The following is a 71015-nucleotide window of genomic DNA, read 5'->3' on the forward strand; positions in this document are numbered from 1 at the left end:
AACTTGGTATACACATTGTTTTTTCCATACCCATAGGACCTGAATCCCCCCCTCCTGACACCCCCCTGGTTATTTTAAACAGTGCCCACCCCTAATCGAGAGTAAGTCTTAAAAAGTGTGTCATCTCCACAGACAAAGCTACGACATCAGTATTGTGGCCCAGGTGGACCAGACGGGCTCCAAGTCCAGTAACCTGCTGGACCTCAAGAACCCCTTCTTCAGGTCAGTCCCACTGCCGCACACGCACACGCTCGTATGTACCGTGGCATATGTGGTAGAGGACCCCCGCTGATGTGCTGCGTGTGTGCAGGTACACGGGCACCACCCCTAACCCCCCTCCAGGCTCACACTACACCTCCCCCTCAGAGAACATGTGGAACACAGGAGCAGCCTACAACATGAGCCAGGGCATGGCTCCATCAGGTCTGGACACACACGGACTCACACGGGGCAGTGGACACTTCAGGCAGGACTCGGGAGGCACCCTTAGGCCACGCGCTGCAGCTGGAAACAGTCATATTGTTGAGCTTTGTCACTAGTGCTCTCCCGCAACAGCTTTAGTTTAATGTCGGGTAAAAACAGAGCAAACTCTTTACGATGCTTTGTTTTAATGACTTTTCCTCGCCTGCTTACGTTTTTTTAGGAAATCAGTGTAACATCGTGGGGGACCCTTGTCTTTCCCATGTATTGTTTTTCCTTTGTGAGAAGAACAATAACTTTGAGTCAGGTTTTCCTCTTGCTACAACATCTACACTTTAGTAGTCACTACAGATTCTAAACTATTTTAATTATTATTATTTTTTTATCAGAATAATGTGTAATTCCTGCTTGATCTGTCGAGTTTTGGACCCGAAAAACGAGGCCAAAATGAGAAAATCCAAAGTTTCATCTTGATATCTCCAGTTGTATTTATGTTTCCTGTTGAGCTGCAGCGTCTCGCCTTAAAATGTAACTGATGAAGAAACCACAGCCCAACACCGTGCACCTGAGCGACTGAGAGCCGACACACAGATTAGGGCTGACATGAATTTGGCTGTGAAAGCTGATAACAAAACAACCAAAGCTTTTATTCTTTTTAGTCCCTTGAAACGTGAAATCGGGCTGCACAGCTGATCACAAAGTTATTGTTATTAAAGTGTTGCGTCGCACAGTATTCACATCGCAAGAAGCCATAAATCTGACTGGGATTTACACATTCATTTGCCAACACAGCCTAAAACAAAAACTCACAGTAAATTCAACGGACGAACTGTGTTGAAATGATTTTTGCAATGCTGTTATTGCAATATTCAAGACACGACATGCTTTTTTTCTCTCACTTTGTGCACCTGTTTGAACATGAGCATTCAAAAACTAAATGACTTTATTTTATATATCACTATAGTTTCTCCAGTCAGTAGTGGACATGTAAGCTGACATACACTGTGCATTCTGTTTAAACGCATTCAGGTTCTGAAGTATTAAAGGCACATTATGCAACTTTTATTTTTATTTCTGCGTATTTGACCTAGTCGTGACTCAACGTCTGTATGAGTGGTCAGCATGGCGCCTTTACTTTCCATCACGGTGGTCTCTAGGAGGTTTTCTCTGCTGACGGAGCCTCTCACCAGAAAACCTACAAAACAATTGATCCTGGAGCGTTGTAGAGATCACCGTGAGCGACAGTGAAGGCACCATGCTGACCACTCATGCAGACGTCAAATACGTACTCATATAAAGTATGTTTTATTTTATTATTTTTTCCATAAAAAGTTGCATAATGCATCTTTAAGATAAGATAGCCTTTATTGATCTCACAATGGAGACATTTACTTTTTACATTCAGCTCTTAGAAACACTCACACAATAGGCCAGTGCTTCTCAACCTGGGGGTCGGGACCCACTAGGGGGTCGCGAGACAAATTTGGGGGGTCGCCAGAGCATATAGATAAAATATATATTTTAATATTATTATGGTGTCGTAGCATACATGCTATTTTACCAGGGTGCCATTATTTGTTCAAAATTTAATATTTAAAATTTTTGTTTTAGCCATTGTTTTTTCCTCACGTCATCAGATTTTTTACCATCATTTTTTTTGTTGGGTATTCAACTCATTAATGTAGCTTTTTCATCATTTTTTTTGTCATTTTTTGTCACATTTTTGTCAATTTTTTGTCATTTTTTTGTCAAATTTTTATTAATTTTTTGTAATTTTTGTGTCACATTTTGTCACATTTTTTCGTCAATTTTTTATCAAATTTTTGTCATTTTTTTGTCATTTTTTCATCACATTTTTGTCATATTTTGTCACATTTTTTTGTCAATTTTTGGGTCAATTTCTTGTGACATTTTTGCCATTTTTTCATACATTTTTCGGCACTTTTTTGTCAATGTTTTCTCACTTTTTTGTCACGTTTCCATCATTGTTTTCGTCTCAGTTCTGTCGCTATTTTCACAGAAGCTTTTGGACCGGGGTAAAGCCAAACTGGAGAAAATGTGCTCGGTTCAGGTGGGAGTTAAGGGGTTAATGTCCCTGTTTTTCCCCATGGTCTGACCCGGGTGGGGGTCACGATCCTAATTAACTGCTATAATGGGGGTCGCGGCTCTAAAAGGTTGAGAACCACTGCAATAGGCAATAGAAAAAACAATTATATAGTAAATAGCGGTATCTTATATACAATGACTACCAAGGACTATGTTTACTTATTATTTACTGTTTAAACTTATTGTCCCCACAGACTATAACAATCAGTGTATCACAATTTTTCACATTTTTTTTTATTTTTTATCCCCTATATTGCATTACATATCATATTCTTCATACGCACCCAGACCTGTCGGAAAACAAAATGGAGGCATTCAAGAGCTGTGTTGTGATTGGTCCACACATGACATTGGCCTATCGCAGCCTACATAAAATACATGTTCCCGGGCTGTAGCGCACACGAAGGTCTACCCACTCAGCCAACCAGCGCCCCAGTTATATCGTTATTTCTTTCTGCAAACACTCAGTGCCACATAGCTTGGCTTTTACTAAACATTGTCAGCAAAGAAGTGTATATAGCCCAGATGTAGCCTTTTCTTCTTGCCAAAACTAATAAGCTAGCTCAGCACAAAACACATGACTTTTCCAACATGTAGTCTGCCCCGCCTCGCTCTTAACCGCCGTGTGAATCTCTCTCTCTCCCCCAGGGATGCCCACAGCGTATGACCTGAGCACGGTGATCGGCAGTGGCACGCCCGCCTCCCACAACAACCTCATCCCGCTGGGTACGAACTGCACTCCCCCTGGCTTCACTCCCGCTCAGGGCACATGGTGTGGTGGGGAGCAAGTAGGAGAGGCCCAGAGAAAGCCCGCAGTGCAGCCCGAAAACAGTTATGTCCACACCCACCAAACGCCGCGCAAACACTCCCACGCATGCCGCCTGTAGTCCCGTCCTACACACTGCAAAAACGCCCGTTCACTGTGGGTTGAAATTTGACTTGACGCAGGAAGGGGGACACGTGCGACACCCAGGTTTTCAAAGTAAATATCCTCTGAGCAGACTTTATTTGGTCAGTCTTTGTTTTACACCATACGGCCGTGAAATCTCCACTTTCGAGGTGTTTGTTGTCACTTTAGGACTAAAACAATTGCTTGATTAAAGTGATGGCCTGTAGGATTGCAAAATGAGGAAGACTGATTTCAAAAGTAAGCTATCAAGACCCAACCACGTCCCCTCCTGACGTGGTTTCTTCTTTCTTCTTCTTCTTTTTTTCTTCTTTCTTCTTCTTCCTTATTTCTTCCTTCTTCTTTCTTTCTTCCTGCTTCTTTCCTTTATCTTTTTCCTTCTTTATTTTTCTTTTCTTCTTTCTTCTTCCTCCTTCCTTCTTCTTTCTCCTTCTTTCTTCTTCTTCCTTCTTTCTTCTTCCTTCTTTCTTCCTTCTTCTGTCTTCTTCTTTCGTCTTCTTCTTCCTTCTTTCCTTCTTCCTCCTTCCTTCTTCTTTCCTTCTTTCTTCTTCCTTCTTTTTTTCTTCCTTCTTCTTTCCTTCTTCCTCCTTCTTTCTTCTTCTTTCCTTCTTCCTTCTTCTTTCTTCTTCCTCCTTCTTTCTCCTCTCTTCTTCCTTCTTTCTTCTTCTTTCCTTCTTCCTTCTTCTTTCTTCTTCCTTCTTCTTTCCTTCTTCCTCCTTCTTTCTCCTCTCTTCTTCCTTCTTTCTTCTTCTTTCCTTCTTCCTTCTTCTTTCTTCTTCCTTCTTCTTTCCTTCTTCCTCCTTCTTTCTCCTCTCTTCTTCCTTCTTTCTTCTTCTTTCCTTCTTCCTTCTTTCCTTCTTCCTCCTTCTTTCTCCTCTCTTCTTCCTTCTTTCTTCTTTCCTTCTTCCTTCTTCTTTCTTCTTCCTTCTTCTTTCGTCTTCTTCTTCCTCCTTCCTTCTTTCGTCTTCCTTCCTCCTTCTCCTCCTCCTTCGCAAAACGGGGAGAGGGATTCAAAAGATTTCGAAAGCCCCTCCTGATTCACATGAAACCTCGTCTCATTGGTCAAAGTGATGACACCTGGGATTCGGATTCTAGTTTCTGAAATCAGAAAAGGGAGGATCTTTATAAAAAAAGGTTTTTGAATCTTACTAATGTTACATCAAATTGCAGACCCAGGCGGTCAATTACACACAATCTACTACATTTGTAAAACATTCAAACTCGCAGACTATCACTTTATGCATTTATTGCACAGGAAAAAGGGGGCTAGCCTCAAAGCGATCTCCTATTAATTTTAATTAGTGTCTTTGGGCATCTGCAGCCTTGTGTACAGCAGCGGAGCAAACACACATCTTGTGGAATCCCCCAGTCATGTTTATCTTGAAATGCTGGACGACAAGCATATTAACCTATCCCAGAATGAGTTCTCCAATGAAGGACAGGCGTCTGCATCTCAGGGTTTTTAGTTGGCAGGCCTGGCCTTCAGTTTCACCGAGTCGACGTTTGAGGGGTCAGGCACATCGATGACATTTTATTTGTAAATCACTTCTGTCCCCAGTACAAAGGAAGGCTCCGTTAAAAGTCACATGGGTTATTTATTTGCTACGCTATGTTTGAGTTAAGTGGTTGAATTGGGTAATTTGTCGTTTCCATCATTTGATTGAATTGAATCATAGAAATAGAAATGCAGCTAGTGCCTCGTAACGTCTCCCTGATTATTAAAAAATCATGCCCAGTTTTTTTCAATCACGTCACCACTTTTGCCATTTTGCGACAATAATGTAACCGCATTTCTTTTGTGCTGACAGAGAAACTTTATGCCTTTTTTCTTTTTGCTTTGTCTCATGTGGATAGACCCACTTATGACAGATGTTAATAATAAAAACAAACACACTCGCCTCACGACAAGAAGGTTTCTGTTTTTGATCCCAGAGTTTGCATGTTGTGTGTACGTAGGAGCTCCTAACGCTAAAGTCATACACAACAGTAGATGATTTTCCACTGTGTTTTGAACATTCAAGTCATTGTAACGTTAGCTTGTTGTTGCAGTGTGTAGTCAATGTTGATACTAATTCTCACCCTACTGTACTAAACCATACAGAATGTCCCTCCTACCTTCTCCCTGCACCATTGTTGGATCAGTAGTAGTGGTGTTTTTACTGCCAATTGTATGTATTGTATTGCCAGTGCTTTAAGTGGGCCAGTACTCAAAAAAAGAGGGTACCGGCACCTCTTTTGGGCCACTTAAAGCACTGTGTATTGCATTGTATTGTACTGTATTGAATCATTTACTTTGCCTGAACTCAGCTGGGCCCTATACTATGAAGCTGGTTTTACAGGGTTAGGGAGGTAACTTTGTAGTTTGAGCAGTGGGTCTTTACACACGGCTTGGTTCAGAGTTTAGATTATATTCAGAGGAACCGTCTCCATAGCGATGTGGCTTGTTGCACATGAACGCGCTCTCAGCTTCATAGAGAAACCCAGGGTTAGCTCAGCCTTCATAGTACTTTTATCCAGAGACACTCATGTTTGGGTAAGACACACTTATCCTACAGAAGCCAGTATCGTAGTATAGGGCCCTGGTCAGCCATGTTTACACACTTGTACATAACTGCTCAGGTTCAAGCTTTTTTGTTTGTTTTGAATCTGACCGTGGGAGTGGCTAGAGCAGAGCATGCTAATGCTAATGCTAAGATGATATATATGTATCTGACCCCTGAACAAAAAGCAGAAACTTGACTGAATATGTTTTAGCATTTAGCTCAGAGGCCACAAAGTCAAATCTTAACAGATCTGTACATTATGTAATGATTTGTAACTAGGCTTTGATATCCCCTAAACGTGGTTTATGTTTAACATTTAGGTTTAACAGCTTTGCGATGTTTGATAGCTAAATGCTGTTGGGTATAGGAAAAATACATTGAACTGGCTGAAAAGTTGAAAAGTTTCCTGGATTAGCCGGCTTGCTAATTGTTCACATACTTTTGAAAGGCACTTTTTATTTCTATGTACTAGCCTAATGCTAATGCAAATGCCTGCCAGGCTAATGCAAATGCAAATGCCTGCCAGGCTAATGCTAATGCCTGTCTAATGCTAAATTATTTTGAATGATACTTTGACAAACTCAACATATCTTGTTCTGTAGTTTTAAATCTTGTACTTAAATCTTTTTATTCTGGTTATGCTGATGTCTGATACTGGAAGGTTTTTTGTTTTGTTTTTTGAATTCGTACAAATCTGCACTCGGGCTTCAAAAGAGGCGGTACCAGTACCTTTCTGTATCATGTGCAACATGGAATTTACCACTGACTGAACTTTAATTAATATTCCAAAATAAAAGCACTGGAATGGGTCTGCGCTTTTTCTTCTAACATTTGTTATGTCAGTATCAGTCTGCCGTAGAACACTGTGTGACGTTACTGTGTTTGGGAGTGCTCTGTTGTGTTCTGACCTGCTCCTCTGTGCTGCAGTGAACACAGGCATCGTGAACCACACTCACTCCAGGATGGGCTCCATCATGAGCACAGGCATCGTCCAGGGTCAGTATTACATCACATGTTATTATAATGTCGGTCCTTAGCCGAACAAACCAGGAGTTGTTCTTCTCTTCCTGTTTAAGTGATCCTTTGAAGCCGCTGTACCAGATTTATTTTTTTCAAACAATGACTTTTTTTTAATTTTTTTATTATTATTTGTGGTTCAAACTCATTCGTAAACGTAGCATTTCCAACATTCCCAGTTGTTCACAGGGATCAGGTTATAAGTGCATGTTCTTACTTTCAGAGGGCAACACTGTCAGTATTGTAAAGGTTTTTTTTCCTTTTCCCAGGAGCCACCACGGGACAGTCGGGCCCCAGCAGCAGCGGGAACTACTACCCGGTCACCAACCAGTTCACCATGGGCGGCGCGGCCATCTCCATGGCCTCTCCGATGGTCATCCCCAGCAACACCATGCATTATGGCAGTTAAAGGACCCTCCCCCCCTCCCTTGGCCCCATCCACATCCTGGCTCCCCCCTCCTCCTCCCTCCTGCATGACCCGCCCCTCCCTCCTCCCCTCGCCCGGCGACCACCAAAACGACAGCCAAAACCGAGAAACCAAAAGCAGTGCAAGCGCAGCACTTTGTCCCCCCCCCCCCTCGTCTTTTCCTTCCTTTTGGTTCTGTCCACCTCTCGAACGAGTAGCTTCATCCGTCCATCGTCATCTCGTCGCTTACTCAGTGTTTGTCCAACGCACAACCAGCCCAGCCCCCCCCGCCTCCTGCCCCCGGCTTCCCTCTCCGCCGCTACGGATTTTTACCAGGACTTCTGACACTTTCAATACGATTCCGGTGGAACGGAACTGTTGGCTGTACAGAGATGCCGTTATAAGTGACACTTTTGGGGGACTCGCCGACGTGGCTTTGACATATCAGAATTTTGAGGAAAACGCGTCTCGCCCGACCCGGTTTGACTCGATATATCACGGAAGCTGTATTTTTCCGGCCACGGTTGGAACTTTTGAACTCTGCAAAGGGGGAGGGAGGGAGGGGGGGGGAAGACAGGTTTTTCTGGTGTCATCAACTGCAAACGATCCTCTTGTAATTGTCCAAAAGTTCTTACGCACTCGAATCAAGTTTTGTCTTGGCCACTTTCGATGTTTAGTAAAAGAAACAAACCATGAATTTCTGCATTTTCTACCGTGATTTATCTCTGAAGCTTTTGACTTTTAGATTGTTTTGCTTTTGTTAGATGTCAAAAATGTACTTCACATGCAAAGTTTCACATGCATTGGTCTCTGGATCGGTCGAGACCAGGAAACGACTTTTTCCCTTTTCGTTAAAGTTGTTTTGAGAATATTCACCTTATTGCGGAAGTTCGCGTGGGCGGCGCCATTCATTGTGCCCGCCCCCTTCTCTTTATTAGTTGACATAGGACTACAAACGTCAAGATATGATCAGTGACCGCACGGACTCAAAGACGCTTTCATCTAAACATCAGATTTAAGCGAAAAGGAAACGTTTTTTCCGCTTTCGTAAAGGGACTTTACCGCGCTCTACCGGAAATGCCACGACAAAGAAAAAAATGCCAATCCGTGGCAAAAAAAATGGGCGGGAATAAGGTGAATACTCGTTACTAGATTACTTCTCAACAGGGGCGTGTCTAGAGGGTGGGCCAGAGGGGCGGAATCTGACGGGAAAGGTGTGGACCTTATGCAAAAAAATGTATTGAAATGGACTATTGCAATATTGGGGAAAACGGGCAGACGGTGGGGGTGCCTAGGGAGAACTTAAGTGTGACATGCAGAAGTCAAATTCAACACAACCCCCACCCCACCCCGTGGTTAAAAAGTCTGGACACGCCACTGCTTCTAAGCACTAAAATCACTGGTTCAGATTTCTCTCAAGCGCTCGGCACTGAAGTCTTTTGGATTTCGAGAGGCTATAGACGATAAGGAGGCGGAAAGTGGCCAACAAAAATATGCAATCATGTTTCATTGATTTGTGGCCTGGCTAGGTTTAACTTCAAGGTGAAAAGAGATGCTTAAATTAAGTAGCAGACAGTGTTATAGTATAGTATAGTTGAGGCCGACTTTTTAAACTTTGCGTCAAAAGAAGCGGTGGAGAAACTGTTCAAAGCCTCTCGTTTTAGATCCGCCTGTAAAATCTGCTCTCACTTTGTAAAAACGAAACAGATCAAATCATTTTCCACTCTAAAGACTTAGGTGAAGGTATCAAAGAGGTTGTACCCTTTCTACAATGAAGGACTCCGCAAGCGTAGGTAGAAAGTGGTTCACGTGAGGGCATTTTTAAAAACCTTTTTTTTTCAACATGGAAAGTGGCCAAAACATGACATTTAGACCGAAAGAAAAGAAGAAAAAAAAGCATCAGTTTCCTGGACATTGCGCCTCATCCGTTTTTTTGGAATCTATATCTTGTCGCAAAAATGAACTGCTTTAGAAACCGTTAAGAATCCTACGCTGGAATATCCATCGGTCCGTCCCCGCTCCTCTTCTTCTTGGACTATCTGGAAAAAAATAACCGAAAAACGAGAAAAAAAAAACTCGCAACAGACTTTTCTAAGACTCGGGTCGATGCAGCGCTCCTGTGTCTACCTTTAACATATCACAGCCCACATCCTTCTTTTTTTGTTTGTTTTTTTTTGTCCCCAAATGCGCCCCCCGCCCCGTAGGTATCAAAAAAGGAAGCCCGGTCTTGGACTTGTATTGCATCGTCTCCTGTAGACTTTGAAAACACCGGACACATGGAACTGAAACGCGTTGTTGTAGGATTAACCCTTTTTTTTTTTTCTTTTTGGTTGTCTTTTCTTTTTGTTTTGTTTTATGTTTTTTGTTTTTTCTTTGACAAAAAAATGATTAAAAATGAACAAGTGAAATGTGCCGGAGACCGTGCTGGAGTCGGATATTGTTAAGTCTGTGGCCGTAGCAGCCGACAAATGTGTGATGAGTCTTTGTCTGTAGTAGAACCCCAGCCCCCCCCCAACGAAAACGTCTGTTTGTCTTTTCTGTGTAATAAGACGCTTGACCCAGTCTGACGTGGCCTCTTCTCATCAGCACCAAGCACCAGACCAGGGTTCAAGACCAGGGTTCGACTAGAACACTAGCCATTAAAGGGGCTAGATGCAAGTTAGCCATTTTATGCTCACTACTGCCACCTCAGGTCATACATGTAACTGCAGCTTCTATATTAAGCTCGTGCGTGACAATTCGGACCTGAATTAACCCCTTTCTGAGTGACAGTGCAGGATTTTAGACGCAGTTGTGGTGAACAGGTCTGAGCTCATTCTACACTTTAGGACAGGGCTGGAACGTGTAGGGGGAGGAAAATACTTAGTTTTAACATTTTTAAACTCCGTGTAGTCCCTTTAAAGGAACAGGCCACCGTTTTTACATACTGAGATATGTTCTTACCTTAGCTTTGACGAGTTCTTTAGGACCTGTCTGATCTTCACCCGTGCCTTCAGTCACGTAAACACAGCGCAGACGGCGTTAGCATTTAGCCTCTCCCTCTCTCCTCTATAGCTCCAAAACAGGTCAAGATAGAAGCTACCAAGCTCTTCCACGTTTTCCATATTTAAATATGGTTACGCGAAGTGTTCCACTACAAAGTATAATTACACAAAATTAAACAATGTGGATTTTCTAAGCGGATAAAAGGGGGAACTATATTGTAAGGCGTAATAATACCAGGAGTAGTTCGAAATTCGTGCAGTAATCTTCACTTTACTGTGCGGATGCCAAGCTACTCCTCGTATTATTACGCCTTACAATATAGTTCCCCCTTTTATCCATTTCGAAAATCCACATTGTTTAATTTTGTGTAATTATACTTTGTAGTGGAACACTTCACGTAACCATATTTAAACAGGTCAAGATAGAAGCTACCAAGCTCTTCCACGTTTTCCCTGTTTTGGAGCGAGAGAGGAAGAGGCTAAATGCTAACGCCGTCTGCGCTGTGTATACGTGACTGAAGGCACGGGTGAAGATCAGACAGGTCCTAAAGAACTCGTCACAGCTCAGGTAGGAACATATCTCAGTATGTAAAAACGGTGGCCTATTCCTTTTAAGCTTTCACATAGGACCCAATATTGGGATTTAACTATCAAGATTAAAGAATCTGTATTGTGCTATTTTAGCCATTCCAAAGTAAAGTATAGGCATTTACATGATATATTGTACCTCTACCACTATGGTGTACTCTTTTTTTTTGTGTGTGCGTGTGTATTTTCTGGAGGTATTTTCTGCAGTCCGATCAGTTCCGATCTAACTTTTGCAGTAGTAGAAATATAAACCTCACAGCAAAAAGTGAAGTTACTTGACAATGCAGTTATAATAATAATAATTCATTGGTTTTATATAGCGCTTTTCTGGACACTCAAAGACGCTTTACATTGCATTATTCATTCACTCCATACCTGGTGGTGGTAAAGCTACTATTGTAGCCACAGCTGCCCTGGGGTAGACCAGGCGAGGCAACCAGTCTGCGCCATCGGCCCCTCCGACCACCACCAACCACTCACTCACACATTACATTCACTAGGCTTCCTGGTGTTCCCAAACGGTCTTCCATCCAAGTACCCACCAGGCCCTTCTCTGCTGAGCTTCTGAGGTCTGACGGGATTGGGCAGAGCAAAGGCGGTATGGCCACTATAAGGAGTTGACATCTGCAACACAGATCCATAAATGGCTAACACGCGTTTTGACTCTCCACCGCTCTGGCCGCTCCATCATTGCTAGTTATAAAAGTTAATCCATTTTGATTCTGACGAAGGTTCACCAAACATCCATCAGTGAAGACAGTCACAGAAAACTCTTGGTGATAGTCGCTGAATCACGGAAAGAAATTCCAACTTCTGGCGAGTGTCCTCTTCTTTAGGAAGGTTGAATAAAGTCTGTCCCAAACCCAAACGCGCATTTTCGCCATGACATTAGTGTTTGGTAAGAAAAAAGAATAGGCGTCCAGAGTAGGTTAGAAAGAGCTCCTTCTTCACAACTTTCTGTGCAAACATGTCATGACGTCTGTTCAGACGCTCAGGGGGCGTGTGCGTTTTCACTGCGGGGGCAGCGCGGACGCGTGGCCACTTCCTCCATTTTTATTATTATTTTTTATTTCTTTCTTACAACAGAAATAATGAAAAAGCGGTTTTACAAATGAATATCCGGCCGTAGGGCATTACATTACAGACGTCGGGCTCCTCCTATTTGACACTGTGGGCCTTTCCAAAACCACTCCCTCCTCCCTCACCCTAACACTCAGTGTCGATTTTGCATGATTAAGGCCCTTTAAGGTAGACTTGATTGCTGGAAGAGCTACTGGACGTGGCTTAGTGGTTAGTGGCTGGAGACACCTGCCCTACAGAGACACTGTTGTTTTCGTCAATGAAGGCGATAACGATATAAATTTGTTGACGCACCTTTTTTTAAATGACGACAACGTAACAATAAGTTAAATACAGCTCTGTGGAGACTAAAACATAATGAGATGTTTGAGTTGAGTTTTTTTTTTTAATGAGATGAAACGGGAAAGTGGAGCGTGGACTTGCATGCAGCAGGCTGCGCTCTCCCCGTGCGCCGCTATAGTCAGCGTACGTCCTCCATGATGTTACAAGGACTCTTTCTTTTCTCAGGACAGTTTTAGATACTGTAGTGTATGAACGCTGGAAACATGTTGATGAACGAATGTGCAGACGGCGCTGTTGGTAAAAATAATAATCTGGAAGTGATGATCAGAGGACGATCATCATGATGTAACAGTTATAAACCCTGTGAATACTCTTGGAACTACAACACTGTCAATGGAAGCTCACTCATTTATTTCAAGGAAGTGTAGTGCTTACAAAAACTAAACAGTGCAGATCTGCAGATTGTCTAAAGTATAAAGGTTGTCTTTTGAAGTTAGCTAACATAACAACTTTTCACCGCATGGATGTTTTACCTTTTCTAGCCTTAACACAATGTATTTGTATCATATAGTCCTTGTGTCGCAACTTCAACACAAAATCTTACATTTTTGCCACTAAGATGTGGCAGATCTTCAGAAATGAGTCACAAAAATAAACTAAAGCAGGATATTTCCTATTTCTCCCATGTCGTTACTATTCTAACTTTTAAATTAAAGTAAAGAGCCTCAGCGTTACAGTAGAATGTTATTGCAGTTTTATCACAGTCCCTTCATTATAAATTAGAGCGCTCCACCTCAGCACAGAGCAGCAGTAGGAATAAAGTCTCTAGAGTCCTGGAGCCGAGTGAACCGTAGTCCGAGCTCAGTGGGTCTGGGCGTGGGTCTGGTTCTGGAGCTGGATCTGGACCGGGGCCGTGGTGGGGTGCAGCGGTGTCAACCGGGAGGCGGTCTGGAAGAAGTACATCTGCAAAACAGGTTATGAATGAGTGCCTTTCTCCGGTTCAGCTTTACCCAAAAACAGCCTACAGGCCAGGGGAAAGCTCAGACCTACCATACTGATCGTGACTTTATTTTAAAGCATATTTATCATGTTTTCGTAGTTTTTTTGTTGTGTTTTTTCTCATGTTTTGTTTTGTTTCTTCGCTTTTTGACACTTTTTAATTGTGTTATTGTTTCTTTTCTAGCACTTTTTTGTGGCTCCTTTTTTGCTTTTTCATTACTTTTTAATCATGTTTTTGTCTCTCTTTTGTTGGGTTTTCATCGCTGTTTTGACGCTTTGTTGAAGAAGCTTTTAGATCTGGGTAAAACCAAACTGAAGAAAATGTGCTCGGTTCAGGTGGGGGTTAAGAGGTTAAGTTAGAATCTAGCTAATATCTACCTTTAAAGGAATAGGCCACCGTTTTTACATACTGAGATATGCTCTTACCTCACTTTAGCCGGGTTAATATATCCCCGTCTGGTCTTTGTCCGTGCGCTCTGCCAGGCAAACGGAGCACATACGCAGCCTCTCCCACATGTCATATAGCTCCAAAAAAGCTCACGATAGAAGCTACCAAGCTCTTCCACGTGTTCCCTATTTAAATAAAGTTACGTGAAGTGTTTTCATGCGAAGTATATTTACACAGAAATGTAGCATGTCGATTTTATAAGCAGATAAAAAGGGGGACTATATTGTGAGGCGAAATGATACGAGGAGTAAAACGTCCGCGCAGTAACTCCTAAAGACTTCCCCCGCTCACTTCCGTCAATAACCTTTAGGAGTTACTGCGCGGACGTTTTACTCCTCGTATCATTACGCCTCACAATATAGTCCCCCTTTTTATTTGCTTATAAAATCGACATGTTACATTTCTGTGTAAATATACTTCGCATGAAAACGCTTCACGTAACTTTATTTAAATAGGGAACACGTGGAAGAGCTTGGTAGCTTCTATCGTGAGCTTTTTTGGAGCTATGTGACATGTGGGAGAGGCTGCGTATGTGCTCCGTTTGCATGACAGAGCGCACGGACAAAGACCAGACGGGGATATATTAACACGTCTAAAGTGAGGTAAGAACATATCTCAGTATGTAAAAACGGTGGCCTATTCCTTTAAAGTGGAACTTAACACTACAGTAAACATTTATTTTCTGTTGATGAACCACATAAGTGACATCAGAGGAGATCTGTCTATTGTTCCAGTCCAATTTTGGTGCAAACCAGTGTGATTTGCCCTTTTGCGTCTAAATTTGGGCTCCATGAGTTAATGATGGTTGTTTGGAGTGAATCAGACACTATGGAGGGGGCAGATCAACAACCAAAGTGGTGTCATTGGTCAAAGCCTCGGTAGTGTTTGCGCACACAGTGTGGAGCCAGGCTAATGGTCAGAATCACCTGGCTGGAGGTGATTCATTTAATTATTATGATTAAAACAGACTGGTCACGAACATTATTTTTTTTGTCATTGGTGTAAAAAACGAAGCACTAATGAAAGACACCATTTTGGAGTGATTCAGACACTATGCGCCCTGACCATGCACACCGGAGTAGGAGGACGTGCGTGTCCAAACTGATCAGCATCAGTTCAAAGCAGTTACTGAATGTAGCTCCACCTCATGACACTTATTTATCTTTTAGGACAGTGGATGTGGGCGAAGACCTGTGTGTTGAGCTGCACTTTAATCCTTAACCCCTGCCTTAACCTTGCGCATTTTCACCAGTTCAGCTTCACCAGTGTAACGCCTCATTTGAAAGCTGACTGCCAATGACGTCTATAGACGTCAATTAGGTTTTTCAATGGGAACAGCTGCAGCAAAGCCTTGAGCATGTCTGGTGTTAAAATCTTAGTTGTGTTGCCTAATGCTGAACTACAAGTTATTCATTAGTCACTAGGTGGCAGCATTGCTCTTTCGTTTTCTCAGCTTTTTGGTCAGAAAACAACATTTTGGGTGATTTCACCTACATTCTACGGACGATTACTAAAGAATGGAAAGACGTAGATGAAAGAAGAGAGTCTAATCTTTCTTTTGGTGGGTTTCGTGTTGACATAGACCCAGACCTAAATTTTCTGTGGGTCTTGAAAAAACAGTCAAAATCCTGAAAAACCTCTGGCAGTGGGGAGCTCTCTGATTTGAAAATGGCTGGCAGTCAATGAGTTAATCTAAACGGATCTTTTTCCTTGTGTTGTTGCGTCCCTTTTTTGAATTTTTTTCCATTGCCTTTTTCTGTTGCTCTTATGTGGCGTTTTTGCTGCTTTTTCGTCACATTTTTGTCACTTTTCAGTAATTCTTTGGTTACTTTTTTGGTTGCATTTTCATCCTGGTTTTCGTCAAGGTGGGGGTTAAGGGGTTAAACATGGGTGATGTATTTCTTCATCCTTCCACTGACCTTGCAGCCGACGGCCAGCAGGGTGTGCAGCACCACTATGGTCGCCACCGTGGCCACCGCCATGGGTTTGGTGTCCTCCCGAACCACCGGCCAGAACGTCAACACCAGCACAGAGCCCGAGATCACCATGGCGACGGCGATCAACGTCCAGCGCAGCCACTCGTACGGGATGATCCACAGAATCTGAACCACAATTTCAAAGTCCCTGTTTCGTTGTATAGAGAAACGGAGCGAGCGCGGCGTGTGGTACTCACCGAGGTGGGGATGTAGATGAAGAGGGAGTAACCGTAGACACACACGGTCTCCAGGAAGGAGTAGCCCCCCACCTGCCTCTCCACGCCCTGCCTCCAGGTCAGGAAGCCCCACAGGCTGGCGGGCACCAGCCAGGCGTAGAGGAAGATCACCACCGCCGCCACGCTCACTGAACGGCACGCAGACACCATGAGGTTAAAGGGACATTCTGTGTTCATTTAAAGCCACACTGTGGATCTAAACTAGGGGTCTCCAAGTACATTTTGCTGGGGGCCAAAATATATCGTGAGTGCATTGCCGGGGTCCATAAACAAAAGCTCCAGCAAAATATGTTTTGAATGGGAATATACTGTTGAGGAGACTCTTTTTCAATAAATGAATAATAATGAGCCTGACAGGACTGTAACCTGGGCTTACACTTGTGTTGCACTTAATACGCCTGTGTCATAAGTCTCTGTTACACAGTAGTCATTATTCATTCACTCAGCAAGCACCTGCCCAGGAGCAGACTGTCCATTTACCATGTGATTGTAATGTGTTGCTTATATCCTGATCTCTTCTTATGTCAGTGCCCTCTGCTGGACACCAGAGGGCACTGACTTTCTTTCTTTAAGCTGCCCCCTAGTGCCTGGAGTGATCATTCTGGTTATTTCTTTAAAAAAATCAGAACTCCCCACAAGAATGGGCTAGAGACTTACTTTTTTGAATGGATTGAATCATATCGCAGGCCGGCTTTGGCCCACGGGCCATCTGTTGGAGACCCCTGACCTAAACTGTCATAAAGCCCAAAGCGATGCCAAAGTGTGGTTCTACTTATGACCCTTATGGTGGTCCTGTAACTATGGTAACTGTAAACTGTTTTCGACTTAGCTTATGGCACATGAAACAACATGCTACATGTGCTAGTGTCGGTGAACGAGTGCCGTTTTTTGCTTCTACTGAACAATTTCTGATGGAAAAACATTGTGTGGACCTGATTTTGGCTCGACTTTATTTCTGTGTGATAAATATGAAAGAACTAAAAAGCTTTCTTCCCCCTGAGCTAGGCCACGCCCCTTGTATGATGCAATGCCGACTATGCCATATCTGTAGACTTAGGGTTAGGGTAATATCAGTCCCTTTGCTCCATCTGAGATAATGACATCATCAAATTCTTCATACACTTGTGACTGTACTGGTGTAAAACTATGATTATTGCTTATCGCAGCAGGGCTCCGTGAAAATATCTTTCCCCCAAACGCGCTTTTCTAAGGCACCCTCAGCACCCTGGGTTCCCACGCCCTTGTGTCACAGGTATTACCTCATCAAACTAAGTAGTCATTGGTCATTACCTCTGTGGAACTGCGGAGTGTAGTGATACTCGGGGTCTCCCATCTCTTTGAGGAAGGTGGACAGGTTCCCACTGATGGCCACGGTGAACACCAGCGTCACACAGATCCAGAAGGGACCTACAAACAACAACACAGCAAGCAGGGTTATCGCCAGGGTTGTGTTCAAAGTGACTTTATTGTGTTTGATTAGCCATGTGCGCTGGGAATTTAGAAGCTTTTAGATTAAGGTAAAACCGAACAGGAGAAAATGCGCTCTGTTAAGGCGGTGTCTCCTACCGTACAAATCTGGGTTACTCCGCAGATGGTGTTTGATAAAGTTGCGTCCCGGTAACGGCATCACTGAGCCTTTCACTCTGTCCAGGACCTGTTTCAATACAGATCTCTTGAGTAAACTATTACATACATAAATATACGTGTAAATAATCATTCCACATTATACAGAAACATATAGACACACACTGCAACATACAGAAAACAACAGAAATATGGATACATGGATTTTCATTGACATATTAGTCCCAAAGATTTTGTGGATTTTGGATATCTTGTTAAAGGTGAATTATGCAACTTTTTATGTGAGAAGAAAAAGTTGGTATCTGTGCGTATTGGACCTTAGTGACCCAGCGGCTGTATAAGTGGTCAGCATGGCGCCTTTACTTTCCATCACAGTGGTCTCTACAACGCTCCAGGATCAAAAAGCTACTTATTACTGAAAAGATCTGTAATAAAAATATATTTTGCCTTGTTTTCTGGGGTTCAAAGCTTAAAGCAGTACGAAGTAACTTGTTCACCATAATAAATCCTTTCTGTAGTCCCTCTGGGGGTAATACAAGTGTCACCGCAATTGCAACTTGACTTCCACCAGACCGGAGCCACCAATACGCACTAATAGAATCACGAAGAAGAAGCTAACAGACAAACGGGCAAAGCTAACTGCGGGCTAGCACCACTTTAAACAGTATTTAAAAAATATTTCCATTGTATAGTTGGATGTACAATATCCCTCTGTCCCTTTGTCTTTTCTGTCAGCGTAGTATTTACTCTCACAGACAATTAGGGGGAAGAGTTACATAGTACTGCTTTAATGAATCAAGCTATATTAAAAAAGAAAAAAAAATCTAAATATTGGACTTTTGATTACAAACAATGAAAGAAGAAGCCATTAAATGAATATGTTGTGGTCCACACTCAACCCTAGGTTTGTATAAAAGGGTCATTTTTCAGGGTCATTGTCACAGAGATCACTTTTTGTTTTTTTCCACAAATGTGAGTTAACAAAATTTGTTCCACTACTAGGGAAAAAAAATGATACGATGCCTTTTAGCACTAATTTAGTGTCTGTAGGAGCTACTAAAGTGGAGATGTTGTTGCAAGAGTGTAATAACTGACATTAAACATTTAAACCCACCTGCAGAGTGTCCACATTAAAGAAAGACTGGTAGTACTCGAATGTCCAGAATCCTCCGCTGGCTTTCTTCCCTCCCAAGAGCTATGAAACACAGCACGTGTTCAGGAAGACTTACTATGACAATGTTGGAATATCAAGAATCTCCCCCGACCTCCGAGCTCTCCTGCTCTGCCTCCTCCTCGTCAGACAGGTCCAGCTTCACCTCCTCGCTGCCGCCCCCTGCTGGCAGACCGTGGTTCGACGAAGACACGCTCAGAGTGGTGGCCCCGGGGTCTGAAGACAGCAGATCGGCCGCTTCTTCGAACTCTGCTCGGAGAAAAACACGTGGACCGGGACATTCTGTGAACTCGCTGACAAGCCTCAAGTGCCAAACAAGATAAGTTTAACAATCATTTATTTTTATTTGGTCGGGGGGAAAAAAACAAGCAAAAGATTGTGGTCTATGTCAGGTGTGGATAGTGTCAGGGGAATACTATAGGCCCAAAGTGGGGGTCGCAAGGCCTTGGGTGGGGGTCCCCAGATGATTTCAAGATGTAATGAAAAGAAAATTGCTACTGTTTTAAGTATATTTTTGAATGTATAACAGCGTATAATTTGTGAAAACCATTCAAATGCTTAAAACAAACTTTTCAAATACATATTAAAGGGGGGGTATTATGCAAAATCGACTTTTTCAAGCTTTACATCATGTTATTATGTCACTCCCTCATTAAAAACATGCCTGAAGTGTTGCCTTGCCACATTCTCGTATTTTTGAGTAATCTGTAAAAACTCTGATGGCGGCCATTTTAGGGATAGGTTTGCCTGAGTCCTCCTAGGAACGCCCCCACCTCCTGGAGACGCCTCCGAGCTTTGGTCACCAGCCGAGTAACCAACCACTGCTCCTCAGCAGAACCCCCTCCCCACTGATGCCACAGACAGCGTGTGGAGGGGGCGTGTCGGGAAGGGTCAGAGGTTCTTAAAGAGACAGAGGCCTATTTCAAGACATTCACTGCAGCCATTTTGAGAGAGACATTTTATACAAGGCAGTTATTCTACTTTACTGCATTTACAGACCAACAGAAGGTTTGGTCATCATTGTAGTGTGATATAGACTGGTGATATGTGACTGAAAAAAGCAGAATACCCCCTCTTTAAAATGTTTTTCCTTGAAGTAGCATACAACGCAATAACTTTATACAATGGGGGTCCCGAGTTGTTTACGTGTCAACTTTTGGGGTCCCCAGCCAAAAAAGTTTGAATCCGCTTCTTCAATTCAGCTTTACCCAAATCAAAAAGCTTCTTGACTGGATGAGCTTGTAGCCTAGTGTAACGCCTCATTTGAAAGCTAAGACCCTTGTTGTACTTTTTAATGTTTTTTGTCACTTTTTCGTCACTTTTTGCAAAAAAAAAATGGTTGCATTCATGATGCTAGTGATGTGCCGATCGTGTCGGGGCTTCGAAGCGTGTGCAGAGTAATCTAGAGGAGTGTCTATTGAAGCTCGTATCGATGCGTGTATTGATCACGTGTGTGGCGGCGTTCGAAGCCTCGGGAAGAGGCCGTACCACGTGACAGATTCAGGAAATGATTCGCGGGTTTGAAGCGCGATTCAAAACAAAAGCGACAGTGACATTTTGTGTATTTGGGTTGGACATAAACAAAGTAACACAAGCACATTTTCCATCACAACTCGCAAATTTAGTCTTTCAGCCCCACCATTTATTGTAAGCACTCAGCGTGTTATACATGTTAGACCTGTCCCTTTTTAAATCCAGATTAAAGACTCATCTTTTCAAACTTGCTTTAAATACTTAGAGCTCACTGAATTGTGTCCAGGTTATAAACATTTGGAGTTTTTGTTTTTATCTTTCTGTGAAGCACTTTGGTCCTCCTGGTGTTGTTGTAAAGTGCTATATAAAGACACTTTTAATGATTGATTGATTCATTTCTTGTCCACATGATGGCGTAATGGAGCAAATAAAGCACCTTGATGCTTCCATGTGTGATGCAATTGGCTGTGAGGCTTCAATGCTTCATGGGGCTTCATCTTGCCATCACTACTTGATGCTTTTTTGCTGCTTTTCATCACTTTTTTGTCCCCTTTTTGTTGCATTTTTGTCATGTTTTAATTGTTTTTTTGTGACTTTTTGGTTTGTTGCGTTTTTTTGGTTTTCATCCTCGTTTACGCCGCTATTTAGACTCTGTTATTGAAGAAGCTTTTAGATTTGGGTAACGCCGAACTGGAAATATTCACAAAAATATTCCACGTACAACAAAACAATAGTTTCAAAAGCAAAGAAGTTAAAAAATGATATTTATTATAATATAAGGTACTACATTTCCGCTGCTCCTGTATATGCTGAAGGGTTAACAGTAAAGAAAGCCTGTCTCATATTTAAATGGGGAGCCAGTTTCTTCCTGAGGGTAAGTATGTAATGTTTGTAGCCGACTGTTCCGGGAGCACAGGTCACAAACAAAGGCAGGAGTCTTACCTTGGAATTGTAGATCATTTGGACTCGCCATAGCCTTGGTGGACGAACAGCTACCTCATCCAGGATCTGAAAAATCTATAAAACAAAAGAGCAACATCATACATTATTGCTCTCATCAGAATCGAACATTTCCATGCAGATTCTAGCCTCGTCAGCTCTGTTTTAACGGGAAAGATTGAAAAGAAGTACCTGTCCGCCGCAGGATAAGGCGATGAGGACAGCTTTGTGACAGCTGGCCTCCCTGACCAGTCCGCGCGTGCTACTGCATGGATTAAACCGGTCTGGAGGCAAATCCCCGCTCACTGCTGTGGTTATTCAAGCCTCACAGAAAACAAAACAAAAAGGCAGATATATCAGGGCGGAAAAAAGAAGTTGCTAAGCTATATTTCCAGCGTGTCCGTGACTTGTCAGACTCTAGTTCCGGTACACGTCACCGCGTAAACAAAGACGTCACGTGGGTACTGTCAAACTATTTATTTACGGTTTTATTGATTAATCGTCTTTGATTGTTTCTATTATTATTTTTGTATTTCTAGTCATAGTTGCTGTGCATATGTCTCATTGTTGTTGTTTTATTTTTATTTTTATTTTTTTTATCAACCTGGAAGTTTAGTTTCTTATTGTTTTACTGTGTCGTAAAAAACACTATTTAGCCAAAAGTATTTTTAATTTTAATACATTTTTTATACATGTATTTTTATATTATATACGCATTTATTCTATTGTTCATAATCCCATTTTCTGCACCGCGTCGATTGTTTCTGGTCGGAAAACTAAAGCGGGAGGACCCGGGTCGCCATTTTGGCTCCATGTGAGGCTGCGGGGTCGCTAACTGGGATCACTGGTTATGAAGGTGACCGCGGTGGATAAATTCAGCTGAAATGGCCTCGTTTCGTGCGGTGAGGAGAGCGCTTTGCACCGCGGCAGAAGCGACGGCAGCCCCGGCCCCCGCCCCGGCCCCCGCGGGCCGATGGGAGAGGCTGAAGGCCAGCAAAGCCGGTGAGAAAAGTCGCTGTCATGTGGACCCGTGTGACTGTACTGTCATTTCCCAGATCCTGAAAGTAGCAGTGTTCATTTTGACAACACATTTTTATTTAGTTTCAGTCTTAGTCTTTTGGCAAAAATGTAATTCAATTTTAGTCCAGATTTAGTCAAAAAAAATATCTTCGATTGTAGTGTAGTTTGAGTCTAGACTAAAATTGCAAGTAGATTTAGACGACTTTGCATTGATAATATTCTTTATAATCATGTTTAATCTTGTTCCTCTGCTTCATGGAGCTGCTCCACATGAACAAAGCTCAGAGCTGATCCTTTAACAGAGAATTTACATGATCTGAGGCTCTTTCAGACGCTCAATAGAAGTTTGGATGATTTTAGTCTCTCCTTTTCATTTTTAATTAGTCTTATTTTAGTCGACTAAAATATCTAGACATTTAAGTCACAGTTTTGTGACTTTTAATTTAGTTTTAGTCCAACTTTAGTCGTCAAAAATATCACTTTGACTCAAATTCAGACTGGTAGATTTCCTTTTTGACCTTAAACAGTTGACCCTTGCTAGCCACTTTGACTTGTTTATTTAAAGAGGGGGTATTCTGCTTTTTTCAGTCACACAGCACCAGTCTATATCACACTACAATGATGACCAAACCTTCTGTTGGTCTGTAAATGCAGTAAATCAGAATAACTGCCTTGTATAGAATGTCTCTCTCAAAATGGCTGTAGTGAATGTCTTGAAATAGGCCTCTGTCTCTTTAAGAACCTCTGAGCCTTTCCGACACGCCCCCTCCACACGCTGTCTGTGGCATCAGTGGGGAGGGGGTTCTGCTGAGGAGCAGTGGTTGGTTACTCGGCTGGTGACGAAAGCTCGGAGGCGTCTCCAGGAGGTGGGGGCGTTCCTAGGAGGACTCAGGCAAACCTATCCCTAAAATGGCCGCCATCAGAGTTTTTACAGATTACTCAAGAATAGGCAACACTTCAGGCATGTTTTTAATGAGGGAATGACAGAATAACAAATGATGATGATGCAAAGCTTGAAAAAGCCGATTTTGCATAATACCCCCCCTTTAAGTAACACAGAGATGTGATTTTGTACAAGAGAATTGAACATTGTAAACCTTGTTCTTAGCCTCATTACACCATGATTCATGTTGTATCATAGAGATTAATTTTCATATTACACCAATAGGTTTTGCTTATATTTAAATAAGACAAAATGTCCCAACCAATGAAATGGAGGCTTGTAAGATTTGGAAAAGACTCGACACAGTGTCTTGATAAATCAAGCTTTGCCTTTAATTGTTTAACTTTTGTGAATGACAAGATATTTTCTACAGCTATGGATAATCTGATAACCGGGCTCATTGATCAGGCTCTTATGCAACGTCTGTGTAATAGTGAAGGCCTTGTTTTCACTCCACGATGAAAAGACTAAGTTTAGGAAGAGATGGAGAGGTGAGGAAAGCATTTCTTGGATATGTAGGATCTCGAGGAGGAGCTGTTTGGGAGCTGCTGATGTTGTGGTGCTAAATAGAGCACTGTTGTTCCGATACCAGTTCTTCCCATCCGATCCGATACTTGGGTTCAGAGTAGTCGCCAATACCAAGTTTTAACATCCAATCACAAGTTCAACACAAATTGTGTGGAGACGGTGAGCACTTTCAAGCACCTCGGCACAATCTTAGACGCCCAGATCAACTGCCAAAGCGAAGCCGAGGGTGTGAACAAAAACTCTCTCAGCGACTGGACCTCATGAGGAAACCCAGCAGTATCAGGGACGGGGTCAGCCCACACATCCCAGAGTCTGTGTACAAATGGACTGATGAGAGTGACATTCCACAATCACATGACCTGTAGAACAACAAACAGAGTGAACAGGGTGGTGTCGGTGAGCTCAAAGATTGTGGGGAGACCTCAGAGGCTTCTGAGTGAGCTGTACAAGGAGAGGACACTGACCAAAGCACTGGCTATTGCCTCTGACTCCGCTCACCCTCTGAACCCGCAGTTTGAGCTTCTAAACTCTAAGGGGCGATAGAGTTCCACTGGCTACAAAGGCTGTGTGAAATCTCACTTTTTTTTGTCACATTTTGGTCACTTTCGTTGCTCTTTAGTGGCCTTTTTTCAGTTGTTGATGCTTTTTTTCCCCCTCTCTTTTCTGTTTTCTATTTTTACGCTTTTTTTTTGGGTAAGGCCAAATTGGAAAAAATATGCTCTGTTCCGGTGGGGTTTAAGAGGTGAAATGCTTTGACTATTTCAAACTTGGCGCTCTTATGGTTAGAAGACAAATCGGTGTCTTTCCTTTTTGTTTATTAATGCTTTTCTCGTCCCTCCTTCTCCCAGGAGTCTGGTCCCGCAGCCTGCTGTCCGACTACAAAGAGGCCTGTAAGGAGGTCGTGGTGGGGGCCCGGGACCGCCCCCTCAAGGCCTCCGTTTACGTGGGTCTCCTGGGTGGGGCCTACGCCTGCTTCACCACCAAACCCGACCAGTCGTCCTTCCAGGCGGCGCTGCTGGACCGCTCCAACCAGCTGGCCCTGCTCTCGCCCTGGATCCGCAACGCCGGCTCCGACCTCCACGTGCAGAACCTGGTGAAGCTCCGGAACCACGGCTGCCTGCGCCACCTCAGCCTGGGCCTCTTCTCCCTGGCGTACAGCGCGGACCACGACCCCGAGAGCGCCCTGTACGAGGCCAGCTGCTCCAACCTGTCGGTGCCCTGGAGGGAGCTGCCCGGGCGCGTGCTGGACGTCGGCTTCGCGGGGCGGTGGTGGGTCCTGGAGAAGAAGATGGAGGATTTCGACGTGAACGAGGCGGAGTATAAGCAGCTGCCCGCTCACATGCAGGTAACGGATCTCCCACTGTCACGTTTGAATGAGAAGAAATGATGGTGTAATCAGTGCTTTGTGAAACGTTGAGTTTAGGGCAACTATGGGGAGGCACAACACTCGGGGAACTTGTCAGACCCTGGAGTAATGAGTCGGATCGGGACTCAACATCAACATTTTTTTTAAAACTATTAACCAGTAACTAACCAGTAATCCTTTTGACACCCGTCCATATAGGCTACGGCGCCCCCTAGTGTGCAGGAGGTGGAGCGGAACGAGCGGCTGCACAAAGAGTCGTGGCTGCCGATCCCGGTCCAGGAGGAGGAGATGGGAGAGAGGGCGGCGGACGGAAAGGAGGACACGCAAGTCAAGGCTGTGGACATGCTGGACGAGACACCTGTGATGGAGACTGGTCAGATAGTTGAGACAGTAGACACAAATGTGGACGGTCCGGTAGTTGAGACAGTAGACACAAATGTGGCCTTTGATTTTGTGGAAACATTAGACACAAATGTGGACAGTCCGGTAGCTGAGACAGTAGAAACAAATGTGGCCTTTGAGGTCATGGAAACATTGGACACAAATGTGGACAGTCAGGTACTTGAGACAATAGACACAAATGTGGACAGTCAGAAAGTTGAGACAGTAGAAACAAATGTGGACGGTCAGGTAGTTGAGACATTAGACTCAAATGTGGCCTTTGAGTTTGTGGAAACATTAGAAACAAATGTGGACAGTCAGGTACTTGAGACAGTAGACACAAATGTGGCCTTTGAGGTCATGGAAACATTAGAAACAAATGTGGACAGTCAGAAAGTTGAGACATTAGACGCCAATGTGGACTTTGAGGTCATGGAAACATTAGACACAAATGTGGACAGTCAGAAAGTTGAGACATTAGACGCCAACGTGGACTTTGAGGTCTTGGAGACATTAGACACAAATGTGGACAGTCAGAAAGTTGAGACATTAGACGCCAACGTGGACTTTGAGGTCTTGGAGACATTAGACACAAATGTGGACAGCCATGTTGCGGAGACGGCGGACACCAATGAACAAGCGAAGAATGGGGACATGAAGGAGGAGACACTTGTGATGGACATCATAGACACAAATGTGGACCCTCGGGTGGTGGAGGCAGTGGACATACAGGAGGACAAGGTCAATGAGGAGGTGGTACTTGAGGCAAAAAGTACAGTACAGGATTGAAAATGTTTTCATATTCCTATTAAGAACTCAACTTTATTCCAAACTCATGTGATATTTGATCATGGTTTGAAAATACAACTGCAAATGTGTTCACAAGTTGGGCTTACATCGGATTCTACAAAATCTAATCATTGGTTGTAACATCATGTAATGTTGCATTTTCTCGGTGTACTATAGAAGCTGTATGAGTATGGAGCTATTATTGTTTCAAAACGATTTGTGTGTGTGTGTAAACACACACACAAAAGTGAGTGTTGTACGTTCATATGTGTTTGGGCATGTGAAATAAATTTTTCTGCATGCGTCATTTGATTTTTAGGATTTAAAATTCATTATTGGTTCTTCTACACATGCTTCAAGTTTCCATGGTGACAGGCCAATCTGCCCGTGTCATTGGTGTCTATACTTTTCATGTTGTCACACCGGGGCTTTGGCAGCACATGCGTGTATTAAATAAATAATATTAGTGCTATGATATGCAAAAACGGTGTTCACAGATTTGTGACTTCAGTAAACACTGCCACACCCCAAAACTAACTGTATTCCTGGAAGTAAACGACACAAGCAACTTTGATTACAGATGATTGAACATGTACAAATCTTTTAGGGACAATAGTAGCTCCGTAGAGTTCCATCTTGGTTCTGGCTACCAGCAGGTTTTCTTTTTCTATGTTATCTGCTCAAACCTTGTTGCTTTGCTTAAAAAAATTACTCATTTCCACCTCAACCAAAAATGTTCCTAACAAATCTAATAAAGAAATCTGTTTCCTAAATGACTGTTTTCTGTTTTACTGTGGGGAAGGCCAATGAATTACCATTGAATATTCTAGTCTAGCATTAAAGTTGGTCAAATAATTAATATAAGCTGAATATATATACAATTTATTTACTTACATACATACACACACACACACACACACACACACACAATAAAAACCTATATATTTGACACAGTAAAGCTGACTCCAGTCTGTAGGATTTGCAGTGTGGCAGTGTAGCAGCAGGGGGAGCAATACTTCCAGAAGAGTGAATGAAGTGAGAGCTGAAGGCTGTGTCAGCAGTTTTAAAGGGCTGCATCTAAAGAGTGTCAGTAAGAATCCTCCTTATCGTTGACCCGAACGTTTGTCATCATCAGCCGTGACAAGGAGCATCCAAATGTGTCAGAGCAGTTAGGAGGGTTTTGGGAAAGGAGCTGTGAGGCTTCCTATAATACTTCCTATAGCAGAGGACCCTCATGATGTTCCTCTTCAGCCCATAAGGAGGTGAGAACAATCCCACAAGCCACCGCTGCCTCACAAAGGTTTAAGAACGGCCGATCTCTGCACGAGTATGAAATGATTTGGAAAGTTTTGGAGCAGCTGAAGCTCCTGTTCCAAACTGCAAAAGGTCAACCTCATGACGTCGGCCCCAAAGGTTAAGGAAAAGGAGAAAGGAGCTAACTTGATACATTCCAGAGGCAGCCTTAGCCTCCTCTGCCCTAAATCCTACCTCCTCTGTCCCCTACATCCTCACCTTCTCTGCCCTACATCCTCACCTCCTCTGTCCCCTACATCCTTACCTCCTCTGTCCTACATCCTTACCTCCTCTGTCCTACATCCTCACCTCCTCTGTCCCCTACATCCTCACCTTCTCTGCCCTACATCCTCACCTCCTCTGCCCTACATCCTTACCTCCTCTGTCCTACATCCTTACCTCCTCTGCCCTAAATCCTACCTCCTCTGTCCCCTACATCCTCACCTTCTCTGCCCTACATCCTCACCTCCTCTGTCCCCTACATCCTTACCTCCTCTGTCCTACATCCTTACCTCCTCTGTCCTACATCCTCACCTCCTCTGTCCCCTACATCCTCACCTTCTCTGCCCTACATCCTCACCTCCTCTGCCCTACATCCTTACCTCCTCTGTCCTACATCCTTACCTCCTCTGCCCTAAATCCTACCTCCTCTGTCCCCTACATCCTCACCTTCTCTGCCCTACATCCTCACCTCCTCTGCCCTACATCCTCACCTCCTCTGTCCCCTACATCCTTACCTCCTCTGTCCCCTACATCCTTACCTCCTCTGTCCTACATCCTCACCTCCTCTGCCCTACATCCTCACCTCCTCTGTCCCCTACATCCTTACCTCCTCTGTCCTACATCCTTACCTCCTCTGTCCCCTACATCCTCACCTCCTCTGTCCCCTACATCCTTACCTCCTCTGTCCTACATCCTTACCTCCTCTGTCCCCTACATCCTTACCTCCTCTGTCCCCTACATCCTCACCTCCTCTGCCCTACATCCTCACCTCCTCTGTCCCCTACATCCTCACCTCCTCTGCCCTACATCCTCACCTCCTCTGTCCCCTACATCCTTACCTCCTCTGCCCTACATCCTCACCTCCTCTGTCCCCTACATCCTTACCTCCTCTGTCCTACATCCTCACCTCCTCTGTCCCCCACATCCTTACCTCCTCTGCCCTACATCCTCACCTCCTCTGTCCCCTACATCCTTACCTCCTCTGTCCTACATCCTTACCTCCTCTGTCCCCTACATCCTCACCTCCTCTGTCCCCTACATCCTTACCTCCTCTGTCCTACATCCTTACCTCCTCTGCCCTAAATCCTACCTCCTCTGTCCCCTACATCCTCACCTCCTCTGTCCCCTACATCCTTACCTCCTCTGCCCTAAATCCTACCTCCTCTGTCCCCTACATCCTTACCTCCTCTGTCCCCTACATCCTTACCTCCTCTGCCCTACATCCTTACCTCCTCTGTCCCCTACATCCTTACCTCTTAGCCCCCGCTTTCCCCTACATCCTTACCTCCTCTGTCCCCTACATCCTTACCTCCTCTGTCCCCTACATCCTTACCTCTTAGCCCCCGCTTTCCCCTACATCCTCACCTCCTCTGTCCCCTACATCCTTACCTCCTCTGCCCTAAATCCTACCTCCTCTGTCCCCTACATCCTTACCTCCTCTGTCCTACATCCTTACCTCCTCTGTCCTACATCCTTACCTCCTCTGCCCTACATCCTTACCTCCTCTGTCCCCTACATCCTTACCTCCTCTGTCCTACATCCTTACCTCCTCTGTCCCCTACATCCTTACCTCCTCTGTCCTACATCCTCACCTCCTCTGCCCTACATCCTCACCTCCTCTGTCCCCTACATCCTTACCTCCTCTGTCCTACATCCTTACCTCCTCTGCCCTACATCCTTACCTCCTCTTTCCCCTGCATCCTCACCTCCTCTGCCCTACATCCTCTGTCCCCTACATCCTGACCTCCTCTGCCCTACATCCTTACATCCTAGCCTCCTCCATCCAATACATCCTCACCTCCTAGCCTCCTCTGTCCCCTACATCCTTACCTCTTAGCCTCCTCTTTCCCTTACATCCTAGCCTCCTCCATCCAATACATCCTCACCTCCTAGCCTCCTCTGTCCCCTACATCCTTACCTCTTAGCCTCCTCTTTCCCGTACATCCTTACCTCCTAGCCTCCTCTTTCCCGTACATCCTTACCTCCTAGCCTCCTCTTTCCCGTACATCCTTACCTCCTAGCCTCCTCTTTCCCGTACATCCTTACCTCCTAGCCTCCTCTTTCCCGTACATCCTTACCTCCTAGCCTCCTCTGCCCTACATCCTCACCTCCTAGCCTCCTCTGTCCCCTATCCTTACCTCTTAGCCTCCTCTTTCCCGTACATCCTTACCTCCTAGCTTTTTATGTCCCCGAGATCCTCACCTCTAAGCCTCCTCTGCCCTACATCCTTACCTCCTAGCCTCCTCTGCCCCTACATTGTTACCTCCTAGCCTCCTGTGACCTCTTCGCTCCCTCCTTCCTGTCCCTCCCCCCTCTGCTCTCCGCTCCAAGGGTCAGCGAGGACATTCAGTCAAATGTGGGTTGTGAAGAAAAATAAACAGTCTTCACCACTCAGCACTTTCAAACCGAGCAATGGATGAAATATTAATGCTTACAAAATATCGATGTTTGGGTGAGTTTTGTCGACCCAATTCCATGTCATTATCCTAAAAAACAAATTCCATCTTAAACACGCAGACAGCGGCAGACACAAACAAGTGCAGGCTCCTGTCTCACAGCATTCTTGTCTTCAGTTTGCCTGAGCTCAAAATAGATGGTATGTAGAATTGCCTTGTCCTGTTTATACAATCATTCACTCAATAACGAATCAATAATCAAGACAGAAACAGGACAAATGGTGGGGGTGGGTCTTAACTGGGAATCTCAGGCGTTTCTCATTAATAGCAGATTAAACACATGCAGAGGGCCTTCAGACCACTAGGGGCAGTGACAACTTTCACAACAAATACATTTTAGACATACGCAAACCTTTAGCTATTTCCCATGTTATAATGTAGTTCCCTTGTCAAAAACAGATCTGGAGAATCATTTCACCTCAATCACATAATAATCACAACATCCTGTTGGCTTTGGTCAGTTCTTCTTCTACTGCTGAATCGATTCAATCTGACGTTTGTTGCGCCATAAAATAGCATGCCGTTTGCTAAAAAGGCTAGCTTGCATCTCTTGTGTTATAGTTCGCATAACTGAAATCATAGAAATGCCTTATCAGAGCAAAGCTATCTGAGCTTGTTCCTACAAATGCTGGCATTTTGTCAGCCTTCGAATCCCGGACCAGTTCATATTGAAAGTTCTACCCTCATACATAGGAAAGACAGGCGCAATACTAAAGATAGGGAGGTTTCTATATTATTAACATATTAGACGATTATCCAGCCCCACAAAAAGCAGAGACTTAACTCAGTTAGAATTTGTGTTAGCATTTAGCTCAGATGACATTTTTTTACGCTTATTTCTATCTAAAGTGAAATCTCAAAAGGTCATTAAAGGAATAGGCCACCGTTTTTACATACTGAGATATGTTAATAAGTAAGTAGTAATACCAGGAGTAGTTTGGCATCCGCACAGTAAAGTGAAGATTAATTCGCAGTAAAGTGAAGATTACTGCGCAGATTTCCAACTACTCCTGGTATTATTACGCCTTACAATATAGTTCCCCCTTTTATCCGCTTAGAGAATCCACATTGTTTAATTTTGTGTAATTATACTTTGTAGTGGAACACTTCACGTAACCATATTTAAATATGGAAAACGTGGAAGAGCTTGGTAGCTTCTATCTTGACCTGTTTTGGAGCTATAGAGGAGAGAGGGAGAGGCTAAATGCTAACGCTGTCTGCGCTGTGTTTACGTGACTGAAGGCACGGGTGAAGATCAGACAGGTCCTAAAGAACTCTTCAAAGCTAAGGTAAGAACATATCTCAGTATGTAAAAACGGTGGCCTGTTCCTTTAATGATTTCTGACTCTGAATGTGGTCGATTGGTTGGCAACAGCTGAAAAGATCTGGACTGTTCATAATTTGCAGTGTTTAATGGCTAATGCTAATGGCTATAGGAAAAATACTTGAAAGACAAAAGTTGCCCAGACTAGCTGATTTGCAAACTGTCTCCGTGTGTTAGGTTCGAACAACACTTCTACTTTTTGGTTCGCATGTTGCTGGCCAAAAAATGTAGCTTGTATCTCTTGTGTGATAGTTAGCATACTGTTGGCTAAAATGGCTAGCTCATGTCTCTTGCGTGATAGGTAGCATGCCGTTGGCTAAAACGGCGAGTTTGTGTCTCTTGCGTGATAGTTAGCATGCAGTTGGCTAAAACGGCTAGCGCGTGTCTCTTGTGTGATAGGTAGCTGATGGGTAGTTGGCTTAGTAAAGTTATCGATGCTCAAGTACTTACTAGTATGTTTATAAGTGATAATTATGTGTATGTTGTATCTTTAGCTTTATTTGAGGGAAACCTGAAACAAACGGCCTCACAGCGATGATTTGATTTCCAGGCTGAGAGTATCCTTCTTTTTACATATACATTTCCACAATAAGATTCCCTCTCGAGCCAGGACTCCCTTGAAAAAGAGATGCTGAATCATGACCATTGAGATTTACACAGGGTAAAACAAAACAATTTTTCTGCTGCTTTAGATTCACCAACTGAGGTCATGAAGTGGTCACTGTGAAAATAAATGACGAAGTTTTACCCCGCATTTCTAACTGCTTTCACTTGTAATCCAGTTGAAAAACAAAATGGTGGGGTAGAAAGTTCGGATACAGGCCCTGGTAACTTTCCACCACTGCATTAATGTTCTGCATATACTCCTTATTTGGATGACGACTTTTTGCTTCTATTTGACTACATTTTTCTGTACCATTACCATGACATGAGAAACTATTTTGGCAACTCTACCAACCTTTTACGATGAGAAAGTCGAAAAAGTCCAGACAGTGATCCCTGAAGAAATGACACCGTGTTGTTTTCCCACATTCATAATTGTGTTTAAGAATGCGTTCAGCTGCAGTGGCCTATTTATAGAGCAACTGTCTGTTTATTTTTGGCACTTCCTGAAGCCTCCCTGTGGATGGCACCAATACGGCAGATCATCAGCGCTCCACCACAGACCAGCAGGTGAAATGTCTCAGTAAAAAGGAGCAGGGGATTATGGGCTGTGTAAGGGAGCTGCACGATTACCTCTATCGCGTCGATATTGAGGTGTTGAGCTACTGCAGTAACCTAACCACAAGGGTTTTATTTTATTTTCCCTGATTTTGTTTGTGTGATAGACAGGTCTGCATATTATTAAGTTGTGTCTAATTGTAACAAATACAGCAGATTTTTAATGTAAATATGAGGCGGATTTTCACAATACAAGCAGTGTTTCACAGCTTGTGATTCAGAAAACGCTTTGAACCAGGCGAGCAGGTAAAGAAAAAGAGTATGAGAGATCTAAGCACGTTTACTTGAGGATGATTAAAGGATGTTTTTCTGACAACTTCTTGAAATGCCTCTTTGTCTCTCGCAGATTTGTATCTTCTTGCTGTATGAAGCAGTTTTTGCAGCTCAACACTCAATTGCATGAAAAATATAACATAGGCCAAAGCTATAGTCAATTTGTTTTTTAGTCAAACTTGTGCAGCCCTACTGTGCAGTTAAGAATCATTAAATGAAAGTTTGATAATTGTGAGACTTACAGTGGGTTGCATAAGCATCCGCCCCTTTAACTTGTTGATATTTTGCCACACTATGGACCAGAAATATATTGAATTGAAATTTCATGTGAACGACACACTAAATAACACACAATCGTGAAGTGAAATTAAATTCATACATGATTTAGAAAAGCTGAAAAGTGGGATGTGCCTAAGGCCCCCGTTTCCTTTTAACAGTTGTCATAGACTGCACTAATCTGACCTTCATGAAGAGTGGCTAGAAGAAGCCATTTCTAAAAGAAAACACCAAACAGAACTTCTATTGGTTTTCTTTTAAAAATGCCTCTCTGCCAGATTTGTGCAGTGTACGACTAATAGTTGTTCTGTGGAGAGTTTCCCCCACCTGAGCTGTGTCTCTCTGCAGTTCATCCAGGGTCATCAGAGGCTTCTTGGTAACAGCTGTGGTCAGTGCTGTCTTTGTTCGGTCAGTAAGTTTAGGAGGACGGCCGGGTCTTGGTCGGTTTGCAGTGATGGATGGTGTATTTAACTGTACTTTGAGAGATGTTCAAAGCTTTGTAAATCTTTTTATAACCTAACCCAGCTTTATACTTCTCAATAACTTTATCCTGGACCTGTCTGGTGTGTTCTTGGACTTCATGATGCTTCTGCTCCACAATAGTCTCTAACAGACCTCTGAGACCATCACAGAGCAGCTGTGTTTGAACTGACATTAGATTGCACACATTGAGACTCTATTTAGTCATTGGGTCAACATGTGATTGTTCAGAAATGATCAAGAAACTTCTGAAGGCAATTGGTTGCACTAAAAGGAAAGGGGGCCTGTACTTTTGCACATCACACTTTTCAGTTTTTTAATCATGTATAAATTTCACTTTAGTTTATTTGATTTATTTGGGCTGCAAGGTCACAGATAGAGTCTTTATATTTGTAGCAACAATATTCCCAAAAGGAGTAGGCGGAAGATAACTTATACCCCCTCATACATTAACAAAACATAGCTGTTGACATTCATTTCATTTCATTGATACAATTCATAGTAGATGATGACTACAGTAATGTCCATATGCATACGATCACTTTGTTAAGATGCAAACATACAACAGTTTGGGTCATGGTTTGTCAGTGGCGTATTGGTCTAATATTGCTTTTTTACATTTATGTTTGAATTGATCAAATGAGGTGCTAACCTTAAGTTCCTCATCCTGGTCATTCCACAGATCTGCCTCCTTCAGTCAGGAACAGACTCTTTAAGGAGGTGCGGACCAGTTGTTTTTTAAGGTTCATTTTCCTCTAAGTTCTTTCATCTCTGTTGCTGCTCATCTTCCGAATATTTGAAGGAAGTCGAGTATGTTTGACTTAATACATTATCAGGAGAGTTTAGAATTTGATATAATTCTCTACTTTAAATGCATGCGACTTTGGAAAAAGAGGGTTTGTGTGATCCCAAAACCCTGCTTCATGGACAATTCTCAGAGCTTTTTTCTGGAGTATGATAAGAGTGTTTATATCTTTTTATAAGCATTTCCCCAGACTTCAATACCATAACTTATATGAGGCAATACAAGAGAATTAAAGAGTATATAGGGATTTACTATCTAATATATGTTTTACTTTACCTATTAGTGCAATGCTCTTGGCTAGTCTTCATTTTATATTAGCTATGTGGGATCTCCAACTAAAATTTTGATCCAGCACGACTCCCAAAAAACTATATTTGCCTACTTGTTCAATCCCTTCATTATTTATGGTAATTTGTATGTGCCCATCAGTTTTCTTATCTCCAAAAAACATTAGTTTAGTTTTCTTTGAGTTCAGAGATAATGTATCTGTGTTGAACCATTGTTTAATCCTATGAAGTTCGATGTTCACCTCAACATCAGCTGCTGTCGATTCTTTCCTGAAAACAGGAGTGTGGTATCATCTGCAAATAGTACCATTTTTGTTTTCTTTGACACTTCACATAAGTCATTTATGTAAGGCAAGAACAACTTTGGACCTAGTATTGACCCCTGAGGTACTTGCCTGGCCTGCCTTTCTGTTCAAAAGAAGAACCGTCTGGGATTTTACCCGAAATGGTCAATCAAACGTACTCTTCCAAAACATTAAAGATGGCGGCGCGGCGACCAATACACTGTTTTCTTCTGCTCTTTCGTCTGTTTTAAATCATTTGGAAAGAGCCCCTAAAACCGAAAGAAACAGTGTTCGAAGCGTTCCTCATAAAAAGGGCGTTTGTTAAAAGGCTTCCTGCCGCTTGTTACTGCGACGTATCCAGCGTTGATTCCGTCTGTCAGTCAGCTCAAATCGCTGAGATCACGCTCGCTCCCAGACTACAGGTCTTTGAAATATCTTTGAAAAAGGATGTAGTTTGGCAGGCCAGGAAACTGAGGTACACCGGATGAAATGTGTCTCGGAGCAGATTTGGACACCGATATGAACAAATTGCTGCCTTTCACCACTGCAAGGGAATACCTCGCACCATTTTGTTCCAATTTCTGAAGTAAAATATTGTGGTCTATTGTACTGAATGCTTTTTGTAAGTCAATAAAAAATTGCTAATGAAAAGTCCTTACTAGTAACTTCTTCAACCAAGTCAATCAATGCAAGAGTTGTGGATCAGCCATTTCTAAAGCCATACTGACCGTTGTGTAATAGACTGAGTCAGTTTTTCCAATATTTTCGAAAATTGAAACAACAAAGAGATTGGTCTGTAGTTATTAAATACATGCTTATCATTATACATTGCGGACTTAAATATTGGAATTACCTTTACAGTTTTCATTTTAGTTGGAAATGTGGCTTTTAGAAAGGAGAGATTGCATATGTGCTCTAAGGGCTTTACAATTTCATTAAAGGGGGGGGTATTATGCCAAATCGACTTTTTCAAGCTTTACATCATGTTATTATGTCATTCCCTCATTAAAAACATGCCTGAAGTGTTGCCCTGGCACATTCACGTATTTTTGAGTAATCTGTAAAAACTCTGATGGCGGCCATTTTAGGGATAGGTTTGCCTGAGTCCTCCTAGGAACGCCCCCACCTCCTGGAGACGCCTCCGAGCTTTCGTCACCAGCCGAGTAACCAACCACTGCTCCTCAGCAGTACCCCCTCCCCACTGATGCCACAGACAGCGTGTGGAGGGGGCGTGTCGGAAAGGGTCAGAGGTTCTTAAAGAGACAGAGGCCTATTTCAAGACATTCACTACAGCCATTTTGAGAGAGACATTTTATACAAGGCAGTTATTCTAATTTACTGCATTTACAGACCAACAGAAGGTTTGTCATCATTGTATTGTGATATAGACTGGTGCTATGTGACTGAAAAAAGCACAACACCCCCTCTTTAATAACACTAAACTAAACTTACACAGTATTTAATATTTCTTTTTCATTGACTGGAGCAAGGAAGAACAACATCCAGAAATTTCATTAAGAGTTTTTTTTTCAAACCCGGGACTTTCGAGCTGTGAAGCACAACGGCTAATTGCTGTGCCACAGTGCTGCCCTATAAGTGGATATATAGATGGATGGATGGATGGATGGATGGACTGACTTTTGGAGGCCCTCTGGGACCCTGAGCTGCTGCTTAGTCCGCTTGTAGACTGAAGGGTGGATAGACAATCCAGAGAGATCAAGGGTTGATAGAAAGAGTGAAGCTGCCTAAGTACAGCAGCAGTCAGCTTCATCGAGGCTAAACGAGTACTCCTCCAGATCTAAACACGATCTTAACTTGCTATTTAGGCGTTTCTGCTTCCTGTGACATTGCTGCAGGATGCTGGCCTCAGCCCTGACCCTCGCCCCAGTCAGACACTCGGCTTCAGGAGGAAAGGCCAGAGGGTGAGGGGGTTGGGTGGGGATGGGTCTGTCTGGACACCATGTTGACCTCATTGACCACTGCCCGACCAGACACCGAGCGACTGAGCCTCTCGATCGATACGTAACCAAGGAGCAGAGAGGTGCAGCCGGGTGGGGGAAGAGCACGGGCTGAGGAAATGTATCAAGCCAGTGTTAACATCTTTGACTTGGTAGATGTTGTCATAGTTTGCGTCAAAGTAATATTTCTGATGATGGAATTGAACGAAAAAGTTGTCCCATCTGAAATCTGTGACTCAATCGTGGGTACACCAGCTCTTACTGATCTGAAATGTAACTGTAGGAAAACAAGTCAGAAAAGACGATACATTTCAAACAAGTCCAAACTGATTTGGGGAGCTTATCTTAAACTGTGTGGTGGTGGCTCGGAACAATGACACCGTTTTTGCTCATAATTATTATTCAAAAATGCAAAGGCTGTTTTAGAACAATCAATACATAATTATGGAGGATAATCAATAGTTGGCTAATAGGTGCTTGAAGACATTGTCCTACGAGTTTGATCAGAGTCTTGTCTGAACAAATTGGTACAATTAAGATTCAACAAAGGTGAATATTCTGAATAAGATCTGGAGAAGCAAACCATTTTGACACTGGGCTGCCAACTGAGATCCCATGCTTTTGAGCCAGACTTATTATTACGACAACTTCAAAAGCTGGCATGCCAAATCAGAGGCGGAAGAAACATTTGAAATTTAGAGATTATTGGACCAGAACTAGAATCAACAGGGGCGGTTAAATGGGGGAGGCAGCGCAGGCAGCTGGACGGCAAAGTGAAGGGGGGCCCAGAGATCAAGGCTTCTCTCACCAGGCTCTGTATATGGATCCACCACCTCAGATCGTGTCATAGAAATCTATGAGAGCCTATGTCCTAACTTATTTTTGTGATTTCTTTTCATTGACTTGATCATTTCAGTTTCATCTATTCTGACTCTTTGTAAGGTATTATGTAACAAAATGACAGTGAACTACATAGTGTTCCCCTGTGCGTACATATATATGCGCAACATTTCACCCAATAAATAGAATAAAATACAAACATTCATTTTATTACAGATATTTTTATAACTGAAAAATTTGAGTGGCTCACCTCTCCTCAGCAGGGGCGGATCTAGAAAAAAAATAATGGGGCGGCAAGCAGGTGGCAACTCATTTTACAAAGCCGAATGTTTATAGCGGGGGTACGCAATTTTTGCTTGAAATAGTTGCACTGTCCATAATATAAATAGAGGGTTTCTTACGCGGGTTAAATTTTCACTTTTGTAAAAAATAAATAAATAAAGCACATATACAGACCACAAAAAAAACTATTAAATGAATCAGGCTTTGAAGATCTGGATTGCAACTAGTCCTTGAAACAATGCATTTATAAAGTGCCGGTTGATGACTACACGAGAATTTAGACGGTTCCAGACAAGGACAAAACCTGGTTGACATCAATGGGGTGGCAAGACCTTTACCCCGTGCCACTCTTGTAGATCCACCCCTGCTCCTCAGAACTGACCATAGAAATGAAGAATGGACTGAGAGAGCGGGGCTTCCCCTTAGCAGTCAGCGCAGGCTATGTGAAACTGGTTGATGCTATCAATTAGACAGACACATGGAGGTAAGAATGACAGGCCTGTGTTCAATAATAACTTACAAAACGGCCAAAAGATTTCAATGGAAAGTCTATAGGGGCCAGGAACGTCCGGAGCCAGCCGCCATTTCCTTATGGTTACAGGAAGAAGTCGGCCACAATATGTCCATTCTTAATTTCACAGTCTATGGACCTAACTTATAACTTTACCGGGAGCGGGACGTTATTTAAATGTCATTTAAATAGGTTAGGTCCTCATCCAAATCCATTCTTTGATAATCCACGGGAAAAAACGGCATTTTCTGTGTCGAGCTCCTCATTAGGAGCATGTTTTGTATTGCTGGCAAGTTGCAACAGTATGATCCGAAGTGTTGCGAAGTGTACCTTTGAAGTGTACCCAAAATGCCTTCAGTTCTATACTTAGCCTCCTGTTCAAAGCGAAAAGAAAATGCATCTAAATTGTGACTTCTCAAGCGTATGTAGAAACGTAGAAAGTCTTTGGGCTGGAGAGTTACTGGCATCTCCCCAGTTACTGGTTGGAGTTCCCATGAGTAACTTGTGTGAAAAATAAGATTCCCTTTCCCCCTTCTCAAGTATTAATGAGAAAACCCTTTTGTGCTACTGCTTTCGTTTCTCCTAAAATTTCATCACCTGCTCCTTGTTACCACATTCCAAGTTCGAGCTGACTTTGGCCCGAAAGGGGACTCTCTCGCCTTGAGCAATGTGGCTCTTCCAAAGACATATTTCATTCGTTGGTAGATATTGCACTTTATTTGTGCATTGTTGAAAATCCTCGGATTCAACCGGGGTCTTTCTTCAAACTCAAACACACACAAGATCGTCTTCAGACATATTTGAAAACTGCACTTTCCGTGACCTCGGGACAAAAGACGATGGAGAAAACACGCACAATAATAAGCAAAAAAACTATAATTTACACATTTCACGGCCAACACAAGGCTCGACTCTGCTACAATGGGTCGGCGAGGACACAGGCGCCCTGTAGTCCTTGCCTCGCCGGGTCAGCAAGTGCAGGCCATAGTGTGTGACTTATAGTCTGTGAACATGCTTGAAGGGAGCAGCGGCGGCGGCGGCGGCAGCATTGGTGGCAGGCGAGGACAACGGATAGACGCGCGAAGGGGGCCCAAATCTGGCGGAGGCGTGTGGAGGAGGGGTGTCTGCTGCTGCTGCTCCCATAACCAAGCACTTCAGAAGGGGGGGGAGGGAAGGAGACAGAGAGCGAGAGAGAGAGAGAGAGAGACCAACCCATAGTGAACAATTTTCATTCAAACTGACACTGGCCGCTTGTGTGTCCTGATCTGCACTCTGCTTGTTCTTTCGCCCCACCGTGTACGTTCCATTTGTGCCAGACAGTCTGCAGTTTGGAGAAGGAAGAGGAACGTCCACAGTGCGTGCCGGGCCGGGAGCGGGAGAGGAAAGGATGCAGAGGGCTAGGGAACAAGGAAATAAGTGGTTAAGGATGGCGTAGACAAGGATCGCTTTTGTTGCAAGGGGTGTAGTCAAGGCAATGCGGACCGGCGGAGGCGAGCACGAGGTAAGTCCACGCTCCTGTCTTTGGATGCGGTAGACTCAAACACTTCTCCATCCGAAAGCTTGGTTTCGTGATGCTAATTTAGTTTGCAGATTGCTAGCCAAAGATGTGTTTTGTTCTAGTTTTATTTTTGTTTTTTTTTCAACACAACCACCGGTCAATGAGGAGTCTGGAGAGCGCAAATCCAGTGCGACAGGGGTGTCCGCGGATGTTTGCCCACACATTTGTTACACGAGCATGATGCAACTGAGGCAGGAACGCCCAGGCAAGGGAGGTTGCCGGACCGGATGGTAGTCAGGAAGTGCACATAGTACCGGAGCTAGCGATTTCATTCAGAAGCAGGATGCGTGCGTACGGTGGAGTATAGGGTACTCTACGGAAACTACTTGGATGTCTATGTTCCGAATGCCACTTCTGCATTTTGACCCGCCTGTAAAAGCTGCTAAATGGGGCGAATAGCTGTCAGACGCCCAGGAACCCTTCCACAAATCTTAAGGTTCATGGTCAAGACAAGAGGATTAGCCTATTGTGCATGTTTTTAGTTGCTATAAGGGTGTGTGGGTGTGTGTGTGTGTATAGCATTGGGGGAAAATTGTGAATGACAATGAGGTGGAGGGGGTATTGATCATGTCTGGGCAGGTAGCGGGCGGTAGACTGGTCACACCGCCAAAAGCAGCCGCCAGCACCAGACTGGGGGGAAGGGACATCACCATTTTCATTACCTCTGACATGACCTATGAGCCAATCCATTCACATCGATCAGCCAGCCGCGCGAGAGCTCCTTTTAGAAAAGCAGCCGTCTCCTGCACTCGCCGGGCCTCATTCCTCTCCTGAAGTTTTGTGCTTACGGTACATTTTTCTCGCTGATGTAGTCAATACGTGGAGGAAACACCTGAATGAATGAAATGCGGAGGGAGAGAAGAAATGGTCTTTTGTGTGCAATTTCTTTTCATTCATGCAAATGCCAATGTGTTAAGCTCAACGCTATATTTACTCATTGTTTTGGTCTGTAGTTACATGACCAATTAGCACTAGCATTAAAATATATGGAACTGGTTGACATCATACAGCAACAATAATTGTTTCATTCAAATACACTTGTAGCCTATAGCTTTTTTCTTTCAAGAGACTAATAAATTGACACACAATGAAATTATTGATCTGAGAACCTTAATTTATGGGCTCCATACAAGTTAAGTTAAGTTTTACTTAATTAATCTCTGTAGAAAAAAGTGTTCTCTGCATTTGACCCATCCTCAATGTCGCTGGGTGACCTGTAGGAGCTGTGAGCCGTCAGCATGGGCTGGCGCTCAGGGACCCATCTCCATGATGTGGAGCCAGGCTGGTGGTGCGAGTGCTAAACGCTGCGCCACCGTGCTGTAAACTGTGGCATGTCCCATTGTTTGGTTACTTCACTTCACTAGATAAGGTAGGAGCGGTTAGCAACCCTGTTAGCATCATGTAGCATAGGCCCTCTGTAAACTGCTCACTTTTATTATGTCAGCAACTGAGATGCTAGCATCAATCAATTAGGCTACTGGGTTGGGTATATCCCAAAAGAGTATGATGACTGACTGTGCGTGTAGTTGCCTGATTAGTTTTAATTATGGCAAATTAGCACATAGCCTAATGCCCAGACGCTAATGAGAATCATGCTACTGCAACTCAAAGAACTCTTAGTGAACAATTTAAAAACTAGGTCACATCTTGAAAGCGCGAACTGTTGGCTATTGACTGCGAAGATGCTTATGACAGACGTTAGGTTTAAATCCCAACGTTAAAAAAAAAAAATATAATCCTGATATATAACATTTAGGTAAATATAAAACATAGCCTCTTTTGCAAAAGCTAACTGCAAACTGCAATGGCCGAATGAAATGAGAGGATAAGCCACCACACCGGTACAGCTTGGTATTAAATATACAACCAGAATATACTACTGTAAGCAATCCTTAACATTGGAGTAAATGTTTTGTTTTGAAGTACATTCTAATAAAGTTAAGAATCATATGTGAAAAAAATTATAGAATTATGGGTGAAATCCGCCACATTTCAGCTAGCAAGTAGCAAAAGCGACTTTGATGACAATGCTAGCTCGGGTAGTTTGCATCTTAAATCTACATTGCTTGTTTACGCTATGTACAACTATTGCCAGAACAGTGGACTTTGACTCGTGGTACAGTATCCACCCATAACAGCACTTTTCAGAGACCTTGAGCTCGCACTTCTGAAATAGTAAACACTGCAGTCTGTGGCACGCTCGAGACACAGCTCGTCATCCCAAACACTCACAGCGCTATTTGAAGCTTTCACCTTAGCCTGGAGCTGAGGTAGCTTTTTTTTTTTTTTTTTTGCGCGCCACTCTCGCTCGCACACTTCCCCCTCGTGGACGGCTAATGGCGTTCGGTACCTTCCTTGAACTCGTTGACCGCTGGGAGGGAGGGGGGGGTCACGGGTTCAAGTCCCAGGTGGGGGGAGGGGGACGGCTGACTGGCTGGTTGGTTGTTTGACTCGCCGGCAAGAAGTGGGAGAGTGAAGGAAAGAGGAAGGGTGGGAGTGGGACCCGAGCTCAATCGCTCACACAACCTCAAACCCCCCCCCACTCCCCGATGTGTGTCCCACCCCCCTTCCCCCCCGTGCTAACACCACGGCTAGCACAGCGTGTCCTTAACATTCAAATACATGAGAACATTCAGTGCCAAAACTGAAATCCTGTTCGTTTTTAAAGTGGGCCTTTAAACTTGCTTTTGAGTTTGGATATTTTGCGTGCTATATCTTCAAACAGTGTTTATGTAGCGAAAAGACACTTGCTGAGTAAGAACCAGGGTGGACGTTGTGTATCAAATTAAATATGGCTAGTAGAAATATCAAGTGGCTAGTAACATTTCAAGAAGCACCACAGTGGCCAGTGAGCAAATAAGTTAAGCTCTGGAAAGGATTGCTCTATTTATAATGTCTCCTATTAACCGTGATAAAATAAAATATAAGTCAACATTTTTAACCAACAGCAGGCTAACAAATGGATGGAGACATGATGCTGATAGTGCAGAATGCAGAACTACTGAAATGCCAAATCTAGAACTTTCATCAGCCCTAAATACAACCAGGAGGAGCCAGGACCAGGACCCGGAGGAGCACTGGTTGATGGCAAATCCTAGCGCGGAAGATGACGCACCATTAACTCCCGCCTCCCATGCTAGGATTGGCTCGTCTTGTTTTGCCAGAGTCAGCGAGATTCAAATCGGACAATACCAGACTGTATCCCCATGTATCTTTAACATCTATATCTGTTAACAAGATATACATTTGCATCTTGACTACCTGATTGGTCAGATTTGTGCTCACGTCTGCAAGACACCGTTTGTAAAGTCCACTATCCTTAGGGTTAGCGCTAAGGAAAAGGAAAGGGTTTGTTTGGAAAACTTCACTATCTGTAATGTTTGAGTTAGTGTCACGTACACTGTTAGTTTGGATTAGTTTAAGATAGCCTTGTTTTGTGGAGGTGACGTCATGGTTGGAGCTCCACTTGTCATCATCATGTCGGACTGGCCAATCACAGAGCGACTGGAGCTCCTTGGAGTACTTCAACGGTGGAGATGAACCAACCAAAATAAACAAGATTATGCAAAATCTATGCGAATGACAGAAAATAAGACCCTGGGTTTGCTTTGGTTGAAAGAACGACGTTATAAAACGGTTAAAAGTTTGGAAATTTTGATTTCACGTGACATGTCCCTATAAAAATGTTGAATGGGAAAATAATTCTATACTATATAAATTGCAATTAGATATGCAATTTAAAGCAATACTAAGTAACTTGTCTACCTTGATAAATCGTTTTCTTGGTCCCTCTGGGGGTAATACAAGTGTTAATGGGATGATTGGAGGGTATTTCATCTCCCCCTGGTGTCTCTGGCCAGAAAACCACAATTGCAACTTGACTGCCCTCGGACCGGAGCCACCAATACACACTAATGGAATCACGAAGAAGAAACTGACGGAACGCAAAGCTAACTCCGGGCTAGCGCCACTTTAAACAGTTTTTACAGCCAGGTTTGAGTGGAAAAAATTATCTCCATTGTGTAATTGGATGTATAATATCCCTCTCTCCCTTCGCCTTTTCTGTCAGCGTAGTATTTACTCTCACGGACAATTAAAAAGTAAAAAAATTGCAACTTGCTAAGACACCTGCAGTAATGCTTATGGCCTCTAATGACAAGAGTTACCTAGTACTGCTTTAAGGTCAGATGAAATCTAGTTTTGAGTGTATAACGTTTGACAGAAAGTGAATCAGATAAACTTCAAATTAAAACATATTTATAGAAGTCTTAACTACAGGGTTAGCATTTTTTTCAATATATATTATGGTGACACAGAGACATTTAGTTCTTTGTGGAGGACATTACGCTACAAAAACAACATAGCACGAGCATCTCGATATGAAAGAAAATGACACTGTTAGCTTAAATAGCCAAATAGAACGGACAAAAATACATCAATTCAACTGCATCACTATTTACAACAAAGTATTTCATTATCAGATTTAAAAACAAAAGTTAGCTTGCTCGTGGTACAAAGTTAGCTTATGCCATAATCAACACTCTACACGAAAACAACTTTGACAGAGCATTCATCACACGCTGCTGTATGCTAACCGTATGCGCACGCGTGTTTATGCCCTGCTAGCAAGCGCCGAGGTCAGCCTTGTTAAGTGCCTGAGATGCGTCTGCTGCACTTCATTTACATAACTGTGTGACTGGGCAGAAAAAAAAGAGAAAATGGGTGCAGAAATATGAATGAAATGCCGTGTGGGGAAGACGGGAGGAGTCAGCGGGAGACAGAGTTGTTTCATGGCTCTTTTCTCTACCTTTTTATATGGTTTGAGCTAATGTTAGCCTATGGACAATGTTTGCTAGTCCCCTCTTAAACAGTGGATTTCCACAATAGCGTATAGTATATAAGGTATAGTAGATTATTTGATTGTGAACTGTTGCGAGAGAACAAGTACATGTTATTTAGCCCTAGTTTCTGAAAACTTAATACAGAGAAAGCACTTTTCCCTTACTGGTACAAACAAGAGTGAAGCAGCCATTAGCAATACGTGCTTTCAGAATCAGAATACATAGGCCTTAAAGGGATATTTCAGGATTTTTGACATAGGGCCTCATTTTCTAGTTATCCAGAGTGTCGTTGATTTCTGGAGTTTTTTTAAATTCCTGCAGTCCTTACATTTGAAGAGTTACGTGGCGCTAGGCTAGTGCAAGGCTAGCGCATATCAGCTAGCCTGCATTAAAAACAGTCTGACCCGCTCCACAGTGCACCTGAGGCAAATCACTTACTTGACTAACCATATAAACTTCTGTGTTCATACAATATTTTTTGTAATTTAACTAACCTTGCATCACATGAATTATCGCATTTTGAGGGAATATTTTCTTGCAGAATGGTTAAAATGATTCTGTTATACTGCCTTAGGTGCACTGCAGAGCAGGTCAGACTGTTTTTAATGCAGGCTAGCTGATACCATAGAAATGCACTAGCCTAGCAACAGCCTAGCACCACTGAACTCTTCAAATATAAGGACTGCATGAATTAAAAAAAAAAAAAAATCTCCAGAAGTCAGCAACACTCTGGATAACTAGGAAATGAGGCCTTGTGTAAAAAATCCTGAAACATCCCTTTAAGGTTTGGGGACATTTAATTGCTGGATACAATCACTGAAAAAAGCAATAGGTAAATGTGTATCATTCTGTACAAGTTGAGAGTATATGAAAAATATGATATTAGCCTACAATAAGTTAAAAACAGTACTGGAGAACGATAAAACATTAAAAAAAATAAAAATAAATGGAGATTTGGAAAACATACATGATAAGATGGCCGATGCCCTTTCTGGGAGTGTATAGGTATACAATTGAATTAATATGAGGGAAGTGTCTATTTGAGGACATCATGCTAGTCTGAGTTTGGGCAGGGTTTAATAATCCTCCGGTCTGTGGGTGGGTGGGTAAATTGGAAGTGTTGAGCTCCATATTGTGAAACCTCCCACCCCCCCCCCAATTACAAGAATAACTGGGCTTGATCTTTCCCATTTCAATGTGAAGTGCAGTCACATGATGCACGTAAACAAGCCACATGCTAATTAGCTTGTTGTCACATGGCTGACAACCACATGACTAGTGCTGCCTTCATGCGCTCTCGTAATTATGAGTGGAAGTAGAAAATTGCACATGAACGACGCCTCATGTCGTGTTTTCCTCTGGGAAACTGGGAGATAATTCTGATGCCTGAGTTCCGGAGATGAGATAACCTTTGACCTTTTAACACAACAGAGAGCAGCGATAATACGGTTTATGTTTTTGGCTGATCCATTATGTGATCACTACTGGCAATAGTTTAAAGGAAATGAATACAAGATTTTTTTTTTTTTTACTTGCCATTTTGTCCATGAGCTATTCGTTAGCCTCTGTTGTGCTTTTTAAACTCTTAATTTTTCAGCCTGAAAACCCTGAGGAAGTAAAGACCTGTTACAATGATTTATCTTTTTTATTTTTCTTACATATTGCAGTCTTATACAAAAACTACTCGTAATGCATAAGATATATAAAATATCCATCCATCCATCCATTTTCTTCCGCTTTATCCGGGGCCGGGTCGCGGGGGCAGCAGTCTCAGCAGAGATGCCCAAACTTCCCGATCCACACACACCTCCTCCAGCTGTTCTGGGGGGACCCCGAGGCGACACCAGGCCAGCTCGGAGACATAGTCCCACCACCGTGTCCTGGGCCTTCCACGAGGCCTTGTCCCACTAGGACATGCCTGGAACACCTCCCGCGGGAGGCGACCAGGAGGCATCCGAAACAGATGCCCGAGCCACCTCAGCTGGCTCCTTTCGACGTGAAGGAGCAGCGACTCTACTCCGAGTTCCTCCCGGGTAACTGAGCTCCTCACCCGATCTCGGAGGGTGCGCCCAGCCACCCTGCGAAGGAAACTCATTTCGGCCGCTTGTATTCGCGATCTTGTCCTTTCGGTCATGACCCAAATCTCATGACCATAGGTGAGGGTGGGAACGTAGATCGATCGGTAAATCGAGAGCTTTGCCCTCCGACTCAGCTCCCTCTTCACCACGACAGACCGATACAGCGACCGCATCACTGCTGACGCCGCACCGATCCGTCTATCGATCTCACGCTCCATCCGTCCCCCACTCGTGAACAAGACCCCGAGATACTTGAACTCCTCCACTTGAGGCAAGGACTCCCCACCGACCTGAAGAGGGGAAGCCACCTTTTTCCGGTGGAGAACCATGGCCTCGGATTTGGAGGTGCTGATCCTCATCCCGGCCGCTACACACTCGGCTGCAAACCGCCCCAGTGCGTGCTGAAGGTCCTGGTTCGTTGAAGCCATCAGAACAACATCGTCCGCAAACAGCAGAGATGAGACTCTGAGGCTCCCAAACCGGACACCCTCCGGCCCCTGGCTGCGCCTAGAAATTCTGTCCATAAAAGTAATGAACAGAACCGGTGACAAAGGGCAGCCCTGGCGGAGACCAACACGCACCGGGAACAGGTCTGACTTACTGCCGGCAATGCGAACCAAGCTCCTGCTGCGGTCATACAGGGAACGGACAGCCCTTAGCAGAGGGCCCCGGACCCCATACTCCCGGAGCACCCCCCACAGGGCACCACGAGGGACGCGGTCGAACGCTTTCTCCAGATCCACAAAACACATGTGGACTGGTTGGGCGAACTCCCACGAACCCTCGAGTACCCGATGAAGGGTATAGAGTTGGTCCAGTGTGCCACGACCAGGACGAAAACCGCATTGTTCCTCCTGGATCCGAGGTTCAACTATCGGCCGGATCCTCCTCTCCAGCACCCCGGAGTAGACCTTACCGGGGAGGCTAAGGAGGGTGATTCCTCTGTAATTGGAACACACCCTCCGATCCCCCTTCTTAAAGAGAGGGACCACCACCCCGGTCTGCCAATCCAGGGGCACTGTCCCCGACCGCCACGCGATGTTGCAGAGACGTGTCAGCCAAGACAGTCCTACAACATCCAGAGACTTAAGGTACTCAGGGCGAATCTCATCCACCCCCGGAGCCTTGCCACCAAGGAGCTTTCTCACCACCTTGGTGACTTCAGCCCCGGTGATGGGCGAGCCCACCTCCGAGTCCTCAGCCTCTGCTTCCTCATTGGAAGACGTGACGACGGGATTGAGGAGGTCCTCGAAGTACTCCTTCCACCGCCCGACGACATCCCCAGTCGAGGTCAGCAGCCCCCCACCCGCACTGTAAACAGTGCTGGTGAAGCACTGCTTCCCCCTCCTGAGGCGCCGGATGGTTTGCCAGAATCTCTTCGAGGCCGACCGATAGTCTTCCTCCATGGCCTCCCCGAACTCCTCCCAGACCCGAGTTTTAGCCTCCGCGACCGCCCGAGCCGCAGCACGCTTGGCCTGCCGGTACCTCTCAGCTGCCTCAGGAGTCCCACAAGCCAATAAGGCCAGGTAGGACTCCTTCTTCAGCTTGACGGCATCCCTTACTTCCGGGCGCCACCACCGGGTTCGGGGATTGCCGCCGCGACAGGCACCAGAGACCTTACGGCCACAACTACGAGCAGCCGCATCGACAATGGAGGAGGAGAACAGAGTCCACTCTGACTCCATGTCCCCCGCCTCCCCCGGAATCTGGGTGAAGCTCTTCCGGAGGTGGGAGTTGAAGACCCCACTGACAGAGGGATCCGCCAGACGTTCCCAGCAGACCCTCACAACACGCTTGGGCCTACCAGGTCTGACCGGCTTCCTCCCCTGCCAGCGGATCCAGCTCACCACCAGGTGGTGATCAGTTGACAGCTCAGCCCCTCTCTTCACCCGAGTGTCCGAGACACGCGGCCGGAGATCAGATGACACAACTACAAAGTCGATCATCGACCTCCTGCCTAGGGTGTCCTGGTGCCACGTGCACTTATGGACACCCTTGTGCTCGAACATGGTGTTCGTTATGGACAAACTGTGACTAGCACAGAAGTCCAATAACAGAACACCACTCGGGTTCAGATCGGGGAGGCCGTTCTTCCCAATCACCCCCTCCCAGGTCTCACTGTCGTTACCCACGTGGGCGTTGAAGTCCCCCAGCAGAACAATGGAGTCCCCAGTCGGAGCACTATCTAGTACCCCTCCCAGGGACTCCAAGAAGGCCGGGTACTCTGCACCGATGTTGGGCCCGTAGGCCGAAACAACGGTGAGAGACCTGTCCCCGACCCGAAGGCGTAGGGACGCGACCCTCTCGTCCACCGGGGTGAACTCCAACACGTGGCGGCTGAGCTGGGGGGATATGAGCAAACCCACCCCAGCCCGCCGCCTCTCCCCGCGGGCAACTCCAGAAAAATGGAGAGTCCAGCCTCTCTCCAGGAGTTGGGATCCGGAACCCAAGCTGTGCGTGGAGGTGAGCCCGACTATATCTAGTCGGTATCTCTCAACCTCCCGCACAAGCTCAGGCTCCTTCCCCCCCAGCGAGGTGACGTTCCATGTCCCGAACGCCAAAAGCTGTGCATGCGGACCAGGTCGTCGAGGCACCTGCCTCTGACTGCCACCCAGTCCTCTCCGCACCCGACCCCTACGGATCCCTCTGCGGGTGGTGGGTCCACAGGAGGGCGGGCCCACGTCGTCCCTTCGGGCTGGGCCCGGCCGGGCCCCGTGGGCAGAGACCCGGCCACCAGACGCTCGCGTTCGGGCCCCAACCCCAGGTCTGGCTCCAGGGTGGGGCCCCGGCTGCGCCATGCCGGGCGACGTCACGGTCCTTGAATATTGTACGTCCATAGAGATCTTCTGAACTGCTCTTCGTCTGACCCGTCACCTCGGACCTGTTTGCCATGGGAGACCCTACCAGGGGCATAAAGCCCCAGACAACATAGCTCCTCGGATCATTCGGGCACTCAAACAACCCCACCACGTTAAGGTAGCAGTTCATGGGGTTGTATATAAAATATGCTCAGAGTAATAAAGGAACCACAAACCTTTTCAGAATCCAATATAATAGCTAAGAAGTATATAAACTCTTCCTTGAACCCAATCGTTTCAAGCTTTTCAAACGCCGCATTCCAAAAAAATGGCGGCCACCCCCCCCCCGGACCTCGCTGAACGGCGTGCATGTTTTGGAAGACGCGCTCGACCTGTCACTCGTCGATGCGCACACACACCACCTCCTTTTCATAGGAAACAAGAGCGGCTGACCTTAGACCTTTACCATTCAGTCTGTCTGGAAAGTACCAAGCCTGGAATCGATCAACACCCAGACAGGCCAACCCCCTCTCTCCCGACCCCCCCCCCTCACACCGGCCCGTTCCGCTTATTCTTTGGACTCACCCTTGACCCCCTCCCCCCCATTATCACAGGCCTTATGAACGAAAAGGCTCTTGTTATGACTCTGATCAAGCTCAATGTTCAAGTGTTTTGGGCTTTTGATGCTATAAGTTGAATTGTCTTCATCAAGTCCAATCGATATTTGAGGATTACGCGGTGGGCAAAGACTCGTTAGTGGATATTTACTGACGACATGTGAAAGAGGGGGTTTTATACTTTATGCAGGTATTTGGTAATAATCTCAAACACATCTTTACCAGTATCTCTTTGTTGTTGAGAAAATGCAATATTGATCTTATATTGATCAGCAAAGGGAAGGGGGAGGGGCTAAGGGACAGAGCGCTTGTCCAGGAAATAAAACTATAAACATTTTTGAAAAAATTTAAAGGAACAGGCCACCGTTTTTCCATACTGAGATATGTTCTTACCTGAGCTTAGACGAGTTCATACATACCTGTCTGGTCTTTGTGCCCGTGGAAGAGCGTGGTCGCTTCCAACTTCACCCCTGTTTGGAGCTGTAGGAATATGCTGGGAGAGGCCAAATGCTAACAACATCTTTGGTTGTTCTGCTTGACTGAGCTCACGCACAAAGACCAGACAGGTATGCATCAACTCGTCTAAGCTCAGGTAAGAACATATCTCAGTATGGAGAAACGGTGGCCTGTTCTTTTGAGCTAATGATCAACGGCACGGTAAGCGCAGCAGTTAGCGCCTCTGCTTCACAGCTAAAAGGTCCCGGGTTCGATTTCCACCAGGACGGGGCCTTTCTGTGTGGAGTTTGCATGTTCTCCCCGTGTCTGCGTAGGTTTCCTCGGGGTACTCCGGTTTCCCCTACCACTAAAAACATGTGCAATAGGTGAATCCTCCGGCCAGGTGATTCTGACCATCAGCCTGGCTCCACATCATGGAGACGGGTCCCCGGGCGCGGCACTGCCGTCGACCACTGCTCCTTACGGGTTGCCCCAGCGGCGTCGAAGGATGGGTTAAATGCAGAGGACATATTTCCCTATGGGCACAATAAAGTATATAAACAAACAAACAAAACGCGTTTGAGATCATTACCAAAATACCTGCAAAAAGCATAATCCCGCTTTATTGAGTTAGCATTAGCCATTAGCTAAGACTGAAATACCTACATTTGTAAACAAGGAAGACTCGTCTGGTTGTCTCAGTTTTCCACCACAAACTTTTCAATTAGTAATTAATGTGTGATTAGCCCCAAAGGAATTGGGATTAGATTATGGATTTTTTGGCACATTCCATAATAATTAAAAATGTCAAATACTCCATAGTATTCTCTTTAAAGCTTCGTTGATGAAGTTATTTTCCTGTAGTAAACTTCACTTGGCACCATATACATCTACATTTGTGAAAGTAAAACAGATCATATGCGCTGTTCAGTGTGTAAATAAAGCACATTTTCCACCAGCGCAAACCAGGAAGTGAGAAACTAACTTAGCAAAGTGTTAGCATTGCCACCTAGTTCACGTGTCAACTCTGTCTCTGTCTTTGAATTCCGGTAGAGAAATTCGCTCAAATGAACAATGTGGATGTGGAGGAGTTTCTGTGAGAGCAGAAAAAATGCATTTAGAGCAGCTGAGAAATGTTATTCAGGTACGTCCGACTTCCACTGGTAACGGAGTCATTCAGGTAGAGCTGCTTTACCCAGTGACCCGGAGTTGTCCATAGGTCCAATGGTTGGAGGTGGTTTGAGGGGCCAATGGTGCAGCTTTGCCTCCATCAGTCTGGCTCAGGGCAGCTATGGCTACAAATAAAGAAAACTTAGCTTACTACCACCTGTAAAGCGTCTGGAACAGGACTATACAAAATACATGTTATTACTTTTTTCATATCTCCTTGATCATTTTTGGACAGTTTTTGAAATTCTTGTTGATCTTGTTGATATCTGCGAACGCTGCTGCTCCAGTCCTGACTAGAGCCATGAAACACGACCATATTAGTCCTGTGCTCAGGTCTCTGCACTGGTTTCCTGCAGCTCAGAGAATAGACTTTAAAGGAACAGGCCACCATTTTTACATACTGTGATATGTTCTTGCCTTAGACGAGTAGATGCGTACCTGTCTGGTCTTTGTGCGTGCGCTCAGTCACGCAAAACAACCATGGATGTTGTTAGCTTTTGGCCTCTCCCAGTGTATTCCTATAGCTCCAAACGGGGGTGAAGTTGGAAGCTGCTACGCTCCTCCACGTGCACGCACAAAGACCAGACAGGTACGCATCAACTCGTCTAAGCTCAGGTAAGAACATATCTCAGTATGGAAAAACAGTCATTTCAGCTCTGAGAATCTCAGGGAGGGGTCTCCTGCTGGTCCCTGAGTCAGGACTAAACACGATGAGGCTTTGTTTCAGGTTTACGCAGCCAAAATCGGGCCTCTACTCTGATGTTCTCCAAAGTTCGAAATCAAGCTGAAAACTTTTATTTTTAGCTGTGCTTGACACTGAAAGTATTTTATCTTTGTACTGCTGCACGGCTCAGTGGGTACACTTGCAGCACTCAATTTGTTGGAATTTGATAAATATTTAAAGACTTTTTGCATCACATTATTAATTGACGTTGGTGAATTTGAGGGGAATTAGTTCGACACTGTTGAATTTAAGACTGCGAGTGTTTGTTTTTACAGGGCTGGTTCATGTACATTTATTTCATATTTCTCAGGGAAACTATGTAGATAACTTTGTAAAAGGTTGTTTTGTGTGTTTCAGGTTGAGGCCTGCATCAGCTCTTCGCCAGATGCTAACAAGTCATCGAATTGGTAAGTACTAACACAGACAATATGAGTAGCCTTAGAGAAATGTATTCTACTAGCCTACAGCTGCTCCGATGCAGCGCTCTTCCACACACAGAGGCCTGACTTAGACTTTGAAAGCTTTAGAGTTGCTCAGTTGATCAGTTTTTGGCTTTTAGAAATTCTGAGGCTGTCATTGGTCTGGAAAGAGTGCTCTGAAGAACATGTTTAAGGAGCAGAACCAGACTGAACTGATGGCACAGGCATATTCAAAGATTCTTGCAGTGGTTTGACTTTCCCATCAGTACTCCATTGTGAGATCAATAAAGGATTATCTTATCTTTCTTAGTACAGGACTTTCTTTGACAAAAATGAATGCTTCACTAGATGGACCTCATCAAAACAATGCCCCTGGAAATGCCTGCTGTAATCAAAGCTAAAAATGGTCAATATTTTTTTACTGAGTACTTTTTATTGTTGTTGTTGGCGGTGACTTCCTCTTGTTTCTTTGCCCTAGAGCAGGGGGGCCCCAAACTTTTTGTCTCTGAGGGCCAAAATGAAAAAGTGCCAGTGGGTCGTGGGCCAAATACGGCTGTCAAGCGTGAAAAACATATAACTGCAAACAATAATAGCTACTTTATTTATTTTTTTCGGAATATATTTGCATCTACGCAAAAAACATGCTACATTAAAACAAAAGTTAACTATGGCAATGTCCTAGTTTTAGTTGAACAAAATCAACAATTGTTAACATTTTGCACTATAATGCTACAACACAGTTTTACAGTGGCCGACCGACAGAGACTTTACCTCATTCATTTGTTGACTCAAAGAAAATGCCACATTTGATCATTTTGAAAGTCAGAATAAATTCTTTTATATGTCAATTTTGAGCATGTTGAGGTCAACAACCTTTGCAATAAAAGTTGGAAAACCGGGAATGTTGATGCTACAACGTCTGTGATAAACAACCAAGACACCACAACAGTGCTTCCTTCACTTTGTGAAAGGAGTGAAACAGCGCCCCCAATTTGAAGCTGGTGGCCAAAAAGTGTACTGCATCCATATTTACAATTAAAGGAGCTATATCATGCTATTTTAGCCATTCCAAAGTTAAGTATAGGCATTTATATGATATATTGTACCTCTACCATTATGGAGCACTCATTTTTGTGATAAATATAAGTGTTTTCTGGAGGTATTTTTCAAACCCGGAAGACACAACGCTTCGATTCAGTTAACTCCGCCCCCTCTCTCCGCGCATACAACTTTACCGTAATATAAATAAACAACAATAAGTGAAGTTACTTCACGATGCAGTTATACGGAGTTGTCATCTGCAACACAGCTTCATAAATGGCTAACACACATGCTAATATGCTAACACACACGCTAACCCGCGTTTGGATTGACTCACCCTCTGCTCCATCGCTGTTTACATTGTGGGACTCGCGTTGGTTATAAAAGTTAATCCACTTTGATTCTGGCGAAGGTTCACCAAACATCCATCAGAGACAGTCACAGAAAAACAACATTTTGGTGATAGTCGCTGAATCCCGGAGAAAAAAACAGCTGAGTGGCCTCTTCTTGAAAAAGGTTGAATATAAACTCCTCGTCCTCGTAGCCAAATGCGCTTCTTTTCTCCGTCCGTGACATTATCGTTAGTTAAGTATGAAGAACAGGTGTCCAGAGTAGGTAACGAGCTCCATCTTCACAGCTGCAGCGCAAATATGACTGATCTGTTCAGACGCGATGTGTTTGTTTTGGCCACAGCTGACCTGGAAGCACCTCGGGCACATCCTTTTTATTTTTTTTATTTTTTTTTTATTTTTTACTCTTTGTTTCTCTCTTACGACCGAAATAATGAAAAAGCTGTTTTACAAATTAAAATCAGGCCGTGAGCAAAGAATTAAGACATTACATTACAGACGTCGAGCACTTCCGTTCCGCTGTTATGACACAACTGAACACTCAGTCGTTCACCAGGAGAGGGAGGAGCAGCTGCTCAGAGAGCAGGATTCAGGAGGATTACTGAGAGCTGCGTGAATGAAGCCACAAACCACTCTGGGGGTGTTTTTGATAAGGAAATAGCATAACAACATGGCTAAAAGCTCCAAAAAGTCGATTTTGCATGATATAGGACCTTTAAGAATGAATGTGAGAGAGTTGGTATTTAACCATACACGGCACAAAAGTAGGTCACCCTCTGGCGGGCCAACAAAATTGTTCTGGCGGGCCATATTTGGCCCGCGGGCCCCACTTTGGGCACCGCTGCCCTAGAGCGTATCAGCCATGTAAAAAATCAGCAGTTTCTAAAGTGCTAGACCAACTTAAGGCCCATTCCCCTTTATATCAAATATTGAACACCATTCAGTAGATGCTGTAGTTGCTCCATTGTTGAACCAGATGGTATGTGGCGGTGAAAGAAACATATTACAAGTGATGGCATGTGTGTCCAGCCCTCGGGTTATATGCTTGGCACCTTCTAATGCAGTATTGATCTCTCTCTTGTCTGTCTCTGCCTCTTTAGCCTCCCTAATCTTCTCCTGTCATGGAAGTACTGGCTGTCTGAGTTTCTCGGCTCTTGGGGAACATTCAACGCTGTCGGTGAGTTTGTGAGAAGCTAGAGAAACCATCGAGTGTTGAGTGTACCCTGACTCTGAGCCGAGCGTCTGCTACAGTAGATGTGCCAGTGGCCTCTTCAGCTGTTACCAAAAATACAACACTGGAGGCACGGTGAGTGGAGATGCTCAGAAGAGTGTGTGCAGGAAGTGAAGATGTCAGGGCCATGGGCTTTGAATGGTTTCAGCAGGAAGGACATAAGCGAAAAGCAAATCATATACTGAGACTAGTGCTATTTTGCACTGCTCTATGTGGTATGTTCACACTCATATCTGCCGCTAACACTTAATGCACCAGCACATCTGTGAATACACTCACTGATGTCCTGTGGCAGATTGTTGATGTCTTTATCATAGTTTAGATTTAATGTTCTTTATGCACGCCCTCATAGTCTTATAGTTTTTATAGTTTATTATTTATCTAAGTTATGTGTTATATGTGTTATGTTTCATGTTATATGTTATTTGTTGTTTTATGTTTTATGTTTCATGTTTTATGTTTCATGTTGCACGATTGAAACGATTTGAAAAAGAAAAAGAAATCCTAGCTTTGAACCTATTCACTAACGATGGCAAATAAAACTCTGTTTCTGATTCTATGGAGGAGTTAGGGATGTCCAGATCGGCTTTTTTGTTCTCCCGATGCGATATTTTCACACTTCATGCTGGCCAAACCCAAACCAATACCGATCCAATACAGTCTTTTTGTATGATTATACTTTTATTAGAATACATCATGATATATATTATATTATATAGACCATTTCATTCATGAACTGGTGTCTGTGACAGGCCTTTGTCTTTCTATAAACAAGCAAGAAGTTTTGGTTTTAGCTTTGAATTTTAATATAAAGACTAAAATCATAATTTTACATTAAAACAAAAACTGTTTTAAAATTGCAGCATGGGAAGGCTCTTTACAAAACAACAGCAAAGCAGTAGATGTTGTAGTTTAAGCTCTATCTGCTTCTGAAGGCCATACAGGTCTATTGCATTATGTTTAAAGACATAAGCACTTTTAGGAGCACATGACTCATTATTCTGATAAACAAAAGTGTGTACCGACATCTTTGCAGTGCTGTCATTTAGTTTGTACAGAGGAGACAGAAACTCGGGCAGAATCCAGTCCAACAGCAAAGGTAACAAGGAACTTTCTCTGCCATTATTATATTTTTAACGGCTGTTAGCGGTAGTAGCTTAGCGATAGCATTAGCAGTGCTGCGAATAAACCTGCTGGAGCTCATTAAAGTGATCCAATCCGATCCTCTCAAAGTACCTAGATTTTCAATACTTAATATCAGACAGGGGCATAGATGTACTGTCCTGCCCATGGACACAACTAGCTTGCTTGCACAATGTGGCTGTGCCGTTCTGCTAACCTGAAGTTGTGATCATAATCATAATCATGTTTTCTAAAGAGTGCCTGGTGGAGTTCCTGGTTGACGATCACTTTTAGGTTCTGTGTCTTAATAACTTGATTTAAGATGTAAATATTTCAGCAGAGGAGGAGTTTGTGTATATAAAGGTAGGAGAATACGTCATGAAGCTAAATGCTAACACACAATAATAAATAAATATCTATATAAATTTAAAACTATAGACAAGACAATTGTTTTTAGACAGATAAGTTCACATTTGCAAATCTATTTTAAAATTGATAATGGATCAAAATAGACAGTTAGCCTTTAGCTACTTTACGACCTTTATTCTTTCCTACCTTTATAAACACAGGCAGCTCCACGGAAGTATTTCCTACATCAAGCTCTTAACACGCAGTAAGTGCCAGGAACTCACTGTCCACCTTTTAGAACATATGCTAACTCGAACGGGTCTAAGCTAATCTTAAAAGGAAATGAACAGGAAGTACTAGCGATCACAGAGGAACTAGCATAGGAACTAGCATAGCCGCATCGTGCTACGAGCTAATTAGCCTGACCAGCCAGCCTCTCCTGCTGTCAGCTCAAAAGGAGGAGAGTCCGCGCCCAAAACCAATAACGGTTTGCATCGCTCCAGTCAGATTTATATTAATATAGGTCTAAATGTATTTAATATAGTTTAGTGGTTGATTTGGCAGAAGATGGCAACTTTCAGTTTGATATTTTCTCGTTAAAGCAGTACTAAGTAACTCTTCCCCCTAGAGGCCATAAGTGCAACTGCAGGTGTAGTAGCAAGTTATGATTTTTTAACTTATTATTTGTCTTGGAGAGTAAATACTACGCTGACAGGAAAGGCAAAGGGAGAGAGGGTTACTGTGCATCCGATTATATAATGGAATGGCTGTAAATACTGTTTAAAGTGACGTTAGCCCGCAATTAGCTTTGCCCGTTAGCATGTTATATTCTTCTTCGTGATTCTATTAGGTTTTCTGGCCAGAGACACCAGGGGGAGATGAAAGACCCTCCAATCATCCCATAAACACTTGTATTACCCCCACAGGGACTACGGAAAGGATGTATTAAGGTAAACACGTTACTTAGTGCTGCTTTAACAGTAGTAAGCCGCTATGTTGGACAGACCTCGCGTTTCTCTGATTGGTTAATCACGCCTGTCAATCAGAACTCATACAGACTGTGCAAAGTGTTGGAAAAGCGTGTCGTCTGGCTGGCCAGGCTAGGACTCAATGGGTTCTCTACTTTACTGTCCCCGCAGGGAAATTTGTTTTGTTTGTTTGTTTGGCTAGTGCTACATCCTAGCAGCGCTTGCACTCAGGAAAGTTAGTCCATCAAAAGGGAATGAAGGAAATGTGCTTTCTGAAGTGTCTACACGGGGCTAACCCATTTTAATTTGGTGCTGAAGCCAGTGTTTATTTTGTCAAGATTTGTCAGATAATTTTGCGTTTTAGTTAGCAAAAAATGTATGTTAAGCAATATAAATAATATATTTTGTTGACTTTACAAAGTTTTTTTTATTGTCAACAAAAATATGTAGACATTTTAAGTTTTAGTCTTATCAACTTTGTTAGCAGTACTAAGTAACTCAACCCCCTAGAGGCCCTAAGTGGCACTGTAGCTGTCATAGCATGATACATTACTTTCTCTCATTAATTGTCCATGAGAGTAAATACTACGCTGACAGAAAAGGGACAGAGGGATATTGTACATCACAATTACACAATGGAGATATTTTTTTTCACACAAACTTGGCTGTAAATTACTGTTAAAGTGGCACTAGCCCGCAGCTAGCTTTGCCTGTTAGCTTGCTAGCTTCTTCTTTATGACTCCATTAGTGTGTATGGGGTCTCCGGGTCGGAGCAGGGAAAGCTGCAATTGGGGTTTTCTGGCCAGCCATCCCATTAACACTTGTATTATCCCCAGAAGGATTTATTAAGGTTGCTTAGTACTGCTTTAATTTAGTTTTAGTCTAACTGTTGTCACTAAAAATATTACTTTATATTACAGTTTTTTTTTCTTTATGAGTTTCAATCACGCACTCTGCTTTGATGTTTCATGTTACGTTCATAAGAATTCTGAAATGTTCATCCCACACGCTCCTCTTTAAGCATCCCGTTTATAAAAATGTCCGTCCGAGCGGGTCCTGGTCCACATTCATCGCTGTCGGTGGGTTTTGTCTCGGTCGACTCGCCGAACGGTGAATGGAAACCATGGCCGCGCTCCACACCCTGTCACCGCCACTGCTCATGGAACTCTGTCTCTCTGATACTTGAGCTCCTTCTCAAATGTCCAGATCACTTGTACTGCAAATCAGATCAATAAAGGAACATTTGGAACAATATGACAGTTGTTTTGTCAGTCATTTGTGCTGTAAGGTTCGTGTTGATGAAAGAGTCATCAGCAGGGCTAGCTTTGATGTACAGAGCAGGTGCCTCTCCTGACCTCCGACCTCCAGTCACATGGCTGCATGTTAACCAAGTCATATGGTTACAAAGTTTAAATTTCAATCATGTGAAGGATTCCGCGCCTGCACACTGTAGGCCTGGGTCACTGAGAAACCGTGAGATGGACCTTCAGCAAATCCCATTGTGATCGATTAGTGAAAGATGCCTGTGTAGATTTCACTTTTTAAAAAGGTTAATAATTTCTTTCTCTTCTTTTGAACTTTGTGACAGTTTTAGTTTCATGTGGATAGACCCATTAAAGGAACAGGACACCGTTTTTCCAGACTGTGATATGTTCTTACCTGAGCTTAGACGAGTTGATGCGCACCTGTCTGGTCTTTGTGAAAGAGCGTGGTCGCTTCTAACTTCACCCCGTTTGGAGCTATAGGAAAACATTGGGAGAGGCCAAATGCTAGCAACATGTTTGGTCGCTTTGCGTGACTGAGGGCACACACAAACACCAGACAGATACGCATCAACTCGTCTAACCTCAGGCAAGAACAAATCTCAGTACGGGAAAATGGTGGCCTGTACCTTTAAACCACAGAGGTAATAGCCTTAAAGGTGCATTATGGAACGTTTTATGCAAAAAAAAAGGTAGCATTTATTTTGTTCCTCAGTTGACCTTTTTTGTGAGTAAATGGCTGTATGAGTGGTCAGCATGGCCCTTTTGCTTTGGTCTGCTTTTTTACAGTGGCCTCTATAACGTTCCAGGATCAATAGTTTGATCCTCCAGCAGTAAAAACCTACAAAGCAATAGATCCTGGAGCGTCCTCGAGGCCACTGTGATGGAGAGTGAAGGCGCCATGCTGACCACTCACACCTGAATCAAGCACATTTTCTCCATTCCGGTATTACCTAAATCTGAAAGCTTAAAAAAAAAAAAAAAAAAGCTTCAAAATAGCGAGGAATAAGGGAAAATATAAAAATAAGGGAGGAAAACGCAACAAAAAAGTGACAAAAGAGCGGCCAAAAACGTGCCGGAAAAGCAACATAAACTGACAAAAACATGACAAATAAGCAACAAAAAAGAGATAAAAAACATGAGAGGTTAGCCAAGCACATTTTTTCCAGTTCAACTTTACCCAAATCTAATAGCGTCTCAACTGGAGAGCAACAGAGGAGGTGGACAGTTTCAGGTACCTGGGTGTTCACCTCAACAATAAACTGGACCAACGCCCTGAACAAGAAGGGCCAACGTCGCCTCCACCTGCTGAGGAGACTGAGGTCCTGAGGAGTGAGCTGCCTCTGCTCTGGACTCGTTTTGACTCTGTGGTCGCCTCTGCTGTCCTCTACGCTGCCGTGTGCTGGGCAGAGCAGGACAAGAACACACTGAACAAGCTGGTCAGGACGGCCAGCCCTGGACTCTGTGGAGGAGGTGAGGGACAGGAGGGTGTTACCTCACCTCCATCATGGACAACACCTCCCACCCACTGCACAGGACTGTAGAGGAGCTGAGCAGCTCTTTCAGTGGCAGACTGAGACACCCTCAGTGCAAGAAGGAGCAGGTCCTTCATCCTCACTGCTGTCAGACTGAACAACAAGACTGTGAAGTAACATGTGCAATAATCCCTTTGCAGAATACATTCAATAATCACTTTATCAACCACTATGATGTAAACCTGCACTGCTGACACTGACTATACATTTTCTGTTATGGTCTGTTAAGTCTGTACTTATTATTGACTGTTTATACTTTTTGTCCCCACGGTTAGCGCTCGTGCCTCACAGCTCGAAGGTCCCGGGTTCGATTCCCACCTGGACGGGGCCTTTCTGTGTGGAGTTTGCATGTTCTCCCCGTGTCTGCGTAGGTTAGCGGTAGGTTATAAAAACATGTGCAATAGGTGAATCCTCCAGCCAGCCTGGTTCCACATCATGGAGATGGGTCCCCGAGCGCCGGCCCATGCTCACTGCTCCTACAATGTCCCATGCAACACTGAGGATGGGTCAAATGCAGAGAACTCATTTCTCTACAGAGATTAATACAGTATAACTTAACTTTTTTTCCTCACATTCCTGCCTATTATCACACCCTGAGTGTAACCAGTAAATTTCTCCATTGTAAGATCAATAAAGGCTATCTTATCTTAAAGGTATACAGGAGGATTTTCCCGAATTTTAGGAAAGAACCGCCCTCTCCACTTTAAAAAAAAAAAATGCTTGCGCAACGCTCTACCTGCCTCCGAGGAGGAAGAATCTCCCAAAAACACTCTGGTCTTGTTTCTCTCTTCTGAAGCCTTTCTCTTCTTCTCATACACTTCGAAGACACTTTTTCTCTTGCCCCTCTGCCATTTTCAAACGACTCGGTGCTTCTGCAGCAGCAATGAGTGGCTGACAGCGTAACTCACACAGGCCTGAAAGTGACGCATGAGCAGAAATGAACAAGGGGCGAGCACGGCCTTACGTAGGCAAATCACCAGACTGATTGATGATCCACCCGGAAATAGAACATCCTCCGCTATACCTTTAACAGTGTAATGCCTCATTGAAAGATTTTTTCCTCGCGTTGTCGTCACTTTTTAAAAAAACTGATTTGCTGCTTTTTCATCCCTTTCTTGTTGCTGGTTTTGCTGTGATTTTGTCGCCTGTTTCGTTGCTTTTTGTAACAGTTTTGTTGCTTTTCACCTGTTTTTTCTTTTGACACTTTTTTCGCTGCGTTTTCATCCTCACTTTACGTCTCGTTTTACGTCTCACTTTTTTTCCAAGAAGCTTTGAGATTTGGTTGAAGTCGAACTGTTAAGGTGGGGATTAAGAGGTTAGACACAGCGTCCTAAAGGCAACACTTTATGCCAAAATGTTTGCCTGTTAGCCACTATCATCGACTGTGTATCTGAAGTTATCTCCTCCACTATCTCCCACCCCGGGATGACAAAAGAAGCTTTCCAAATGTGCGCAGACCCAGTGACCCATGTGACTGAACGCTGTTTAATTTGACAAACGTCTGGGCGGGACAATGCGCCGCTGCACGTCTCTCAGTTTTAGCGTTAGCACATAATGGGCCGGTCGGGGGGGCCTGGCGGGGTCAGGTTTAGGCTGCTTCTTTTTTTTTTTCAGCTCGCTTCTTCCACACAGGCAGATGGCGCTTTCAGACCCTGACCCTTGACTTTTGACCCCCAGGCCGGTCACACGCAGCGCTCAGACAGACAGACAGACGGACAACGGAGGCACTGTCCGGCCCCCGCAGAGGACACCGGGTTCACGACGCGTACGTGGGCCAGCGCCGGGCCAGGAGAGGAGAAATAAAAGTGTGTTTAATAATAACAAAAATGAAATGCAACTTAACCCCCCACCTGAACTGAGCACATTTGTTCTTTACCCAAATCTAGAAGTTTCTTGAAAAAAGCACCAAAAATCAACAAAAACGAGACAGGGCCGTATGATTTAGTCTGGCCCATGACCTGCAGAGCATACATCCCACAGCAAGTAGTAAAAAAAAGTAAGTCTCTAGCCCATTCCTGTGTGGAGTTTTGAATTTTTAAAGAATAACCAGAATGCTCATTCTCGCCACTAGGGGGCATTAAATAAAAGAAAAAAGGAAAGAGTTCCACACGTGTCCAGCAGAGGGCACTGACATAAGAAGAGCTCAGGATATGAACAACACATTATATAGTGTGGCTTCAATAACAGCTTTCCACCACCGAGTGTGGAGTGATTGAATAATGACTATGTAGTACAGGAGTGTCCAAAGTGCGGCCCGCGGGCCAAATGTGGCCCTCAGACCAATTTTTGGTGGCCCTTGGGCTGCTTGCTGAATCGGTTCCCATCATCAGAGATAGTCCTTTTTATTTAATATGTAATAATTCTACACAATTCTAACCTAACAACTAACATTTTATTGTGAGACAGAGCTGGCATTAAAGGGGCTGGAAGTAAGTTCGCCATTTTATACTCACTACTGCCACCTCAGGCCATATGTGTAACTGCACCTTCTATATTAAGCTCGTGCATGACGGCAATTCGGGCCGAAGTGACACATTTTTGAGTGACCGTACAGGATTTTAGAGGCAGTTGTGGTGAACAGATCTGGGCTCATTCTACACATTAGGACATGGCTGGAACATGTAGGGGGAGGAAAATACTTAATTTTAACATTTTTAAACTCCTTATAGTCCCTTTAAGGTTTTAAGCATAAATAAAGGCATGAGGCACAATTTAAACCTCTGCTACTCAAAGGGTTTCGTGGAACTAACCACCGACCCATGAAGTAGTACTTTGAGGAGCTTGTGACACAGGCTTGTAAAGTGCAATACAAGTGTAAGCCGTTGTTTTTACTGAAGCTACAGTCAAGTTGGGGCTTTGACCAAATCACAGATTATTATTATTAATTTAATGGAAAAATGTCCATTATACGCGACCCGCCTTGGGAACTGAATTTGGGGCCGCGACCCAAAATGAGTTTGACACCCCTGGACTAGACGGAGCTTAAAATGTCCTAGTGTGTAGAATGAGCTCCGCCCTGTTCACCACAACTGCCTCTAAAATCCTGCACTGTCGCTCGAAAAGCTGTTACTTCTGGTCCGAAGTGCCGTCATGCAGTTACAATTAAGACCTGAGGTGGCAGTAGTGAGTATAAAAAATACAACTTTCATCTAGTCCCTTTAAAAAAGCAATCAAATCGAAAGAAGAAAGAGTAAAATAAGGGCTCAAAAAATAGTTTAAAAAAGGAGTTTTAAAAAAAAGTTTTAAAAAAGGGTAAAAAAAAAATGGTCAAAGAAGGGTCCATAAAAAGTGACGACAATGCAGCAATAACGAGAGGAAAAAGGCGTTACCCTGACCTGTAGGCTGTGAACTCCAGTTAAGAAGCTTTTAGATTTGGGTAAAGCCGAACTGCAGAAAATGTGCTTGGTTAAGGCAGGGGTTAAGAGGTTAAAAAGCCTTTATTTTGCTGGGCTGACGAGTGTTCAAATCTTGAAAACATAATGCTGGAACTTCCACGCTCCAAACAGGCCTTTGTCAAAAAAGGACGTCTATTGCTGTTGAAAATGACCGCGGTCTGGCCCAGGATTTGACCACTTACCTGCCATCCACCACCTGTAAGTCTTAGCTTTCAAATGAGACATTATACTGGCCTATAGACTGTAAAAAAAACAAAAAAACAAGCAAACAAAAAGCAACAAAATAACGACAAATACCCCAACAAAAACAGCACAAACAAGCGACTAAAAAGTTACAAAAACGCAACAAAAACGCAACAAAAAGGCGTCAAAATGTGTTAAAAATGCGACAATAAAGTGACAGAAACACGGCAACAACGCAGTTTTAGATCATTTGTGTTGGTCTTAGCTTTCAAATCAGGCGTTACACTGGTTTATATGTAGGGCTGAAACAACAAATCAATTAATCGACAACTAATCAATTATTGAAATAGTTGACAACTAGTTTAGTAATCGATGGACAGTTTTCGAGTCAACACAGACTCAAAAAGAGCAAAAATGACATGACAATTGTGTATTTTTGATGAAACCCAATTTGTTTTTAAAGTCCGGGTCTGTACTGTTTTATACATTTCATGAATACCTGTCTTTGTCTCATCCAATCAGAAAGCAGAAAAGCACAAAGAGTCTCCTACAAACGTTCACTTTAAAGAGTAACTAAACACCAAATCCACTTTTTTTTGCTGATAAACGGTGTAAATGGTTGTTGAATAGAGTTAGCTACATGTCCCAGTCAATATGTTGACATTTGGTGCAAACTCGTTCAAAATCTCACTTTAGTGTCTAAAACCGCATGGTTCGCGCCCCTACTGGTTTCACGCAGCAACTACATTTGATATTTTGCGGTTGGAGGAGAGTGTGTCCACGGCGTCCACAAAACGTCATCAGTTCTGCCCGTGGTTCTGCCTCTGTACCTCTGTGGCCCCGCCCACACCTCCGTCACTTAGCAACCAGGACACGCGTCACGCAGTCAAACCAGTAGATGGCGCCCCTGCGATGCTCACACTTCGGCTGAGGTGGTGTAGAGGAATAAATCTCTTAGAAAAGCTCCTGTGCGATGCTCTCTCTCTGTTCGCAGTCACTGACAGCGAGCGAGTATCTACCAGCGGCCATCTTTTTTTTTTTTTTCGTAGGATAGTTGCTACTAGTGATGCGCGGGTTGCGGGTTCCACCGTCGTCTTTACAGCAGGTTTTTGGCATATTTTCCACAGTATGTGCGACTATGTGTGACTTCGCGTTAGGCCGACCTCTGCTCTCTTCCTCTCTCTTCCTCACTGTCAACAGAGCAGACCCCGCCCACACACTCACCCCCCTCGTCTCCCCCAAAGCCTCCGAGACCACCCCTTTCTCAGCACTTTTTGACTTCTGTTTGTGGGTGGGGAAAGGCTCTGCCACGCCCGTTTAGTTGCACTTTAAGTTTACTCCATCAACACGTCCTCAAGCGGCGCCACTTAAAGTGACTACACGTACTATACGGAAAATTACGTATTTGCATGTTCCAACAATGTCCTAATGTGAAGAATGAGCCACTCAGAAAGATGTTACTTCAGGTCAGAAGTGCCGTCATGCACGAGCTTAAAGGAACAGGCCACCGTTTTTCCAAACTGAGATATGTTCTTACCTTAGCTTTGACGAGTTCTTTAGGACCTGTCTGATCTTCCCCCGTGCCTTCAGTCACGTAAACACAGCGCAGACGGCGTTAGCATTTAGCCTCTCCCTCTCTCCTCTATAGCTCCAAAACAGGTCAAGATAGAAGCTACCAAGCTCTTCCACGTTTTCCCTATTTAAATATGGTTACGTGAAGTGTTCCACTACAAAGTATAATTACACAAAATTAAACAATGTGGATTTTCTAAGCGGATAAAAGGGGGAACTATATTGTAAGGCGTAATGATACCAGGAGTAGTTCGAAATCCGCGCAGTAATCTTCACTTTACTGTGCGGATGCCAAACTACTCCTGGTATTATTACGCCTTACAATATAGTACTATACTATACTGTATTTTGATATTTGGATTAATTTCAACAAAAATATACTGTTCTCAATCATAAATACAACAACGTCAATATTTTCTGAACTGAAATAGGAATCATGGGAATTAGAAATAAAGATATTATCAAGGATGAGGACTGAGGACAAACACTGCAGGAGGGGCTGAAAATAACAAATAGTCCGGTCCAGTTTTTTTTTTTTTTTAAACTCCCTTTGTCACATCCAAGTTTGAAAGAACTTCAGACTAACGCTGGGGGGGGGTCAGGTGGGGTCTTACTAGCTAACTGTTGTAGCATTTAGCATTAGCTGGTTTGTTTACATAGGAGTTTATGCAGCTGGAACGCTCGGAGGTCCTAAATTGTCATTTTCAAGCGGGAAAAAATCCCCCCGTATTATGAGAATCGAGTGGAAGTAAAAAGTACTGTTTGTAATAAGTACGATTTCTTCCAGTTACTCAAGTACATGTACTTGTAAATGTAAGTACTAGCTGCCTCTGCTCAAATCGAGGGCAAATGTACTTACTGTTTTAAAGACAATCACCTGGCGAGGGGGACGCATTAGTTTGTCCATCTTCTGCCTCTCCACAGGGGCGATGTACGGATTAGGAAAATGTTTGGTCCCACTTACATGTTTATTTTTGGAGTTTGCATCTCCTGAATTCAAAGGCCCTACTTCAGATTTTATTTCAGTGGAATAAATGTTGATTTGTCCATCAGTATTTGATGAAAGCAGACATATGTGGAGAAAACACCTCCGCACAGTGCATTTAAAGCAGTACTAAGTAACTCTTCCCCCTAGAGGCCATAAGCGCAACTGCAGGTGTCGTAGCAAGTTACGATTTTTTAATTTATTAATGGTCTTGGAGAGTAAATACTACGCTGACAGGAAAGGCGAAGGGAGAGAGGGTTACTGTGCAACCAATTACACAATGGAAATAATTGTTTTCACTCAAACTTGGCTGTAAATACTGTTTAAAGTGACGTTAGCCCACAGTAAGCTTTGCCCGTTAGCATGTTAGCCTCTTCTTCGTGATTCCATTAGTGCGTATTGCTTTCTCCGCACCGGTGGCAGTCAAGTTGCAAACATGGTTTTCTGGCCAGAGACACCAGGGGGAGATGAAAGACCCTCCAATCATCCCATAAACACTTGTATGACCCCCACAGGGACTACGGAGAGGATTTATTAAGGTAAATAAGTTACTTAGTTCTGCTTTAATTGGAAAGGTTTCTTTAATCCAGAGCGGTGTTTTTTAAAGGAACAGGCCCCCAAACTGAGATATGTTCTTACCTGAGCTTAGACGAGTTGATCCGTACCTGTCTTGTCTTTGTGCCCGTGGAAGGGCGTGGTAGCTTCTAACTTCACCCCGGTGTGGAGCTATTGATATGCTTGGAGAGGCCAAAATCTAACGACATCTTTGGTTGTTTTGCGTGACTGAGGGCACGCACACACAAAAAAAAGAAACGTTTTTTAATGTTTTGCAACTGAAATGATTACAAATGCTCACTACATTTTACAGAAGGGGGCCCGAGTTGTTGGTCTGGCGATTTGGGGGGGTCTACAGTCTATGGGGGGGGTCACGTCACAGAAAGTTTGGGAACCTCTGCTTTACAATGATTTTGCTTTTCTGTATTTTCATGCCAGACGTTATTTCATTTTTATGTCTAATATTTCATTATGAATTGGGATGAACTGGGCGAATTCTAAAAGAGTTCATATCGAGGGGCTGTAGTTGAAACAGAGCAGACACAAGCATGGGAAAACAGCGCCCTCTGCTGTCATACATGTGCCATCACACCGTCCATGATCTTATATTTTCTTATCTTTGGTCCTTACATGCAGCAGCAGTATTAACCTAAGTAGTCTGCACATGCAAAACAAAAACAATAATGAAATCAAAAGGGGGTGGTTATTTAACCTCTTAACCCCCACTTTAACCGAGTGCATTTTCTCCAGTTCGGCTTTACCCAAATCTAAAATCAAAAGAGTGACGAAAACGAGGACAAAAACGCAACAAACGAAAAAAAACTTTAAAAATGCAACAAAAAGCGACTAAAATGTTACTGGGATTTTTCTCACTTGAAAACGACAATTTACGACCTCAGAGCGTTCCAGCTGAATAAACTCGCATGTAAACAAAACAGCTAATGCTACAACACTAGCTAATAAGAAGCTAACGTTAAATGAATGTTTCTAAGCACTAGGTATAATTCAAAACATGTGACATGACGTTGTTTTGAACCTTCACATCACTTCACTTCACTCTCATGTAAAGCGCTTTGTGACTATATGTCTGTGAAAGGCGCTATATAAATAAAGATCTTCTTCTTCTTCTTCACTTAAGCAGTGATTTTGTCTAAATGTTATCATTAGCTGCGCTTCTCCACTGGGGGGCGCCATAGATACAGACGGCAACGTGTCATACAAGGGGGCGTGGCCTCATCGAAGGGGGAAGGAAGCATGTTTCAGGAAACACAATTTTTCATTTTCTCTTTTTAGCCGTTTTAATATAAACTTATTTATCACACAAATAAAGTCAAGTCTAAATCGGATCCATATGGATGTTTTTTCACAGCAGATTTTTCAGTAGAAGCAACAAAACGGCAGTCAGTGATAGCGTTAGCAGGTAGCATGGTGATGCTTCATGTTAGCATTGTCCGTTACTTATGTAATTATGGGCTGTTGAACCACTTTGCTCGTCTCCATGTCTTTGTACCTTTATTAAGTAGAAAACTATATCCATAATTCAGCATCTATTAAAGTAGTTTTGGAGTACTTAAAGGGACTATACAGAGTTTGAAAATGTTCAAAACCAGTGTGAGATTAACTCATCAGATCAGGCACTTTGCGTTCTTACATGCAGTGGCCGGCTCTAGCAGAGTCTCACTTGCGATCCTCTGTGCTACATTTGAGAAAAATAAAGTAAGGCAAAGACTAAATGAGTCATGAGAATGGGATCGGGGAGAAAGGAGATCTCTGCAGGCGCAGCCTGACTACGAGGAATGAACCTGCCGTTTACACAAATGTATTATTATTTGAGAAAGGTCTGCTTCATATTTTTGGTTTAATGGCTACATAAAGTTACGCTGGGCTTGTAGAGTGAAAACAATGTGACCACGCGCGGAGCGGCGAAACGTCGCAATGTTGGCCTTTTCCTCTCATGTGTATGAGCGCATTACAAACATAGTACAGGAGACCTGTCTAAAGTTATAACTGCAGTCATGTCTGGAGTCTGACACAGGCAGCAGAGCATTTATTCAGTCGCTTGTATTGTAATAACGCACAACATTGCAAAGGCTATGTTGAGAAAATTGATGTCTGTATTGCACAACTATTCGTAGATAGAAGTATTTCCCCCCCCCCACATGTTCCAGCCATGTCCTAATGTGTAGAATGAGCTCAGACCTGTTCACCACAACTGCCTCTAAAATCCTGCACTGTCACTCAGAAAGGTGTTTTTTCAGGTCTGAAGTGCCGTCATGAAGAGCTTAATATAGAAGCTGCAGTTACGTATTATACCTGAGGTGGCAGCAGTGAGTATAAAAAGACCAACTTGCATCTTGTCTCTTTAAAGAAAGTTTATTTTTTCTCCTCTTTGTTTTCTCCCCAACGGCTTCAAACATTACCATATATGGGCGATTCCAGAGATGCCGTCTGTATCTATTGCTGTCTTCATTTTGTATCTCAACTCGGATTCCTCTGGTCATATCCGAGTTATCCAGTTGTAATCACCACTTGGAGCAGTGTTCCACGACATTGTTCGTAGTCGTAGGCCGGAAACACCAGGAACGCAGGCATAAAGACCTTCGCTTCCCGGCTGAAAGGAGCAAAGGTGAAAGCCGTGTGACAAAAAACCCCACAAAGCTGACTCCACACAGAGACGCTTATACATGTTTGCACATGCTACGTGTTTTGCCCACGAGCAAACACTTGGAAAAGTGTTCCTTTTGAATCCAGTATATCAAATATCAGGCCATTATCAGTGTCCATAAAAGCCTTTCACATGTTTGCCCATCAGTAGCAACTTCAGAAATATATATATGAACAAAAACACAGTGTGTGGAATACTGCAACACCCACTGTACCATGTGTGAGGTGAGCAAGGCCACATTGTTCCACTTCACACTTTTCTTTGTCTATTGTTGTTCTTCTGACTTCAGTCCAGACATGTGGTCCCCATCAGCGTTACCCCCAAGAGGCCCAGGTATAAGACCCCCGCTTATGCAAGACTGGAGCGTGTGCTCCGCTGGTCGTGCTGCAGGGAACACGCTCAGTGAACGGGGAAGAAGTCTCACGGTTAGACCACGACATGAAAACCGGATCTACAGGTTTGCCG

General features: G+C 43.7%; 4 protein-coding genes and 1 long non-coding RNA gene across 11 annotated transcripts in view; 4 read left to right on the forward strand and 1 right to left on the reverse strand.

The window, feature by feature from the left end:
* The window catches only part of carm1 (coactivator-associated arginine methyltransferase 1), a 29892-nt gene extending 22462 nt beyond the window's left edge, over positions 1-7430 (forward strand). The window contains exons 12-16 of one of the 2 annotated variants that reach the window (XM_079565329.1): positions 133-222; positions 311-423; positions 3175-3252; positions 6904-6972; positions 7263-7430. In XM_079565329.1, coding sequence (XP_079421455.1) covers positions 133-222; positions 311-423; positions 3175-3252; positions 6904-6972; positions 7263-7402 — 490 coding nt within the window. In that variant the 3' untranslated portion in view covers positions 7403-7430. Of the gene's footprint in view, positions 1-132; positions 223-310; positions 424-3174; positions 3358-6903; positions 6973-7262 lie in introns of both variants that reach the window. The other variant, XM_079565328.1, reaches the window with a different exon arrangement.
* A 5419-nt stretch (positions 7431-12849) lies between these two features.
* yipf2 (Yip1 domain family, member 2) lies at positions 12850-21608 on the reverse strand. Its single transcript, XM_079565358.1, has 9 exons — positions 21352-21608; positions 21163-21228; positions 18842-18996; positions 18691-18771; positions 17559-17646; positions 17283-17399; positions 15954-16120; positions 15700-15882; positions 12850-13296 (listed from the first exon to the last, which is right to left on the reverse strand). Exons 2-9 carry the CDS (start codon positions 21191-21193, stop codon positions 13195-13197), a joined length of 924 nt encoding a protein of 307 aa, XP_079421484.1. The 5' UTR covers positions 21194-21228; positions 21352-21608; the 3' UTR covers positions 12850-13194.
* A 301-nt stretch (positions 21609-21909) lies between these two features.
* timm29 (translocase of inner mitochondrial membrane 29) lies at positions 21910-26411 on the forward strand. 5 transcript variants are annotated; one of them, XM_079565139.1, is made up of 6 exons: positions 21910-22161; positions 24499-24995; positions 25215-25646; positions 25683-25754; positions 25971-26074; positions 26105-26411. In XM_079565139.1, the coding sequence occupies exons 1-6, from the start codon at positions 22044-22046 to the stop codon at positions 26184-26186; spliced, it is 1305 nt and encodes a 434-aa protein (XP_079421265.1). In that variant the 5' UTR covers positions 21910-22043; the 3' UTR covers positions 26187-26411. The 5 variants fall into 5 exon arrangements, with proteins under 5 accessions (XP_079421265.1, XP_079421266.1, XP_079421267.1 ...); XM_079565140.1 differs by lacking the exon at positions 25683-25754 and adding an exon at positions 25791-25826; XM_079565141.1 differs by having other exon boundaries at positions 25215-25430; positions 25575-25754.
* Positions 26412-39790: 13379 nt separating this feature from the next.
* LOC306969684 lies at positions 39791-55933 on the forward strand. Its single transcript, XR_013793342.1, has 3 exons — positions 39791-40199; positions 53277-53326; positions 55830-55933. It is a non-coding gene; the product is annotated as an uncharacterized lncRNA (long non-coding RNA).
* Positions 55934-70925: 14992 nt separating this feature from the next.
* LOC306969257 (cytosolic phospholipase A2 gamma-like) overlaps positions 70926-71015 on the forward strand; it is a 14947-nt gene continuing 14857 nt past the window's right edge. For both annotated transcript variants that reach the window (XM_079564859.1, XM_079564860.1), the window contains exon 1: positions 70926-71015. This exon is cut by the window's right edge and continues 72 nt beyond it. In XM_079564859.1, the coding sequence (XP_079420985.1) occupies positions 70989-71015 (27 nt within the window). In that variant the 5' untranslated portion in view covers positions 70926-70988.

The sequence above is a fragment of the Gobius niger genome (assembly GCF_951799975.1).
Source record: "Gobius niger genome assembly, chromosome: 10".
In the NCBI taxonomy this organism is placed as follows: domain Eukaryota; kingdom Metazoa; phylum Chordata; class Actinopteri; order Gobiiformes; family Gobiidae; genus Gobius; species Gobius niger.

Coding starts and splice junctions, on each gene's coding strand:
- yipf2 (XM_079565358.1), bottom strand. CDS start 21,193: ATGGCGAGTCCAAATGATCTACAATTCCAAG. Junction 17,647..18,690: donor TTAATGTGGACACTCTGCAG/GTGGGTTTAAAT, acceptor GTATTGAAACAG/GTCCTGGACAGAGTGAAAGG. Junction 17,400..17,558: donor GAGTAACCCAGATTTGTACG/GTAGGAGACACC, acceptor TGTTGTTTGTAG/GTCCCTTCTGGATCTGTGTG.
- timm29 (XM_079565138.1), top strand. CDS start 22,044: ATGGCCTCGTTTCGTGCGGTGAGGAGAGCGCTTTGCACCGCGGCAGAA. Junction 22,162..24,498: donor GCTGAAGGCCAGCAAAGCCG/GTGAGAAAAGTC, acceptor TCCTTCTCCCAG/GAGTCTGGTCCCGCAGCCTG. Junction 26,075..26,104: donor AAGGAGGAGACACTTGTGAT/GGACATCATAGA, acceptor TGTGGACCCTCG/GGTGGTGGAGGCAGTGGACA.